Source organism: Aegilops tauschii, chromosome 3 (genome assembly GCF_002575655.3).
Source record: "Aegilops tauschii subsp. strangulata cultivar AL8/78 chromosome 3, Aet v6.0, whole genome shotgun sequence".
In the NCBI taxonomy this organism is placed as follows: Eukaryota; Viridiplantae; Streptophyta; class Magnoliopsida; order Poales; family Poaceae; genus Aegilops; species Aegilops tauschii.
This window is the reverse complement of record NC_053037.3, coordinates 149,754,432-149,826,520: the sequence shown is the minus strand read 5'-3', so window position 1 is coordinate 149,826,520 and position 72,089 is coordinate 149,754,432.

Genomic DNA, 72,089 nt, shown 5'->3' with positions numbered 1-72,089 from the left:
CGAGCCTGTTTTTATGCGTTGATGCTATGCACGAGTAGAACACAAATGAGTTGTGGGCGATATAAGTCATACTGCTTACCAGCATGTCATACTTTGGTTCAGCGGTATTGTGAGATGAAGCGGCCCGGACCGACATTACGCGTACGCTTATGCGAGACTGGTTTCACCGTTTGGAGCACTCGTTGCTTAAAGGTGACTGGCGGGTGTCTGTCTCTCTCACTTTAGTTGAACCGAGTGTGGCTACGCCCGGTCCTTGCGAAGGTTAAAATAGCACCAACTTGACAAACTATCGTTGTGGTTTTGATGCATAGGTAAGAACGGTTCTTGCTAAGCCCGTAGCAGCCACGTAAAACTTGCAACAACAAAGTAGAGGACGTCTAACTTGTTTTTGCAGGGCATGTTGTGATGTGATATGGTCAAGACATGATGTGATATAATGTGTTGTATGAGATGATCATGTTTTGTAATCAAGTTATCGGCAACTGGCAGGAGCCATATGGTTGTCGCTTTATTGTATGAGATGCAATCGCCATGTAATAGTTTTACTTTATCACTAAGCGGTAGCAATAGTCGTAAAATCAATAAGTAGGCGAGACGACAACGATACTACGATGGAGATCAAGGTGTCGAGCCGGTGACGATGGTGATCATGACGGTGCTTCGGAGATGGAGATCACAAGCACGGTGCTTCGGAGATGGAGATCACAAGCACAAGATGATGATGGCCATATCATATCACTTATATTGATTGCATGTGATGTTAATCCTTTATGCATCTTATCTTGCTTTGTTTGACGGTAGCATTATAAGATGATCTCTCACTAAAATTTCAAGACAAAAGTGTTCTCCCTAAGTATGCACCGTTGCGAAAGTTCTTCGTGCTGAGACACCACGTGTTAATCGGGTGTGATAGGCTCTACGTTCAAATACAACGGGTGCAAAACAGTTGCACACGCGGAATACTCAGGTTAAACTTGATGAGCCTAGCATATGTACAGATATGGCCTCGGAACACAGAGACCGAAAGGTCGAGCGTGAATCATATAGAAGATATGATCAACATAGTGATGTTCACCATTGAAACTATTCCATCTCACGTGTTAATCGGACATGGTTTAGTTGCTTTGGATCACGTAATCACTTAGATGATTAGAGGGATGTCTATCTACGTGGGAGTTCTTAAGTAATATGATTAATTGAACTTAAATTTATCATAAACTTAGTCCTGATAGTATTTTGCAAATTATGTTGTAGATCAATAGCTCGCGTTGTTGCTTCCCTGTTTATTTTTGATATGTTCCTAGAGAAAAATTATGTTGAAAGATGTTAGTAGCAATGATGCGGATTGGATCCGTGATCTGAGGATTATCCTCATTGCTGCACAGAAAAATTATGTCCTTGATGCACCGCTAGGTGACAGACCTATTGCAGGAGCAGATGCAGACGTTATGAACGTTTGGCTAGCTCAATATGATGACTACTTGATAGTTTAGTGCACCATGCTTAACAGCTTAGAATCGGGACTTCAAAGATGTTTTGAACGTCATGGAACATATAAGATGTTCCAGGAGTTGAAGTTAATATTTCAAGCAAATACCCGAGTTGAGAGATATGAAATCTCCAACAAGTTCTATAGCAAAAGATGGAGGAGAATCGCTCAACTAGTGAGCATGTACTCAGATTGTCTGGGTACTACAATCGCTTGAATCAAGTGGGAGTTTATCTTCCAGATAAAATAGTGATTGACAGAATTCTCTAGTCACCATCACCAAGTTAGTAGAACTTCGTGATGAACTATAGTATGCAAGGGATGACGAAAGTAATTCCCGAGCTCTTCGTGATGCTGAAATCGACGAAGGTAGAAATCATGAAAAACATCAAGTGTTGATGGTTGACGAGACCACTAGTTTCAAGAAAAGGGCAAAGGGAAGAAGGGGAACTTCAAAAAGAATGGCAAGCAAGTTGCTACTCAAGTGAAGAAGCCCAAGTCTGTACCTAAGCCTGAGACTAAGTGCTTCTACTGCAAAGGGACTGGTCACTGGAGGCGGAACTGCCCCAAGTATTTGGTGGATAAGAAGGATGGCAAAGTGAACAAAGGTATATTGGATATACATGTTATTGATGTGTACTTACTAATGTTTATAGCAACCCCTCAGTATTTGATACTAGTTCAGTTGCTAAAGAGTAGTAACTCGAAAACGGGAGTTGCAGAATAAACAGAGACTAGTAAAAGGCGAGGTGACGATGTGTGTTGGAAGTAGTTCCAAGATTGATATGAACATCATCGCACACTCCCTATACTTTCGGGATTAGTGTTGAAACTAAATAAGTGTTATTTGGTGTTTGCGTTGAGCATGAATATGATTTGATCATGTTTATTGCAATACGGTTATTCATTTAAGTTAGAGGACAATTGTTGTTCTGTTTACATGAATAAAAACCTTCTATGGTCATACACACCAACGAAAATGGTTTGTTGGATCTCGATCGTAGTGATACATATAATCATAATATTGAAGCCAAAAGAAGCAAAGTTAATAATGATAGTGCAAACTATTTGTGGCACTGCCGTTTAGGTCATATTGGTGTAAAGCGCATGAAGAAACTCCATACTGATGGGGTTTTGGAATCACTTGATTATGAATCACTTGATGCTTGCGAACCGTGCCTCATGGGCAAGATGACTAAAACGTCGTTCTCAGGAACTATGGAGAGAGCAACAGATTTGTTGGAAATCATACATACGGATGTATGTGGTCCAATGAATATTGAGGCTCGTAGCAGGTATCATTATTTTCTGACCTTCATAGATGATTTGAGCAGATATGGGTATATCTACTTAATGAAACAGAAGTCTGAAACATTTGAAAAGTTCATATAATTTCAGAGTGAAGCGAAAATCATCGTAACAAGAAAATAAAGTTTCTACGATTTGATCGTGGAGAAGAGTATTTTAGTTACGAGTTTGGCCTTCAGTTAAAACAATGTGAAATAGTTTCACTACTCACGCCACCTTGAACACCACAGCATAATGGTGTGTCCGAACGTCATAACCGTACTTTATTGGATATAGTGCAATCTATGATGTCTCTTACCAATTTACCACTATCGTTTTGGGGTTATGCATTAGAGACAGCGACATTCACGTTAAATAGGGCACCATCAAAATCCGTTGAGACGACGCCTTATGAACTGTGGTTTGGCAAGAAACCAAAGTTGTCGTTTCTTAAAGTTTGGGGTTGCGATGCTTATGTGAAAAAGTTTCATCCTGATAAGCTCAAACCTAAATCGGAGAAATGTGTCTTCATAGGATACCCAAAGGAGACAGTTGGGTACACCTTCTATCACAGATCCGAAGGCAAGACATTCGTTGCTTAGTATGGATCCTTTCTAGAGAAGGAGTTTCTCTCGAAAGATGTGAGTGGGAGGAAAGTAGAACTTGATGAGGTAACTGTACCTGCTCCCTTATTGGAAAGTAGTTCATCACAGAAATCTGTTCCCGTGACTCCTACACCAATTAGTGAGGAAGTTAATGATGATGATCATGTAACTTCAGATCAAGTTACTACCAAACCTCGTAGGTAAAGCAGAGTAAGATCCGCACCAGAGTGGTATGGTAATCCTCTTCTGGAGGTTATGTTACTAGACCATGTCGAACCTACGAACTATGAGGAAGCGATGATGAGCCCAGATTCCGCAAAATGGCTTGAGGCCATGAAATCTGAGATGAGATCCATGTATAAGAACAAAGTATGGACTTTGATTGACTTGCCCAATGATCGGCGAATCATTGAGAATAAATGGATCTTTAAGAGGAAGACGGATGTTGATAGTAGTGTCACTATCTACAAAGCTAGAATTGTCGCAAAAAGGTTTTCGACAAGTTCAAGATGTTGACTACGATGAGAGTTTCTCACTCGTATCTATGCTTAAGTCTGTCTGAATCATGTTAGCAATTGCCGCATTTTATGAAATATGGCAAATGGATAAACAAAACTACATTCCTTAATGGATTTATTAAAGAAGAGTTGTATATGATGCAACCAGAAGGTTTTGTCAGTCCTAAAGGTGCTAACAAAATATGCAAGCTCCACCGATCCATCTATGGACTGGTGCAAGCATCTCGGAGTTGGAATATACACTTTGATAAGTTTATCAAAGAATATAGTGTTATACAGACTTGCGGTGAAGCCTGTATTTACAAGAAAGTGAGTGGGAGCACTACAGCATTTCTGATAAGTATATGTGAATGACATATTGTTGATCGGAAATAATGTAGAATTATTCTGCAAAGCATAAAGGAGTGTTTGAAAGAAGTTTTTCAAAGATAGACCTCGGTGAAGCTGCTTACATATTGAGCATCAAGATCTATAGAGATAGATCAAAACGCTTGATAAGTTTTTTCAATGAGTACATACCTTAACAAGATTTTGTAGTTCAAAATAGAACAGTCAAAAGAAAGAGTTCTTGCCTGTGTTACAAGGTGTGAAATTGAGTAAGACTCAAAGCCCGACCACGGCAGAAGATAGAAAGAGAATGAAAGTCATTCCCTATGCCTTGGCCATAGGTTCTATAAAGTATGCCATGCTGTGTACCAGATATATTGTATACCCTACACTGATTTTGGCAAAGGAGTACAATAGTGATCTAGGAGTAGATCACTGGACAGCGGTCAAAATTATCCTTAGTGGAATAAGGATATGTTTCTCGATTATGGAAGTGACAAAAGGTTCGTCGTAAAGTGTTACGTCGATGCAAGTTTTGACACTAAATCTAGATGACTCTAAGTCTCGGTCTAGATACATATTGAAAGTGGGAGCAATTAGCTAGAGTAGCTCCGTGCAGAGCATTGTAGACATAGAAATTTGCAAAATACTTACGGATCTGAATATGACAGACCCGTTGACTAAAATTATCTCACAATCAAAACATGATCACACCTTAGTACTCTTTGGGTGTTAATCACATAGCGATGTGAACTAGATTATTGACTCTAGTAAACCCTTTGAGTGTTGGTCACATAGAGATGTGAACTATGGGTGTTAATCACATGGTGATGTGAATTATTGATGTTAAATCACATAGCGATGTGAACTAGATTATTGACTCTAGTGCAAGTGGGAGACTGAAGGAAATATGCCCTAGAGGCAATAAATAAAGTATTATATATATTTCCTTATATCATGATAAATGTTTATTATTCATGCTAGAATTGTATTAACCGGAAACATAATACATGTGTGAATACATAGACAAACAGAGTGTCACTAGTATGCCTCTGCTTAACTAGCTCGTTAATCAAAGATGGTTATGTTTCCTAGCCATAGACATGAGTTGTCATTTGATTAACGGGATCACCTCATTAGGAGAATGACGTGATTGACATGACCCATTACGTTAGCTTAGCACCCGATCGTTTAGTATGTTGCTATTGCTTTCTTCATGACTTATACATGTTCCTATGACTATGAGATTATGCAACTCCCGTTTACCGGAGGAACACTTTGTGTGCTACCAAACGTCACAACGTAACTGGGTGATTATAAAGGTGCTCTACAGGTGTCTCCAAAGGTACTTGTTGGGTTGGCGTATTTCGAGATTAGGATTTGTCACTCCGATTATCGGAGAGGTATCTCTGGGCCCACTCGGTAATGCACATCACTATAAGCCTTGCAAGCATTGTGACTAATGAGTTAGTTACGGGATGATGTATTATGGAACGAGTAAAGATACTTGCCGGTAACGAGATTGAACTAGGTATCGAGATACCGACGATCGAATCTCGGGCAAGTAACATACCGATGACAAAGGGAACAACGTATGTGGTTATGCGGTCTGACCGATAAAGATCTTCGTAGAATATGTGGGAGCCAATATGGGCATCCCGCTATTGGTTATTGACCGGAGAGGTGTCTCGGTCATGTCTACGTAGTTCTCGAACCCGAAGGGTCCGCACGCTTAAAGTTACGATGACAGTTTTATTATGAGTTTATGTATGTTGATGTACCGAAGGAGTTCGGAGTCCCGGATGAGATCGGGGACATGACGAGGAGTCTCGAAATGGTCGAGACGTAAAGATCGATATATTGGACGACTATATTCGGACTTCGAAAAGGTTCCGAGTGATTCGGGTATTTTTCGGAGTACCGGAGAGTTACGGGAATTCGTATTGGGCCTTAATGGGCCATACGGGAAAGGAGAGAAAGACCCCAAAGGGTGGCCGCACCCCTCCCCATGGGCTAGTCCGAATTGGACTAGGGAGGGGGGTGCCCCTTCCTTCTTTCTCCTTCCCCCTTCCCTTCTCCTACTCCCACAAGGAAAGGAGGAGTCCTACTCCCGGTGGGAGTAGGACTCCCCCCTTTGGCGCGCCTCTCCCTTGGCCGGCTGCCTCCTCCTTGCTCCTTTATATACGGGGGCAGGGGAGCACCCCATAGACACAACAATTGATCCTTGAGATCTCTTAGCCGTGTGCGGTGCCCCCCTCCACCAAATTACACCTTGATAATACCGTTGCGGAGCTTAGGCGAAGCCCTGCGTCGGTGGAACATCATCATCGTCACCACGCCGTCGTGCTGACGAAACTCTCCCTCAGCACTCGGCTGGATCGGAGTTCGAGGGACGTCATCGAGCTGAACGTGTGTAGAACTCGGAGGTGCCGTACGTTCGGTACTTGATCGGTCGGATCGTGAAGACGTACGACTACATCAACCGCGTTGTGATAACGCTTCCGCTGTCGGTCTACGAGGGTACGTGGACAACACTCTCCCCTCCCGTTGCTATGCATCACCATGATCTTGCGTGTGCGTAGGAAATTTTTTTGAAATTACTACGTTCCGCAACAGATAGATAGTGGGGTCACGGATGTGACGGACTCGCCTCCACATGCGACGACACGGCACGCCGCGTCGTCGCCTGCTCCGCCTCGTTCCTGTCTCGGCCTCGCAGGGGAGGGGAGGGGGGTCCCCCCTGCTCGGCCTCGCGCTACCGCATTGCTGCGCGCTAGGATTTGACAGGACGCAATGCGGTTATTCTGTTTCCACCCCCACCGCACGCACCCTAAACCCTAAAAACCCTAAGATAGATAGTGGGGTCACGGATGTGACGGACTCGCTTCCGCATGCGACGACGCGGAACGCCGCGTCGTCGCCTGCTCCGACTTGTTCCTGTCTCGGCCTCACAGGGGAGGGAGGGGGTCCTGACCCCCCCTCCCCCCTGCTCGGCCTCGCGCTACCGCATTGCTGCGCGCTAGGATTTGACAGGACGCAATGCGGTTATTCTATTTCCACCCCCACCGCACGCACCCAAAACCCTAAAAACCCTAAGATAGATAGTGGGGTCACGGAAGTGACGGACTCGCCTCCGCATGCGATGACGCGGCACGCCGTGTTGTCGCCTACTCCGGCTCGTTCCTGTCTCGGCCTCCCAGTGTAACACCCCGCATGTAACTTGCCATATTTGTAACTCCGACTCTTGCCATTTCCGGCTATGTGATATGTTTTTCCCTCCGTTGTTGGGTTTTGTCTTTCGTTTTGTATTTTGTCATATCATGCATTTTCATATCATATCATCATGTGCATTGCATTCGCATACGTGTTCGTCTCATGCATCCGAGCATTTTCCCCGTTGTCCGTTTTCCAATCCGGCGCTCCTATCTCCTCCGGTGCACCCCTCTAGTTTTCTTTCGTGTGCGTGTGTCAAACTTTCTCGGAGTGGACCGAGGCTTGACAAGTGGCTTTAATATACCACCCGGAATCTACCGGTCAAGTTTCGTTCCATTCGGAGGTCGTTTGGTACTCCAACGGTTAACCGGGCCTCCGCAATGTCCATTTGATTGTCCAGCAAAAACCCCCTCCAAAACCCGCCCAAAACCCACCAAACTCTCTTCCATGCTCTAGGTCGTTCGATCACGATCGTGTGGGCGAAAACCGCACCTCATTTGGAGTCTCCTAGCTCCCTCTACCTATTTATAGGTGGACATCCCGATATACATTTGCAGACCAAGCCCTAACCCTCTTCCTCCGCGCCGCGCCGGACGCGTCCGCCCGCGCCGGACACGTCCGCCGCGCCGCCCGGCCAACCCGCGAGCGCCACGTGGCCCGCCTCCGTCTCGCCCCGCCGCCGGCCCGCAGGCCCGTCGCCGGCCCTCCAGGCCCGCGCCGTCCGCCGCCCGCACGCCCGCCGCCGCTCCGCCTCCCCGACGCCCGTCGCCGGCGCCCCGCCGCCGCGCGCCCCGGCCCCCGCCGCCCGCCGCCGGCGCCCGTGCCCCGCCGCCGGCGCCCGTGCCCCGCCGCCCGGAGCCCGCCGACCCCGCCGTCCTCTCCTCCTCCGGCGACCGGCGCCGCCGCCCCGCTCCTCCTCCCTCCGGCCCTACCTCGCCATCGCCCTCCGGCGCCTCTTCCTCCCACCGGCGGCCCAGCCCCGATCGAGATCTGGATCGATCTCTCTGTGGTGAGGCGTTGACTTTTTCCCCCGAGATCCCGTTATTTTTTTCCAAGTCCCAGAAACTTTTCAGTATATGCTCCTGTTCCCGATGCGATAACTTTGTGCATTAGCTCCCATTCGTGCGTATAATATGCCAAATTGTTCGTCTCGTGATGCTCTTCATTTTGTTCAATTGCATCATTTTCATGAGAGGTCATCTTGATGCCCAAATCTTCGTTGGAAGAGGGCTAGTTGTTGTTATTCTCTGGTTCTTATCAGAACTTGGAGATTTGTCATTTTCGTATCATTTATTCTGTGCATCTTTTGAGCATGAGCTCAACATGTGTTTTGAAGTATGCCATGCCATATTTCCAGTGGTATAGTCCATGTATTTTTGTGATCTATGTGGTGACTAGCACAAGCATGCAAAGTAGGCCCCGTAATATTTCTGATTTCAGGGACTTAGTGATTTCTCTAAGTCCTCGTGTGCTGTAATTTTATTGACATGAAAACTTGATGCTACAGAGAGATCCATACATATTTTGGAGATGTTCAGTAAGGATGTTTTGTATCTATAGTTGTAATTGATCCATTCCTGCAATGTTTTGCAATTTTAGAGTACTATAGCATGACTCAATCTTGCTCTACTTTTGCTATAAAATATTTCTGGCAGATTCTTAACATGACATGCATTTTTGCCAAGCTTATTGTAGTTGATCCATACATGGTATGCAATTGTTCTTGCCATGGATAGCTTCATAAACATGCCATATTGTTGTAGGTATGCTTGGTTTGTCATGCATTGCTCTGTAGTGAGTGCTTCAAGCTCACAAAGAGGCCTACATATTAATATTTCTGCCATGCTCTGTTTTCTGCTAAGTCTGAAACCTGATAACGAAACTTGCTATGTTTACATGCTTGCCATCAGATCTTCTGGTCCTTCTTGGCTTATGGTCAGTAAGGGACTTTTGTCATGTGCATTTAGTAGAACACTACTATGCCTTGTTTTGCAATGTTAAGTTGCTGTAGCATGTTGATTTCGTGCTCTCAACATTGCTACCTGATGCTGATTTCTGCCATGTCCAGTTTTTCACCAAGTCTGTGAACCTATAATCTTTTGCACTTTTGCCATGCTTGTTTGAGCTTGTTATGTTGTGAACTAGCCGTAGCTCAGTGTTCATCTTTTGTCAAGCATCTCCTGTAGATTACTGCCATGTGCTTTGTTGCTATGTTGGGGTGCTGTAGCATTGTTACTTGTTGCATTTGAAGTGCTATCTTGCTGTTTATCGCAGATTAGTGTCATTCTTGTTTTGCTTGCCATTTGCAAACCGTGCATCCGATTCCGGTGATCTTTATATCGATTTCGACCGAAATCATCTCATCTTTCCAGTGGCATGCTTGGTTTGCCAAGTTACTGCCATGTTCATCATTTTCCTTCCGGAGCACGCATATGCATCGCATATCATATCTTGCATATCATACATGTTTTGCATCATGTTGCTTGCGCATTTCTCGTGTTGATTGTGGTACCGTTTGCTTGTGTTCTTGTCTTGGGTAGAGCCGGGAGACGAGTTCGTGAACGAGGAACCTGTCGAGTACGCTTACGAGGATCAAGCTTTCGACAACTCTGAGAACCTTGCAGGCAAGATGACCACCCCTCGAAATCACTTCTATCTTTGCTATACTAGTTGTTCGCTCTATTGCCATGCTCGCTACCTATCACTTGCTATATCATGTCTCCTATTTCAGCCTTGTCAGCCCCTATCCATCTTTTCCTAGCAAACCGTTGTTTGGCTATGTACCGCTTTTGCTCAGCCCCTCTTATAGCGTTGCTAGCTGCAGGTGAAGTTGAAGTTGTTCCATATCGGAACATGGACATGTTGGGATATCACAATATCTCTTATTTAATTAATGCATCTATATATTTTGGTTAAGGGTGGAAGGCTCGGCCTTATGCCTGGTGTTTTGTTCCACTCTTGCCGCCCTAGTTACTGTTATACCGGGATGATGTTCCTTGAGTTTGCGTTCCTTACGCGGTCGGGTGATTTATGGGACCCCCTTGACAGTTCGCCTTGAATAAAACTCCTCCAGCAAGGCCCAACCTTGGTTTTACCATTTGCGACCTATACCTTTTTCCCCGGGTTTTCTAGAGCCCGAGGGTCATCTTTATTTTAAACCCCCGGGCCAGTGCTCCTCTGAGTATTGGTCCAAACTGTCAGTCGCCGGTGGCCACCAGGGGCAACTTTGGTCTGGCCTATCGGAAGCTTGGACAATCCGGTGTGCCCTGAGAACGAGATATGTGCAGCTCCTATCGGGATTTGTCGGCACATTCGGGAGGCTTTGCTGGTCTTGTTTTACCATTGTCGAGATGTCTTGTAAACCGGGATTCCGAGACTGATCGGGTCTTTCCGGAAGAAGGTATATCCTTCGTTGACCGTGAGAGCTTATGATGGGCTAAGTTGGGACACCCCTGCAGGGTATTATCTTTCGAAAGCCGTGCCCGCGGTTATGAGGCAGATGGGAATTTGTTAATGTCCGGTTGTAGATAACTTGTCACTTGACCCAATTAAAATACACCAAGTGCGTGTGTAGCCGTGATGGTCTCTTCTCGGCGGAGTCCGGGAAGTGAACACGGTCTGTGTTATGTATGACGTAAGTAGGTGTTCAGGACCTCTTCTGGGTCATTGTTAGATGACGCCCGTCCCATTGCTTCTCTTCTCGCTCTCATTTGCGCAAGTTAGCCACCATATATGCTTTTGCCGCTGCAGCTCCACCTCTTTACATCTCCTTGTCCTATAAGCTTAAATAGTCTTGATCTCGCGGGTGTGAGATTGCTGAGACCCCGTGACTCACAGATACTTCCAACACCAGTTGCAGGTGCCGACGCTGCCAGTGCAGACGATGGCGTCGATCTCAAGTGGGAGTTCGACGAGGAACGTGGTCGTTACTATGTGTCTTTTCCTGATGATCAGTAGTGGAGCCCTGTTGGGACGATCGGGGATCTAGCACTTGGGGTTGTCTTATTTTCATCTGGATTTTGGCCGTAGTCGGTCTATATGATTGTATTTTGGATGATGTATGAATGATAATTATGTATTGTGTGAAGTGGCGATTGTAAGCCAACTCTTTATCCCATTCTTGTTCATTACATGGGATTTTGCGAAGATGACCCTTCTTGCGACAAAACCACTATGCGGTTATGCCTCTAAGTCGTGCCTCGACACGTGGGAGATATAGCCGCATCGTGGGCGTTACACCCAGGGGGTAGGGGGTCCCCCCTGCTCGGCCTCGCGCTACCGCATTGCTGCGCGCTAGGATTTGTCAGGACGCAATGCGGTTATTCTGTTTCCACCCCCACCGCACGCACCCTAAACCCTTAAAACCCTAAGATAGATAGTGCGGTCACGGATGTGACGGACTCGCCTCCACATGCGACGAAGTGGCACGCTGCATCGTCGCCTGCTCCGGCTCGTTCCTGTCTCGGCCTCGCAAGGGGAGAGAGGGGGTCCCGAGCCCCCCTCCCCCCCTGCTCAGCCTGGCGCTACCGCATTGCTGCACGCTAGGATTTGACAGGATGCAATGCAGTTATTCTATTTCCACCCCCACCGCACGCACCCTAAACCCTAAAAACCCTAAGATAGATAGTGGGGTCACGGATGTGACGGACTCGCCTCCGCATGCGACGACACGGCACGCCGCGTCGTCGCCTGCTCCAGCTTGTTCCTATCTCGGCGTCGCAGGGGAGGGGAGGGGGTCCCGACCCCCCTCCCCCTGCTCGGCCTAGCGCTACCGCATTGCTGCGCGCTAGGATTTGACAGGACGCAAAGCAGTTATTCTATTTCCACCCCCACCGCACGCACCCAAAACCCTAAAAACCCTAAGATAGATAGTGGGGTCACGGAAGTGACGGACTCGCCTCCGCATGCGACGACGCGGCACGCCGTGTCGTCGCCTACTCCGGCTCGTTCCTCTCTCGGCCTCGCAGGGGGGAGGGGGTCCCCCCTGCTCGGTCTCGCGCTACCGCATTGCTGCGCGCTAGGATTTGACAGGACGCAATGCGGTTATTCTGTTTCCACCCCCACCGCACGCACCCTAAACCCTAAAAACCCTAAGATAGATAGTGGGGTCACGGATGTGACGGACTCGCCTCCGCATGCGACGACGCGGCACGCCGCGTCGTCGCCTGCTCCGGCTTGTTCCTGTCTCGGCCTCACAGGGGAGGGGAGGGGGTCCTGACCCCCCTCCCCCCTGCTCGGCCTCGCGCTACCGCATTGCTGCGCGCTAGGATTTGACAGGACGCAATGCGGTTATTCTATTTCCACCCCCACCGCACGCACCCAAAACCCTAAAAACCCTAAGATAGATAGTGGGGTCACGGAAGTGACGGACTCGCCTCCGCATGCGATGACGCGGCACGCCGTGTTGTCGCCTACTCCGGCTCGTTCCTGTCTCGGCCTCCCAGGGGGTAGGGGGTCCCCCCTGCTCGGCCTCGCGCTACCGCATTGCTGCGCGCTAGGATTTGTCAGGACGCAATGCGGTTATTCTGTTTCCACCCCCACCGCACGCACCCTAATCCCTTAAAACCCTAAGATAGATAGTGCGGTCACGGATGTGACGGACTCGCCTCCACATGCGACGAAGTGGCACGCTGCATCGTCGCCTGCTCCGGCTCGTTCCTGTCTTGGCCTCGCAAGGGGAGAGAGGGGGTCCCGACCCCCCCCCTCCCCCCTGCTCGGCCTGGCGCTACCGCATTGCTGCACGCTAGGATTTGACAGGACGCAATGCAGTTATTCTATTTCCACCCCCACCGCACGCACCCTAAACCCTAAAAACCCTAAGATAGATACTGGGGTCACGGATGTGACGGACTCGCCTCCGCATGCGACGACACGGCACGCCGCGTCGTCGCCTGCTCCGGCTTGTTCCTGTCTCGGCGTCGCAGGGGAGGTGAGGGGGTCCCGACCCCCCTCCCCCCTGCTCGGCCTCGTGCTACCGCATTGCTGCGCGCTAGGATTTGACAGGACGCAAAGCAGTTATTCTATTTCCACCCCCACCGCACGCACCCAAAACCCTAAAAACCCTAAGATAGATAGTGGGGTCACGGATGTGACGGACTCGCCTCCGCATGCGACGACGCGGCACGCCGCGTCGTCGCCTACTCCGGCTCGTTCTTGTATCGGCCTCCCAGGGGGGAGGGGGTCCCCCCCTGCTCGGCCTCGTGCTACCGAATTGCTGCGCGCTAGGATTTGACAGGACACAATGCGGTTATTCTATTTCCACCCCCACCGCACGCACCCAAAACCCTAAAAATCCTAAGATAGATAGTGGGGTCACGGAAATGACGGACTCGCCTCCGCATGCGACGACGCGGCACGCCGTGTCGCCGCCTACTCCGGCTCGTTCCTGTCTCGGCCTCGCAGGGGGGAGGGGGTCCCCCCCTGCTCGGCCTCGCGCTACCGCATTGCTGCGCGCTAGGATTTATCAGGACGCAATGCGATTATTGTGTTTCCACCCCCACCGCACGCACCCTAAACCCTTAAAACCCTAAGATAGATAGTGCGGTCACGGATGTGACGGACTCGCCTCCACATGCGACGACGTGGCACGCTGCGTCGTCGCCTGCTCCGGCTCGTTCCTGTCTCGGCCTCGCAAGAGGAGAGGGGGGTCCCGACCCCCCCTCCCCCCATGCTCGGCCTCGTGCTACCGCATTGCTGCGCGCTAGGATTTGACAGGACGCAATGCAGTTATTCTGTTTCCACCCCCACCGCACGCACCCTAAACCATAAAAACCCTAAGATAGATAGTGGGGTCACGGAGGTGACAGACTCGCCTCCGCATGCGACGACGCGACACGCCGCGTCGTCGCATGCTCCGGCTTGTTCCTGTCTCGGCCTCGCAGGGGAGGGGAGGGGGTCCCGACCCCCCCTCCCCCCTGCTCGGCCTAGCGCTACCGCATTGCTGCGCGCTAGGATTTGACAGGACGCAAAGCAGTTATTCTATTTCCACCCCCACCGCACGCACCCAAAACCCTAAAAACCCTAAGATAGATAGTGGGGTCACAGAAGTGACGGACTCGCCTCCGCATGCGACGACGCGGCACGCCGTGTCGTCGCCTACTCCGGCTCGTTCCTGTCTCGGCCTCGCAGGGGGGAGGGGGGTCCCCCTGCTCGGCCTCGCGCTACCGCATTGCTGCGCGCTAGGATTTGACAGGACGCAATGCGGTTATTCTTTTTCCACCCCCGCCGCACGCACCCTAAACCCTAAAAACCCTAAGATAGATAGTGCGGTCACGGATGTGACGGACTCGCCTCCACATGCGACGACGTGGCACGCTGCATCGTCGCCTGCTCCGGCTCTTTCCTATCTCGGCCTCGCAAGGGTGGGGAGGGGGTCCCGACCCCCCTCCCCCCTGCTCGGCCTCGCGCTACCGCATTGTTGCGCGCTAGGATTTGACAGGACGCAATGCGGTTATTCTGTTTCCACCCCCACCGCACGCACCCAAAACCCTAAAAACCCTAAGATAGATAGTGGGGTCACGAAAGTGACGGACTCGCCTCCGGATGCGACAACGTGGCACGCCGTGTCGTCGCTTCCTCCGGCTCGTTCCTGTCTCGGCCTCGCAGGGGCGAGGGGGTCCCCCCTGCTCGGCCTCGTGCTACCGCATTGCTGCGCGCTAGGATTTGACAGGACGCAATGCGGTTATTCTGTTTCCACCCCCACCGCACGCACCCTAGACCCTAAAAACCCTAAGATAGATAGTGGGGTCACGGATGTGACGGACTCGCCTCCGCATGCGACGACGCGGCACGCCGCGTCGTCGCCTACTCCGGCTCGTTCTTGTATCGGCCTCCCAGGGGGGAGGGGGTCCCCCCTGCTCGGCCTCGTGCTACCGAATTGCTGCGCGCTAGGATTTGACAGGACACAATGCGGTTATTCTATTTCCACCCCCACCGCACGCACCCAAAACCCTAAAAACCCTAAGATAGATAGTGGGGTCACGGAAGTGACGGACTCGCCTCCGCATGCGACGACGCGGCACGCCGTGTCGCCGCCTACTCCGGCTCGTTCCTCTCTCGGCCTCGCAGGGGGGGAGGGGGTCCCCCCCGGCTCGGCCTCGCGCTACCGCATTGCTGCGCGCTAGGATTTATCAGGACGCAATGCGATTATTGTGTTTCCACCCCCACCGCACCCACCCTAAACCCTTAAAACCCTAAGATAGATAGTGCGGTCACGGATGTGACGGACTCGCCTCCACATGCGACGACGTGGCACGCTGCATCGTTGCCTGCTCCGGCTCGTTCCTGTCTCGGCCTCGCAAGAGGAGAGGGGGGTCCCGACCCGCCCTCCCCCCATGCTCGGCCTCGCGCTACCGCATTGCTGCGCGCTAGGATTTGATAGGACGCAATGCAGTTATTCTGTTTCCACCCCCACCGCACGCACCCTAAACCCTAAAAACCCTAAGATAGATAGTGGGGTCACGGAGGTGACAGACTCGCCTCCGCATGCGACGACGCGGCACGCCGCGTCGTCGCATGCTCCGGCTTGTTCCTGTCTCGGCCTCGCAGGGGAGGGGAGGGGGTCCCGACCCCCCTCCCCCCTGCTCGGCCTAGCTCTACCGCATTGCTGCGCGCTAGGATTTGACAGGACGCAAAGCAGTTATTCTATTTCCACCCCCACCGCACGCACCCAAAACCCTAAAAACCCTAAGATAGATAGTGGGGTCACAGAAGTGACGGACTCGCCTCCGCATGCGACGACGCGGCACGCCGTGTCGTCGCCTGCTCCGGCTCGTTCCTGTCTCGGCCTCGCAGGGGGGAGGGGGGTCCCCCCTGCTCGGCCTCGCGCTACCGCATTGCTGCGCGCTAGGATTTGACAGGACGCAATGCGGTTATTCTGTTTCCACCCCCACCGCACGCACCCTAAACCCTAAAAACCCTAAGATAGATAGTGGGGTCACGGATGTGACGGACTCGCCTCCGCATGCGACGACGCGGCACGCCGCGTCGTCGCCTGCTCCGGCTTGTTCCTGTCTCGGCCTCGCAGGGGAGGGCAGGGGGTCCTGACCCCCCCTCCCCCCTGCTCGGCCTCGCGCTACCGCATTGCTGCGCGCTAGGATTTGACAGGACGAAATGCGGTTATTCTATTTCCACCCCCACCGCACGCACCCAAAACCCTAAAAACCCTAAGATAGATAGTGGGGTCACGGAAGTGACGGACTCGCCTCCGCATGCGACGACGCGGCACGCCGTGTCGTCGCCTACTCCGGCTCGTTCCTGTCTCGGCCGAGCAGGGGGGAGGGGGTCCCCCCTGCTCGGCCTCGCGCTACCGCATTGCTGCGCGCTAGGATTTGTCAGGACGCAATGCGGTTATTCTGTTTCCACCCCCACCGCACGCACCCTAAACCCTTAAAACCCTAAGATAGATAGTGCGGTCACGGATGTGACGGACTCGCCTCCACATGCGACGACGTGGCACGCTGCATCGTTGCCTGCTCCGGCTCGTTCCTGTCTCGGCCTCGCAAGAGGAGAGGGGGGTCCCGACCCGCCCTCCCCCCATGCTCGGCCTCGCGCTACCGCATTGCTGCGCGCTAGGATTTGATAGGACGCAATGCAGTTATTCTGTTTCCACCCCCACCGCACGCACCCTAAACCCTAAAAACCCTAAGATAGATAGTGGGGTCACGGAGGTGACAGACTCGCCTCCGCATGCGACGACGCGGCACGCCGTGTCGTCGCCTCCTCCGGCTCGTTCTTGTCTCGGCCTCGCAGGGGGGAGGGGAGGTCCCCCCTGCTCGACCTCGCGCTACCGCATTGCTACGCGCTAGGATTTGACAGGACGGAATGTCGTCGCCTGCTCCGGCTTGTTCCTGTCTCGGCCTCGCAGGGAAGGGGAGGGGGTCCCGACCCCCCCCCCCCCTGCTCGGCCTAGCGCTACCGCATTGCTGCGCGCTAGGATTTGACGGGACGCAAAGCAGTTATTCTATTTCCACCCCCACCGCACGCACCCAAAACTCTAAAAACCCTAAGATAGATAGTGGGGTCACGGAAGTGACGGACTCGCCTCCGCATGCAACGACGCGGCACGCCGTGTCGTCGCCTACTCCGGCTCGTTCCTGTCTCGGCCTCGCAGGGGGGAGGGGGGTCCCCCCTGCTCGGCCTCGCGCTACCGCATTGCTGCGCGCTAGGATTTGACAGGTCACAATGCGGTTATTCTGTTTCCACCCCCACCGCATGCACCCTAAACCCTTAAAACCCTAAGATAGATAGTGCGGTCACGGATGTGACGGACTCGCCTCCACATGCGACGACGTGGCACGCTGCATCGTCGCTTGCTCCGGCTCTTTCCTATCTCGGCCTCGCAAGGGTGGGGAGGGGGTCCCGACCCCCCTCCCCCTTCTCGGCCTCGCGCTACCGCATTGTTGCGCGCTAGGATTTGACAGGACGCAATGCGGTTATTCTGTTTCCACCCCCACCGCACGCACCCAAAACCCTAAAAACCCTAAGATAGATAGTGGGGTCACGAAAGTGACGGACTCGCCTCCGGATGCGACAACGTGGCACGCCGTGTCGTCGCTTCCTCCGGCTCGTTCCTGTCTCGGCCTCGCAGGGGGGAGGGGGTCCCCCCCTGCTCGGCCTCGTGCTACCGCATTGCTGCGCGCTAGGATTTGACAGGACGCAATGCGGTTATTCTGTTTCCACCCCCACCGCACGCACCCTAGACCCTAAAAACCCTAAGATAGATAGTGGGGTCACGGATGTGTCGGACTCGCCTCCGCATGCGACGACGCGGCACGCCGCGTCGTCGCCTACTCCGGCTCGTTCTTGTATCGGCCTCCCAGGGGGGAGGGGGTCCCCCCCTGCTCGGCCTCGTGCTACCGAATTGCTGCGCGCTAGGATTTGACAGGACACAATGCGGTTATTCTATTTCCACCCCCACCGCACGCACCCAAAACCCTAAAAACCCTAAGATAGATAGTGGGGTCACGGAAGTGACGGACTCGCCTCCGCATGTGACGACGCGGCACGCCGTGTCGCCGCCTACTCCGGCTCGTTCCTGTCTCGGCCTCGCAGGGGGGAGGGGGTCCCCCCCTGCTCGGCCTCGCGCTACCGCATTGCTGCGCGCTAGGATTTATCAGGACGCAATGGGATTATTGTGTTTCCACCCCCACCGCACGCACCCTAAACCCTTAAAACCCTAAGATAGATAGTGCGGTCACGGATGTGACGGACTCGCCTCCACATGCGACGACGTGGCACGCTGCATCGTCGCCTGCTCCGGCTCGTTCCTGTCTCGGCCTCGCAAGAGGAGAGGGGGGTCCCGACCCCCCCTCCCCCCATGCTCGGCCTCGCGCTACCGCATTGCTGCTCGCTAGGATTTGACAGGACGCAATGCAGTTATTCTGTTTCCACCCCCACCGCACGCACCCTAAACCCTAAAAACCCTAAGATAGATAGTGGGGTCACGGAGGTGACAGACTCGCCTCCGCATGCGACGACGCGGCACGCCGCGTCGTCGCATGCTCCGGCTTGTTCCTGTCTCGGCCTCGCAGGGGAGGGGAGGGGGTCCCGACCCCCCCTCCCCCCTGCTCGGCCTAGCGCTACCGCATTGCTGCGCGCTAGGATTTGACAGGACGCAAAGCAGTTATTCTATTTCCACCCCCACCGCACGCACCCAAAACCCTAAAAACCCTAAGATAGATAGTGGGGTCACAGAAGTGACGGACTCGCCTCCGCATGCGACGACGCGGCACGCCGTGTCGTCGCCTACTCCGGCTCGTTCCTGTCTCGGCCTCGCAGGGGGGAGGGGGGTCCCCCCTGCTCGGCCTCGCGCTACCGCATTGCTGCGCGCTAGGATTTGACAGGTCGCAATGCGGTTATTCTGTTTCCACCCCCACCGCATGCACCCAAAACCCTAAAAACCCTAAGATAGATAGTGGGGTCACGAAAGTGACGGACTCGCCTCTAGATGCGACAACGTGGCACGCCGTGTCTTCGCTTCCTCCGGCTCGTTCCTGTCTCGGCCTCGCAGGGGGGAGGGGGTCCTGTTGAGGATATAGACCTGGGGGTCACCCACCAGGAGGGCCAGGTTACTCCAAGGATCATTACCAGAAGCCCGGAGCTAAGTTTCAGGATAATGGGCTAGAGATGGGCTGAGACCCGGATATGGCTTAAAGCCCGTAGTTACAATCATTGTTATAGTAGACTTGTAGTGTAAGGCAAGTATTGTTTTAGAGCCCGAGCCGGACACTCTTATGAGCCGGCCGGGACTCTAAGGGCTGCTGGGCGTCAGCCTCCCTATATAAAGGGACGACCCGGCAGCGGTTTGCCGACGACGACAATCTCTCCGAGAGCCGGGCATAGCTGTTTAGCTCCCTGGAGATTGTAACCCTAATCAATAACACCTCGAACTGGACGTAGGCTTTACCTTCACCGTAAGGGGCCGAACCAGTATAAACCCTTGTGTTCCTTGTCCCGCATAACCCCTTCAAGTTTCCTAGCTGCGATGGCTCCACGACTAAGTCCTAGCTCGAGGACATCTGCCGTGACAATTCCACGACAGTTGGCGCCCACCGTGGGGCCAGCGCACGGCGGATTTGAGTTCTTGAAGGGCAGCTTCGAAGGGCTCAAGGTATACGCTGTGGGCCGGATGACCAAGAGTCGTCGCGGCAAGCTCTACGTCGACAATGCGGACTGGGGCCCCGACGCCGGCTCAGCGGAGTACGGGTACCGGGTCCCCTTCGGTGGAATTCATGTCTTCATCGGCAAGATTGGAGAACCGGGCCCCGAGCCGGACCTCCGCGCCGACCTCATCGAAACGGCTCAGGGCGCGCGACCCGCCCGGGCCCGGCCTGCCTTAAAACGCGCTTTTGTAGGATGCATCCACGGAGGGCCCACGGATCCATCTGGGACTGGGGATGAGGCGGCCGCCGGCTCTGACGGCGAGTCGGCCACGGATGAGTCAAACTCGTTGTACCAACTTCAAGATGGCAGGCTCATGAGTTATTCCGATGGCAACAGTATTCCGGACCTCTTTGAGCCGCCGAGTCAGGTTGGAGTTTTTATGGCTGGTGCACAGCCCGTTCAGAACCCCGCTGCTGGATTGGGAAACCCGGTGCCTTCTCCGGCCCAGGTGCTGATGGATCTCACGGACAAGATGACGGCCCTGTTAACCGCCACGGTTGACCCGGCGGATCAAGCCCAGCATGATGCGGAGGTGGCACAGTTGAAACTAGATTTGATAAGAGCCAAAGAGGATCTTGCAGCAGAAGGAATCAGGCTGGCTGCGGAACGGGCGGCTCTCGATGCCCAGACTCAACTGATTCAGGCGCAGTCCTTCCAACTCACAATGGATCAGAACGCGGCCAATGAGGTCATGAGAAGGAGGCATCAAAAGGCTCAATCTCGACTCCCGCCGGTCTACGATCCGCGCAACCTCTTCAACACGCCAGGTGCAGGGTCCTGTCACCCGCCAGGGGTCGTAACACCCGGGTCTGGACCCCTTGTTAAACCACGAGTGATGGGACCTCCCCAGGGGCCCCCCGCCCCACCTCAGTATGTACCAATACCCCGGGGCCATTATAATAACCCGCTGGAGAACATGATCGCCGCAGCGGCACGGCTGGCGGCTCTGCCCGTCGATGGCGACTCTCCGACGGCTATTGAGACCCGCCGGGTCAGAGAACTCCTGCAGACGGCTCTAGCACAGCAAGAGGCATACTCCTACAGCCGGGACCGGATCCACTCAACTCCTCGCCCAGGCCAGAGCCCGAGTTACAGCCGGCACATGGTCTCGGCGACCGGCTCAAGTAATGTCCGACGCCATGACCCGCCCCCTGGCCATGGCCCGGCTCATGTTGGAACCTTCTACGCCGCAGACCAAGCACGGCAAGAGGAGGAGTAGGTGCCGCAATTGGCGGCTTATCAGACCCCCCCGGCTTATCCAACGGCGTCCATTGATGTGGGTATTTCTACCAGGACCGGGGGTGTCCCTTGTTTGGTGCCGGCCATCCGTAATGAACGTCTACCTAAGGATTTCAAGGGCCCTAGGAAGGTGCCTAATTATACAGCTGACTTACAGCCTGCGGCCTGGATTGAAAGTTATGAGATGGCTATGGAACTGCTAGAGGTCAGCGAGGCGGCCATGGCCAAGTATTTCACCATGATGTTAGATGGAACTGCCCGCACGTGGTTAAAAGGGCTGCCACCGAACTCCATTGGGTCTTGGACTGAGCTGAAGGCCCGGTTCATTCAAAACTTCAAGGATACCTGTAGGCAGTCTATGTCGATTGTGGATTTGACTAACTGTAAGCAGCAGGAGGGTGAGTCCACGACCCATTGGGTTCGCCGGGTCAAGGAGATCATACATTCATCAGATAAGATGGACGCCGGCTCTGCAGTCTTGATGTTAGAGCAGAACTGTCGTTTTGTGCCCCTAAAGATGAAGCTTGGGCGGCTTAAACGTGACTGCACGGATATGGGTACGCTAATGGCGGCTCTTGTCAAATACGCGGATTCCGATGGTACCAAGGATCCCCCTTCAGATGATGAAAGGACAGGGAAGGGAAAGAAGAACGGCAATGGCAAGGGCCCTCAGTTTAACCCGGGGAATCAAGGAGGAGGCAAGCGCAAGGCCGATGGCAGCCTGGAGTTCGTAGCCAACACCCAAGGCAACAACCAGCGACGCAAGGGGAGGCCCCCTCCCCGAGGCGGCGGGTCAGGACCTTCTCTGGAGCAGCTGTTGAATGAACCTTGTCCGAGACATGGCTCGAGAGAAGCCAGCGACTCATCTGTGGAAGGATTGTGCTATCATGAAGGCCTTTAAAAACTACAACGGCCTAGGCGCAGGCGGCCCAGGCGCAGGCGGCTCCGGCGCTGGCGGCTTTCATGGCCCGGGCGGCGGGTCAAATTCCGGTCCCCAGAACGATCAAGGGGGCTTCAATCAACAGTCTGGTCAGGGTCATCAACAGCAACAGGGGGCTATCAGACCAACCCGAAGCAACTTAGCGGTGGACAGTATCACGTGTTCACCACTAGTTTGTGCAAACGAGACGAGAAGCTTCACAAGAGGGCTGTCAATGCTGTTGAGCCGGCGGTTCCACGCTACTTGCGGTGGTCGGAGCAGCCCATAGTGTGGAGTAGGGAGGATCACCCTCCCCGGGTGGATAACCCGGGCCACCTGGCCTTAGTAGTGGCTCCTCAAGTGGGAGGCTATAAGTTCACAAAGGTACTCATGGATGGAGGCAGCAGCATCAACATCCTATATTATGAGACTTTCCGTCGTATGGGGCTAGTTGATAAGAACCTCAGACAGTCAAATACTATCTTCCATGGTGTAGTACCTGGTAAATCGGCTTATCCAGTCGGCAAGATCGAACTGGAAGTGGCCTTCGGTGATGAGAACAACTACAGGGTGGAAAAGTTGACCTTTGAGGTGGTCAAGATAAGAAGTCCATACCATGCTATATTCGGGCGGCCAGCTTACGCCAAGTTCATGGCACGGCCGTGTTATGTGTACTTACAACTCAAGATGCCGGGTCACAACGGGACCATTACGGTTCACGGCAGCCGGAAAGTGGCTCTGGAGTGTGAGGAAGGTGACGCGGCTTATGCAGAGTCTGTTTGTGCCACAGAAGAGTTGAAATTTTATAAAGACAATGTTGACCCAACAGATATGACCTCTCTGAAAAAGCCAACCACGGAGAATGAACCAGCAATGAAGTTTAAATCAGCTGATGAGACTAAACTTGTTGATTTTGTTCCAGGTGACTCGTCTCAGCAGTTCAGCATCAGTGCAAATCTGGACCCGAAATAGGAAGGCGCGCTCATCGAGTTCATCCGTGAGAATAGGGACATCTTTGCATGGAAACCTTCTGACATGCCAGGTGTACCTAGAGAACTCGCTGAGCACACTCTCAATGTTGATCCAAAATTTAAGCCGGTCAGACAGTTCCTTCGACGGTTCAATGAAGAGAGGCGGAAGGCTATTGGTGAAGAAGTGGCCCGGCTTGTGGCGGCCGGGTTCATTGTTGAGGTTTTTCACCCATAGTGGTTGGCTAACCCGGTGCTTGTACTTAAAAAGAATGGCACCTGGCGGATGTGTCTGGACTACACGGACTTGAACAAGGCGTGCCCGGCTGATCCTTTTGCTCTCCCCCGTATCGATCAAATCATTGATGCTACGGCAGGTTGTGCACGCTTAAGTTTCTTGGATGCTTATTCCGGGTATCATCAGATTAAGATGGCAGTTAAGGACCAGGAAAAGACGGCGTTCATCACTCCCTTTGGAGCCTTCTGCTATGTCTCTATGCCCTTTGGGCTCAAGTGTGCGCAGGCGACTTACCAGCGTTGTGTACAGAATTTTCTCCATAAACAGATCGGGCGCAATGTTCACGCGTACGTGGACGATATTGTGGTTAAGTCCATCAAGGAGGAAACCCTGATAGATGACTTAAGGGAAACCTTCGATAATCTCCGGGTCTACAAGATGATGCTTAACCCGGCCAAATGTGTTTTTGGTGTTCCTGCGGGCAAGCTATTGGGTTTCTTGGTTTCTGACAGAGGCATTGAGGCTAACCCGGAGAAGATCAAGGCCGTCACTTCCTTGGTTAAGCCGGCGTGCATAAATGACGTTCAGCGTTTGGCGGGTCGCATCGCTGCTTTAAGCCGGTTTATAAGTCGGTTGGGTGAGAAGGCTATGCCCTTATATCAGTTGATGAAGAAAACTGACAACTTCATCTGGAATGATGCAGCTAATACCGCTTTTGAGGATTTGAAAAAGCAACTGGCAGAGCCCCCTGTCCTTGCTGCTCCGGTTGATAAGGAGCCCTTGCTGCTGTACGTGGCGGCAAACGCACGAGCCGTCAGCGTGGCTATTGTGGTGGAGCGCAAGGAGGCGGGAAAGGAGCATCCGGTTCAGCGGCCGGTTTATTATATCAGTGAGGTGCTCATTGAGTCCAAGCAGAGGTATCCACATTGGCAGAAGCTCGTGTATGGGGTGTTTATGGCGAGCCGGAAGCTTAAGCATTATTTTCAGGGTCATCCCATTACTGTGGTCAGTTCCGCCCCTCTTGGTGATATTATCCAAAACAGAGAGGCTACAGGGAGAATTGCTAAGTGGGCTATAGAGCTTGGACCACATGACCTTAAATATGTGCCACGCACTGCTGTCAAGTCTCAGGCCTGGGTGGATTTCATCAATGATTGGACAGAGTCACAAGTACCCGAGCAAAAGCCGGATAACACTTATTGGACTATTCACTTTGATGGGTCCAGGCAGCTGGAGGGCTCGGGGGCTGGTGTTGTCTTGGCTTCCCCTAAAGGTGACAAGTTCCATTATGTGCTACGGTTGATGTTTCCTTGCACTAATAATGCGGCGGAATACGAGGCTTTGCTCCACGGTCTTCGGGTGGCTAAGGAAATGAGCTTAAGCCGGGTGAGGTGTTTTGGTGACTCGGACTTGGTGGCTCAACAAGTATCTGGCACCTGGGATTCTAAGGATCCTCTAAATGGCGGCTTATCGCCGCGAGGTTGATGCCATTGCCGGGCACTTCCAGGGATACCAAGTGGAGCATATCGATCGCAGGCGGAACGAGGCGGCTGACGCGTTAAGCCGGCTAGGCTCTCAGCGAAAGCCGGTGCCGCCTAACACTTTCCTGGATGTCCTATATAACCCTTCGGTTAAGTTGCCTACAGAGGAGGACTTGGCTATCCCTGACCCGGAGGCACGACTGGTGGCGGCTCTGCATATCATACCAGACTGGACAATACCATACCTGGCTTATATAACCCGGGGAGAGTTGCCTGAGGATGAAATTCTGGCCAGGCAAATAACCCGGCGGGCTAAGTCAATGATTGTTATCGATGGCGAGTTGCATCATCGCAGTATTTCAGGGGCATTCCAGCGTTGTATCTCCCCTGAGGAAGGTCAAGAGATCTTGCGCGAAATCCATGAAGGGGATTGTGGCCATCATGCCGGTTCGAAATCTCTTGTGGCCAAGGCTTTCCGTCATGGTTTTTATTGGCTGACGGCTCACGCTGATGCAGAGGACTTGGTCAGTAAATGCGATGGCTGCCAAAGGTTCTCACGACGGGCTCATGTGCCGGCTCAGGAATTGATTATGATCCCGATCACTTGGCCCTTTGCGGTCTGGGGGCTTGATATGGTCGGGCCTTTTAAACGGTCCAAGGATAAGAAGACCCACCTCTTGGTGGCAGTGGACAAATTCACGAAGTGGGTGGAAGCTGAGCCGGTTAGCAAGTGTGATGCAGCCACGGCGGTTCAGTTTATGAAAAAGGTGATCTTCCGCTTCGGCTTTCCACACAGCATCATAACAGACAATGGCGCGAATCTGTCCAAAGGCGCTATGGAGGAGTTTTGTCACAGAGAGCATATCCGGCTTGATGTTTCTTCAGTGGCACACCCCCAATCCAATGGTCAAGCTGAGAGAGCTAACCAGGAGATTCTGAAGGGCATCAAACCCCGGCTCTCGGTCCCTTTGCAACGGACGCCGGGTTGTTGGGTGGAGGAGTTGCCCTCCGTCTTGTGGAGAATCAACACTACTCCTAACAGGTCTACAGGTTTCACGCCTTTCTTCATGGTTTATGGAGCAGAAGCAGTTCTCCCCAGCGACATCCGTCATGATTCACCTCGTGTGGCGGCTTATGTTGAGACGGATAATGAACAGGCGCGCCAAGATGCTCTGGACTTGTTGGACGAACAGCGTGATGTGGCAGCCGCCCGTTCAGCGATTTACCAACAGGACCTGCGCCGTTATCATAGCCGCCGGGTCAAATCCCGAGTCTTCCAAGAAGGCGACCTTGTGCTCCGACTCATCCAGGATCAAACAGATGCACACAAGTTATCCCCGCCTTGGGAAGGGCCTTTTGTGGTCAGAAAGAACTTGCACAACGGGTCATATTACCTCATTGATATCCGGGAGCATAAGGACTCGCGTAAATCTAAGGAGGAGACCCGTCGGCCGTGGAACATAGCTCAGCTTCGGCCTTACTACACTTGAGCTACCGGCTCTTGTGATGTACATATTTATCTCAGCCATGTATATATTATGATAAAGTAATAAAGCAGGACCTCTGTCCTTTGCTCTCTCCCAAATATGGGTGTGGTTTTTTACATGCTGACTTACAGAAGATCCGGATTATGATCGTCTTCGAATCTAGCTGTAAGCAATAGAGTCACTTGGGGGCTTCCTGTTCACACATGGGTCGTATTCGAACCAAAGAGAACATAGCTGTCGATACCCATTTGATCGGCAAAGTGCCGAGCTCATTGGGAGGTTGCCTTTGGTCATATTTGAATAATGGTGTAACCCCTCTGAGAACCGACGCGGATCGTATTCGAATCAGCGTCGTTAAACAATTTTCAGAATCACTTGGGGGCTTCCTGTTCAAACATGGGTCGTATTCGAACCCAAGAGAACATAGCTGTCGATACCCTCTTGATTGGCATCGCCGAACCCACTAGGGGCTATATGATCGTATCCGAATCTTAGCTTAACCCCTTTGGACCGAGGTTCTGGTCGTATTCGAACCGGAAGTCCTTAAATTTTTACATTTTACCACAAGTTTACTCTAATCATGTCAAAGTATGTACTGCCGGGCTTCACTTGCCGGCTTAATTTTGGTTTATCTTGTTAGTTGAGCATCATGGATGTCATCAAGACAAGTAAATTCGAGTTCAAATATTAACCGTGCTACCCAGGTTATTTAACCCAGAAGTATGCTTACAAGCTGTTGAGTGTGTTATCACGGCTGTGTTCAGAATATAGTTAAAGACCAGTCTTTTTGGTTTGAATTTCCGGGTTACCCATCTCAGACACCTGATTCTCAGGGCGGTAAGCCGCCTTGTGACGTGTGATTGGCCTTCTTATGCAGATACTTAAAGGTACTTTTTTAAGAAAGGTTGAGAAGTACGAAGGATAATTATAACCCGGAGGAGCATCAAAAAGAATGACTTCAAAGGATTTCAGCATTCATTACGTGCACGAGGGCACGGCAGAGATAAATTGTTGCACCTATTCTATTACAAAAATCTTTCAAAGTTTCAAGGTTGGAGCGTTGTTTGGTGAGCTGCTAGCCGGTTTATGACGCCTGCTGAGTCGAAGTCCCCGGTTCATCTTCTGCTCCGGCTGATCCCAAGGCTTCGAAGGTCGACGACTTCCAGTTGATGCCACTGAGAGCTTCGAACTGAGCTTCTTCGTCAATTAACCCGTCCGGGTTAATCTCCGGGGCGAAGGTGTGCTGGCGAGCCGGAGGAATCAGATTGATGGCTTCATAGCGAGGGGTTGGAATCCTCTGATTCTCCGCGTTGTATCCCGGCTGATACTTGGTTAAATCGGTGTCGTTCCCGATGATGGTGGCCACCGGGCGCACAGCCTTCACACAAGCCGCGAAGTCCTTCTGGTCGAACGCTGAGCCGTCTTCTTTCAGGCTGGGATAACCCAGGGTGATGTCTGCCGGGTCTAGCTCCGGCAAGAAGGCTTTGGCCCGGGTCAGTGCGGCGATTGCTCCGGATCTCGCGGATGCTCATCGTAGCTCCTGGATCCGCTGCGGCAGAACTGCGAGCCGGCGCAGGACTTCGGCCAGATGAGTCGGCACTTCATTCGACAGGGCCACCACAGCTAAAGCCCGCTGTGACCCGGTGTAGAGCTGTTCCACCAGGGTGTACACGGCCTTTAACTTGGTGACCACGCTCTGGTTCAAGTTGGCGCTTCTGGAACCTGTTTAACAACATCAGATGACCCGGTGGTAAGGATGAGTTAAGAGATGTAAACATTCCAACGTGAATGAAAGCCGGTGAGGCGACTTACCGAAGATGGCAGCTACCATTTGGGACACTTGGCGCTTTAGACCGGAGAGCTCAGCGGTCTTCTCAGTAAGGGCCTTCTCCGCCTGTTCTGCCCGGGTCACCAGTGCAGGTTTCTCCTCAGCCCAGGCCTTCCGCTCAGCGTCGAATTCAGTCTTCAACTTCTCCTGAGCGGCGATGCTGGAGACAAACTTGGCATTTGCCTTCCGGGTCTCCATCTCTTGTGCCTTCAGCCGGCTCTTGAGATCCGCCAGGTCTGACTCTAATTTCTTGCCAACAGCCTGCATATATTTCCGGGTTATCAACAGTCATCCTATAAAGTCCCAAGTGCTTTCCAAGCAAAGACACTTGGCACTTGGGGGCTAATGCATATTGAACGTATCTATCTATGTACGGCCGGCTCAGTTCAGTAAGCCGGAATCTAAAGTCTACAACATATTCAAGTATAAGTCCTAGACTTGGGGGCTAGAATGGCAAGGATCACTATGCGGAAAGTAAGAGAACAGCAGAAGGTTACCTCAGATTTGTGTTGGATCTGGTTGACCATGGCGATCTCGGCGTCCCGGCTCTTGTGAACCTGGCTGATATAGCCTGAGACGAGTTCTCCAATACTTAAGTCGGTGTAGCTGGAGAGATCCAGATTCACCCGGTGGGGTTGTAGCAACTCCCCCCTCGCGGAGCATTTGGCCAGCGCGGTCGGCCTCCCCGGCTCAACAAACTCCGTCCGGGTAATTACCACGTCCGGGTCGTTAGCTGGTGGGGCTGAGCCGGAGGCCTCCGGGTTAGCTAATGTTTCGGTCATTGTCTTGGTGGTCGGGGCAGGGGCTTCAGGCGCCGTATCCATGGGAATGGTGGCTTCAGGGGCGGAGGCGACTGGCGGCTCTTGAGCCGTCGTCTCCGGCTCAGGCAAGTCGGGCACTCCGGCTGACCTGGTCTTCTTTACTCTTTTGGTGAGCTTTGCCTGGGCACTGAAAAGGCAGAAGTGTTAGGCATACAAAGGGTAAGTACAGACAGATAATGTAAGGAGATTGTTGTTACCCGGGGGCGGTCTTGAAGGCCGGCAGACTTGACTGCATGGAGTCACCCGAGGAGGGGGAGGTCTCCTGGTAATTGGAGTCAGAAGAGTTGAGTGGCTGAGGATGACACACGCCAACGGATGAAAAGGGTACAGGTGAGAAAAAACCTCAGTGCGGCGTTTTCTCGTTGCGTCGGGTAACCCAGTGGAGAGGTCGGTGTCCTTGCGGGCCCGGGTGTGACGCCGGCTCTCGTGAACCTGCTGCTTCAAAAGAAATTGAGGGTCTCGGTGAGCTAATGGATGGGAAAAGCTTACTTTCCGGGTTACCCTTCGGACATTCAGCTGTGGTAAAGGCTCCGAGCCGGAGGAAAGTGATGTTACCTCTTCGACCGCCGGGTTACTGGCGCCGGTGTCATCCTGTCAATAAGCAAGTGTTGATAAGGCGGACAGCATCAGACAACATATACTGCAAGAATTTAAAAGATTTAAGGGTTACCTCTGACTCGGAGCTATCGCTTAATTGCAGCAGCTCCGAAGCAGTGGGTCTGTTTCCCTTTTTGCGAGGGGCGGCTCTCTTGGCGGCTTTCTTCGCCTTCCTGGCCTTCTTGGCCGCCTCGTGGTCATACTTGACCCGCCAGAATTTATCATCAGCCTGAGAAATACAGTAATGAGTTCTTAGTAAGATGACAGGTAAAACAAAATGGAAAGGTTAAAGTCAGCGGCTTACCACTGGGGCTGGATTGGTCTTGCAGAACGGGGCTAGCCCGGTTCTTCCACAGTCTGCCAAGCTCTCGTTTAAAAGAGCCTTGGTCTCTTCTTCAGCAACGTCTTCTGGAAGATCATTGCGACTGTGCCTCTGCGGGTCATCCTTTCGCCCGGTGTACTCACACATTAAGCCGGGGCGGCGGCTCAATGGGATCACCCGCCATGAGATCCAGACCCGGACCAGGTCAATTCCGTTCAGACCATTGCCTAGCAGGGCTTTGATCTTGTTGATCGTTGGAAGCAGAGTCTGGCGTTCTGCGGCAGTCAGTTTGTCGGATAATGGATGAGTTGGCTCCAGGCGCGTTGGGCGAAAGCCGGGCAGCGGGCTCTCATCAGCCGGGGACGTGTCTTGGCAGTAGAACCAAGTCATGTTCCAGTCCTTGGGGTGACTTGGCGGTTCTGCGTAAGGGAACAGACAATCCCTGCGCCGTTGGATGGAGATGCCGCCTAACTCTAGACTTGGACCGTTTGCGCACTCGGTTTGGCGGTCCAAATAGAACAGCTCTCTGAAGAGCAGCAGACTCGGCTCTTCTCCAAGATATACTTCACAAAAAACTTGGAAGTTGCAGATGTTGGATATGGAATTGGGTCCTATATCCTGAGGCCGAAGATCAAAGAAGTTGAGCACGTCCCGGAAGAATTTTGAGCCGGGCGGTGCGAAGCCCCGGCTCATATGGTCGGCAAAGATCACTACCTCCCCGTCTCTCGGCTGTGGCCTTTCTTCGGACGGGTCAGGGGCACGGTAGGACATCACTTCCTTCTTAGGCAGATATCCGGACTTAACGAAGTTGGCCAGGGTCTCTTCGGTGACGCTGGATTTCATCCAGTTGCAAGTGATGGGAGCCTTGGGAGGCATGGTGACGGTTGGTGGTCTACGAGGAAGAGAAAAGTGTCCGGGTTAATTATAAGCCGGAGTATATCATTCAAGTTACAATGACGGCTTATGAAGGGGACTAATGGTATGTATTGATACGGTGGGTTATCTAAGCCGTCGGGGCTTTTAGGATAAGTTGGTCGTCTACGGCTTACTGCGGTTAAGTCGGAAGATACTACAGAGCATGATTCTCTTTAAACCAGAAAGTTCTACGGTGCGTGTTTTCTCTAAGTCGGAAATATAAGCTGCTAAGATTCAAGGACTGCAGTTTTTACTAAGTGTGGTAAACAGATTTCACATATTACAGTAACTTTTTTGGATCAAAGTAGTCGGAGCGGAGAAAGTTTTCTAGACCTAAAAAACAGAAGCAGGGGAGGTTCTTGAGATGGAACCCAGTCCTTATGCAGTAACAAGAGGTGTTCTTGCAGAAGAAATGAACCTCAGATATCTACCGCGGTGGTTCTACACAAGCCTAAGGATCAACGGGGGCAGTGGCTACAGGGGTTACCGAAACTTGCGGTAACAGTGATGAACATGAAGAACACAGATGAACTCTGTCCTAGATCTATGCTAGTAAGGCAGAGGGGACTCACCGGAGCTGGAGAAGAGCGGAGGTCGCCGACGTTATCTGGTCCGAGTCAGGTTGATGCAGCGGCCGGGTTGAGGAAGACCAGGGGTGCGACGGCGGCGGCGGCAGAAGCTCGGGCAGAGGAATGGCAGTGCGAGGAAGAAGGAGAATTTGAAGAAGAGAGTGACGGGCCGGCCTATTTATAAGGCCGAGTCATAAGCGGGCGCGGGATTTGAAGAGGCCACGGCGTGGTTATCTCCCCCCTCACGGCGCCTCGATTCTCGGAAGGTCAGTAAAAGCAAAGATCCGTTGCGGATCTAGCGGAGTGACAAACGGACTTAGTGGAGGATGACGTCACGGCGGATTACCCGGAGTCCGAAGGATGACGTCACTCCGGGTTATGACCTTCACATGAATGATAAGCCGGAGATTTTTTTCTGACTGCGGAGCTGAAGATTGACACGAGCCGGCTCAAGTCAATCTGGGGCCTAATGTTGAGGATATAGACCTGGGGGTCACCCGCCAGGAGGGCCGGGTTACTCCAAGGATCATTACCAGAAGCCCGGAGCTAAGTTTCAGGATAATGGGCTAGAGATGGGCTGAGACCCGGATATGGCTTAAAGCCCGTAGTTACAATCATTGTTATAGTAGACTTGTAGTGTAAGGCAAGTATTGTTTTAGAGCCCGAGCCGGACACTCTTATGAGCCGGCCGGGACTCTAAGGGCTGCTGGGCGTCAGCCTCCCTATATAAAGGGACGACCCGGCAGCGGTTTGCCGACGACGACAATCTCTCCGAGAGCCGGGCATAGCTGTTTAGCTCCCTAGAGATTGTAACCCAAATCAACAACACCTCGAACTGGACGTAGGCTTTACCTTCACCGTAAGGGGCCGAACCAGTATAAACCCTCGTGTTCCTTGTCCCGCATAACCCCTTCAAGTTTCCTAGCTGCGATGGCTCCACGACTAAGTCCTAGCTCGAGGACATCTGCCGTGACAATTCCACGACAGGTCCCCCCCTGCTCGGCCTCGTGCTACCGCATTGCTGCGCGCTAGGATTTGACAGGACGCAATGCGGTTATTCTGTTTCCACCCCCACCGCACGCACCCTAGACCCTAAAAACCCTAAGATAGATAGTGGGGTCACGGATGTGACGGACTCGCCTCCGCATGCGACGACGCGGCACGCCGCGTCGTCGCCTACTCCGGCTCGTTCGTGTATCGGCCTCGCAGGGGGGAGGGGGTCCCCCCTGCTCGGCCTCGTGCTACCGAATTGCTGCGCGCTAGGATTTGACAGGACACAATGCGGTTATTCTATTTCCACCCCCACCGCACGCACCCAAAACCCTAAAAACCCTAAGATAGATAGTGGGGTCACGGAAGTGACGGACTCGCCTCCGCATGCGACGACGCGGCACGCCGTGTCGCCGCCTACTCCGGCTCGTTCCTGTCTCGGCCTCGCAGGGGGGAGGGGGTCCCCCCCTGCTCGGCCTCGCGCTACCGTATTGCTGCGCGCTAGGATTTATCAGGACGCAATGCGGTTATTGTGTTTCCACCCCCACCGCACGCACCCTAAACCCTTAAAACCCTAAGATAGATAGTGCGGTCACGGATGTGACGGACTCGCCTCCACATGCGACGACGTGGCACGCTGCATCGTCGCCTACTCCGGCTCGTTCCTGTCTCGGCCTCGCAAGGGGAGAGGGGGGTCCCGACCCCCCCTCCCCCCCCCGCTCGGCCTCGCGCTACCGCATTGCTGCGCGCTAGGATTTGACAGGACGCAAAGCAGTTATTCTGTTTCCACCCCCACCGCACGCACCCTAAACCCTAAAAACCCTAGGATAGATAGTGGGGTCACGGAGGTGACGGACTCGCCTCCGCATGCGACGACGCGGCACGCCGCGTCGTCGCATGCTCCGGCTTGTTCCTGTCTCGGCCTCGCAGGGGAGGGGAGGGGGTCCCGACCCCCCTCCCCCCTGCTCAGCCTAGCGCTACCGCATTGCTGCGCGCTTGGATTTGACAGGACGCAAAGTAGTTATTCTATTTCCACCCCCACCGCATGCACCCAAAACCCTAAAAACCCTAAGATAGATAGTGGGGTCACGGAAGTGACGGACTCGCCTCCGCATGCGACGACGCGGCACGCGATGTCGTCGCCTACTCCGGCTCGTTCCTGTCTCGGCCTCGCAGGGGGGAGGGGGTCCCCCCTGCTCGGCCTCGCGCTACCGCATTGCTGCGCGCTAGGATTTGACAGGTCGTAATGCGGTTATTCTGTTTCCACCCCCACCGCTTGCACCCTAAACCCTTAAAACCCTAAGATAGATAGTGCGGTCACGGATGTGACGGACTCGCCTCCACATGCGACGACGTGGCACGCTGCATCGTCGCCTGCTCCGGCTCTTTCCTATCTCGGCCTCGCAGGGGGAGAGGGGGGGGTCCCGACCCCCCTCCCCCTCTGCTCGGCCTCGCGCTACCGCATTGCTGCGCGCTAGGATTTGACAGGACGCAATGCAGTTATTCTATTTCCACCCCCACCGCACGCACCCAAAACCCTAAAAACCCTAAGATAGATAGTGGGGTCACGGATGTGACGTACTCGCCTCCGCATGCGACGACGCGGCACGCCGCGTCGTCGCCTGCTCCGGCTCATTCTTGTCTCGGCCTCGCAGGGGGAGGGGAGGGCGGGTCCTGACCCCCCTTCCCCTGCTTGGCCTCGCGCTACCGCATTGCTGCGTGCTAGGATTTGACAGGACACAATGCGGTTATTCTGTTTCCACCCAATGCACGCACCCTAAACCCTAACAACCCTAAGATAGATAGTGGGGTCACGGATGTGACGGACTCGCCTCCGCATGCGACGACGCAGCACGCCGCGTCGTCGCCTGCTCCGGCTCATTCCTGTCTCGGCCTCGCAGGGGGAGGGGAGGGGTCCCGACCCCCTCCCCCCTGCTCGGCCTCGCGCTACGGCATTGCTGCGCGCTATGATTTGACAGGACGCAATACGGTTATTCTATTTCCACCCCCACCGCACGCACCCTAAACCCTAAAAACCCTAAGATAGATAGTGGGGTCATGGATGTGACGGACTCGCCTCCACATTCGACGACGCAGCACGCCATGTCGTCGCCTGCTCCGGCTCGTTCCTGTCTCGGCCTCGCAGGGGGGAGGGGGGTCCCTGCTCAGCCTCGCGCTACCGAATTGCTGCGCGCTAGGATTTGACAGGACGCAATGCGGTTATTCTGTTTCCACCCCCACCGCACGCACCCTAAACCCTAAAAACCCTAAGATAGATAATGGGGTCACGGACGTGACGGACTCGCCTTCGCATGCGACGACGCGGCACAACGGGTCGTCGCCTGCTCCGGCTCGTTCCTGTCTCGGCCACGCAGGGGGGAGGGGGTCCCCCTGCTCGGCCTCCCGCTACCGCATTGCTGCGCGCTAGGATTTGCCAGGACGCAATGCGGTTATTCTGTTTCCACCCCCCACCGCACGCAACCTAAACCCTAAAAACCCTAAGATAGATAGTGGGGTCACGGATGTGATGGACTCGCCTCCGCATGCGACGACGCGGCACGCCGCCTCGTCGCCTGCTCCGACTCGTTCCTGTCTCGGCCTCGCAGGGGAGGGGAGGGGGTCCCGACCCCCCTCCCCCCTGCTCGGCCTCGCAAGGGTGGGGAGGGGGTCCCGACCCCCCTCCCCCCTGCTCGGCCTCGCGCTACCGCATTGTTGTGCGCTGGGATTTGACAGGACGCAATGCGGTTATTCTGTTTCCACCCCCACCGCACGCACCCAAAACCCTAAAAACCCACAGATAGATAGTGGGGTCACGAAAGTGACGGACTCGCCTCCGGATGCGACAACGTGGCACGCCGTGTCGTCGCTTCCTCCGGCTCGTTCCTGTCTCGGCCTCGCAGGGGGGAGGGGGTCCCCCCCTGCTCGGCCTCGTGCTACCGCATTGCTGCGCGCTAGGATTTGACAGGACGCAATGCGGTTATTCTGTTTCCACCCCCACCGCACGCACCCTAGACCCTAAAAACCCTAAGATAGATAGTGGGGTCACGGATGTGACGGACTCGCCTCCTCATGCGACGACGCGGCACGCCGCGTCGTCGCCTACTCCGGCTCGTTCTTGTATCGGCCTCGCAGGGGGGAGGGGGTCCCCCCTGCTCGGCCTCGTGCTACCGAATTGCTGCGCGCTAGGATTTGACAGGACACAATGCGGTTATTCTATTTCCACCCCCACCGCACGCACCCAAAACCCTAAAAACCCTAAGATAGATAGTGGGGTCACGGAAGTGACGGACTCGCCTCTGCATGCGACGACGCGGCACGCCGTGTCGCCGCCTACTCCGGCTCGTTCCTGTTTCGGCCTCGCAGGGGGGAGGGGGTCCCCCCTGCTCGGCCTCGCGCTACCGCATTGCTGCGCGCTAGGATTTGTCAGGACGCAATGCGGTTATTGTGTTTCCACCCCCACCGCACGCACCCTAAACCCATAAAACCCTAAGATAGATAGTGCGGTCACGGATGTGACGGACTCGCCTCCACATGCGACGACGTGGCACGCTGCATCGTCGCCTGCTCCGGCTCGTTCCTGTCTCGGCCTCGCAAGGGGAGAGGGGGGGTCCCGACCCCCCCTCCCCCTGCTCGGCCTCGCGCTACCGCATTGTTGCGCGCTAGGATTTGACAGGACGCAATGCAGTTATTCTGTTTCCACCCCCACCGCACGCACCCTAAACCCTAAAAACCCTAAGATGGATAGTGGGGTCACGGATGTGACGGACTCGCCTCCGCATGCGACGACGCGGCACGCCGCGTCGTCGCCTGCTCCGGCTTGTTCCTGTCTCGGCCTCGCAGGGGAGGGGAGGGGGTCCCGACCCCCCCTCCCCCTGCTCGGCCTAGCGCTACCGCATTGCTGCGCGGTAGGATTTGACAGGACGCAAAGCAGTTATTCTATTTCCACCCCCACCGCACGCACCCAAAACCCTAAAAACCCTAAGATAGATAGTGGGGTCACGGAAGTGACGGACTAGCCTCGGCATGCGACGACGCGGCACGCCGTGTCGTCGCCTACTCCGGCTTGTTCCTGTCTCGGCCTCGCAGGGGGGAAGGGGGTCCCCCTGCTCGGCCTCGCGCTACCGCATTGCTGCGCGCTAGGATTTGACAGGTCGCAATGCGGTTATTCTGTTTCCACCCCCACCGCATGCACCCTAAACCCTTAAAACCCTAAGATAGATAGTGCGGTCACAGATGTGACGGACTCGCCTCCACATGCGACGACGTGGCACGCTGCATCGTCGCCTGCTCGGGCTCTTTCCTATCTCGGCCTCGTAGGGGGAGAGGGGGGGTCCCGACCCCCCTCCCCCTCTTCTCGGCCTCGCACTACCGCATTGCTGCGCGCTAGGATTTGACAGGACGCAATGCGGTTATTCTGTTTCCACCCCCACCGCACGCACCCTAAACCCTAAAAACCCTAAGATAGATAGTGGGGTCACGGATGTGACGTACTCGCCTCCGCATGCGACGACGCGGCACGCCGCGTCGTCGCCTGCTCCGGCTCGTTCCTGTCTCGGCCTTACAGGGGGAGGGGAGGGCGGGTCCTGACCCCCCTCCCCCCTGCTTGGCCTTGCGCTACCGCATTGCTGCGTGCTAGGATTTGACAGGACGCAATGCTGTTATTCTGTTTCCACCCAACGCACGCACCCTAAACCCTAACAACCCTAAGATAGATAGTGGGGTCACGGATGTGACGGACTCGCCTCCGCCTGCGACGACGCAGCACGCCGCGTCGTCGCCTCCTCCGGCTCGTTCCTGTCTCGGCCTCGCAGGGGGGGAGGGGGTCCCGACCCCCCTCCCCCTTGCTCGTCCTCGTGCTACGGCATTGCTGTGCGCTATGATTTGACAGGACGCAATGCGGTTATTCTATTTCCACCGCCACCGCACGCACCCTAAACCCTAAAAACCCTAAGATAGATAGTGGGGTCATGGATGTGACGGACTCGCCTCCACATTCGACGACGCGGCACGCCACGTCGTCGCCTGCTCCGGCTCGTTCCTGTCTCGGCCTCGCAGGGGGGAGGGGGTCCCTGCTCGGCCTCGCGCTACCGAATTGCTGCGCGCTAGGATTTGACAGGACGCAATGCGGTTATTCTGTTTCCACCCCCACCGCACGCACCATAAACCCTAAAAACCCTAAGATAGATAGTGGGGTCACGGACGTGACGGACTCGCCTCCGCATGCGACGACGCGGCACGACGTGTCGTCGCCTGCTCCGGCTCGTTCCTGTCTCGGCCTCGCAGGGGGAGGGGGGTCCCCCTGCTCGGCCTCGCGCTACCGCATTGCTGCGCTCTAGGATTTGACAGGACGCAATGCGGTTATTCTGTTTCCACCCCCCACCGCACGCAACCTAAACCCTAAAAACCCTAAGATAGATAGTGGGGTCACTGATGTGATGGACTCGCCTCCGCATGCGACGACGCGGCACGCCGCCTCGTTGCCTGCTCCGGCTCGTTCCTGTCTCGGCCTCGCAGGGGAGGGGGTCCCGACCCCCCTCCCCCCTGCTCGGCCTCGCAAGGGTGGGGAGGGGGTCCCGACCCCCCTCCCCCCTGCTCGGCCTCGCGCTACCGCATTGTTACGCGCTAGGATTTGACAGGACGCAATGCGGTTATTCTGTTTCCACCCCCACCGCACGCACCCAAAACCCTAAAAACCCACAGATAGATAGTGGGGTCACGAAAGTGACGGACTCGCCTCCGGATGCGACAACGTGGCACGCCGTGTCGTCGCTTCCTCCGGCTCGTTCCTGTCTCGGCCTCGCAGGGGGGAGGGGGTCCCCCCCTGCTCGGCCTCGTGCTACCGCATTGCTGCGCGCTAGGATTTGACAGACGCAATGTGGTTATTCTGTTTCCACCCCCACCGCACGCAGCCTAGACCCTAAAAACCCTAAGATAGATAGTGGGGTCACGGATGTGATGGACTCGCCTCCGCATGCGACGACGCGGCACGCCGCGTCGTCGCCTACTCCGGCTCGTTCTTGTATCGGCCTCGCAGGGGGGAGGGGGTCCCCCCTGCTCGGCCTCGTGCTACCAAATTGCTGCGCGCTAGGATTTGACAGGACACAATGCGGTTATTCTATTTCCACCCCCACCGCACGCACCCAAAACCCTAAAAACCCTAAGATAGATAGTGGGGTCACGGAAGTGACGGACTCGCCTCCGCATGCGACGACGCGGCACGCCGTGTCGCCGCCTACTCCGGCTCGTTCCTGTTTCGGCCTCGCAGGGGGGAGGGGGTCCCCCCCTGCTCGGCCTCGCGCTACCGCATTGCTGCGCGCTAGGATTTGTCAGGACGCAATGCGGTTATTGTGTTTCCACCCCCACCGCACGCACCCTAAACCCTTAAAACCCTAAGATAGATAGTGTGGTCACGGATGTGACGGACTCGCCTCCACATGCGACGACGTGGCACGCTGCATCGTCGCCTGCTCCGGCTCGTTCCTGTCTCGGCCTCGCAAGGGGAGAGGGGGGGGTCCCAACCCCCCTCCCCCCTTCTCGGCCTCGCGCTACCGCATTGTTGCGCGCTAGGATTTGACAGGACGCAATGCAGTTATTCTGTTTCCACCCCCACCGCACGCACCCTAAACCCTAAAAACCCTAAGATGGATAGTGGGGTCACGGATGTGACGGACTCGCCTCCGCATGCGACGACGCGGCACGCCGCGTCGTCGCCTGCTCCGGCTTGTTCCTGTCTCGACCTCGCAGGGGAGGGGAGGGGGTCCCGACCCCCCCTCCCCCTGCTCGGCCTAGCGCTACCGCATTGCTGCGCGGTAGGACTTGACAGGACGCAAAGCAGTTATTCTATTTCCACCCCCACCGCACGCACCCAAAACCCTAAAAACCCTAAGATAGATAGTGGGGTCACGGAAGTGACGGACTCGCCTCCGCATGCGACGACGCGGCACGCCGTGTCGTCGCCTACTCCGGCTTGTTCCAGTCTCGGCCTCACAGGGGGGAAGGGGGTCCCCCTGCTCGGCCTCGCGCTACCGCATTGCTGCGCGCTAGGATTTGACAGGTCGCAATGCGGTTATTCTGTTTCCACCCCCACCGCACGCACCCTAAACCCTTAAAACCCTAAGATAGATAGTGGGGTCACGGATGTGACGGACTCGCCTCCGGATGCGACGACGCGGCACGCCGCGTCGTCGCCTGCTCCGGCTTGTTCCTGTCTCGGCCTCGCATGGGAGGGGAGGGGGTCCCGACCCCCCTCCCCCCTGCTCGGCCTCGCGCTACCGCATTGCTGCGCGCTAGGATTTGACAGGACGCAATGCCATTATTCTATTTCCACCCCCACCGCACGCACCCAAAACCCTAAAAACCCTAAGATAGATAGTGGGGTCACAGAAGTGACGGACTCGCCTCCGCATGCGACGACGCGGCACGACGTGTCGTCGCCTGCTCCGGCTCCTTCCTGTCTCGGCCTCGCAGGGGGAGGGGGGTCCCCCTGCTCGGCCTCGCGCTACCGCATTGCTGCGCTCTAGGATTTGACAGGACGCAATGCGGTTATTCTGTTTCCACCCCCCACCGCACGCAACCTAAACCCTAAAAACCCTAAGATAGATAGTGGGGTCACTGATGTGATGGACTCGCCTCCGCATGCGACGACGCGGCACGCCGCCTCGTTGCCTGCTCCGGCTCGTTCCTGTCTCGGCCTCGCAGGGGAGGGGGTCCCGACCCCCCTCCCCCCTGCTCGGCCTCGCAAGGGTGGGGAGGGGGTCCCGACCCCCCTCCCCCCTGCTCGGCCTCGCGCTACCGCATTGTTACGCGCTAGGATTTGACAGGACGCAATGCGGTTATTCTGTTTCCACCCCCACCGCACGCACCCAAAACCCTAAAAACCCACAGATAGATAGTGGGGTCACGAAAGTGACGGACTCGCCTCCGGATGCGACAACGTGGCACGCCGTGTCGTCGCTTCCTCCGGCTCGTTCCTGTCTCGGCCTCGCAGGGGGGAGGGGGTCCCCCCCTGCTCGGCCTCGTGCTACCGCATTGCTGCGCGCTAGGATTTGACAGACGCAATGCGGTTATTCTGTTTCCACCCCCACCGCACGCAGCCTAGACCCTAAAAACCCTAAGATAGATAGTGGGGTCACGGATGTGACGGACTCGCCTCCGCATGCGACGACGCGGCACGCCGTGTCGTCGCCTACTCCGGCTCGTTCTTGTATCGGCCTCGCAGGGGGGAGGGGGTCCCCCCTGCTCGGCCTCGTGCTACCAAATTGCTGCGCGCTAGGATTTGACAGGACACAATGCGGTTATTCTATTTCCACCCCCACCGCACGCACCCAAAACCCTAAAAACCCTAAGATAGATAGTGGGGTCACGGAAGTGACGGACTCGCCTCCGCATGCGACGACGCGGCACGCCGTGTCGCCGCCTACTCCGGCTCGTTCCTGTTTCGGCCTCGCAGGGGGGAGGGGGTCCCCCCCTGCTCGGCCTCGCGCTACCGCATTGCTGCGCGCTAGGATTTGTCAGGACGCAATGCGGTTATTGTGTTTCCACCCCCACCGCACGCACCCTAAACCCTTAAAACCCTAAGATAGATAGTGCGGTCACGGATGTGACGGACTCGCCTCCACATGCGACGACGTGGCACGCTGCATCGTCGCCTGCTCCGGCTCGTTCCTGTCTCGGCCTCGCAAGGGGAGAGGGGGGGGTCCCAACCCCCCTCCCCCCTTCTCGGCCTCGCGCTACCGCATTGTTGCGCGCTAGGATTTGACAGGACGCAATGCAGTTATTCTGTTTCCACCCCCACCGCACGCACCCTAAACCCTAAAAACCCTAAGATGGATAGTGGGGTCACGGATGTGACGGACTCGCCTCCGCATGCGACGACGCGGCACGCCGCGTCGTCGCCTGCTCCGGCTTGTTCCTGTCTCGACCTCGCAGGGGAGGGGAGGGGGTCCCGACCCCCCCTCCCCCTGCTCGGCCTAGCGCTACCGCATTGCTGCGCGGTAGGACTTGACAGGACGCAAAGCAGTTATTCTATTTCCACCCCCACCGCACGCACCCAAAACCCTAAAAACCCTAAGATAGATAGTGGGGTCACGGAAGTGACGGACTCGCCTCCGCATGCGACGACGCGGCACGCCGTGTCGTCGCCTACTCCGGCTTGTTCCAGTCTCGGCCTCACAGGGGGGAAGGGGGTCCCCCTGCTCGGCCTCGCGCTACCGCATTGCTGCGCGCTAGGATTTGACAGGTCGCAGTGCGGTTATTCTGTTTCCACCCCCACCGCACGCACCCTAAACCCTTAAAACCCTAAGATAGATAGTGGGGTCACAGATGTGACGGACTCGCCTCCGCATGCGACGACGCGGCACGCCGCGTCGTCGCCTGCTCCGGCTTGTTCCTGTCTCGGCCTCGCATGGGAGGGGAGGCGGTCCCGACCCCCCTCCCCCCTGCTCGGCCTCGCGCTACCGCATTGCTGCGCGCTAGGATTTGACAGGACGCAATGCCATTATTCTATTTCCACCCCCACCGCACGCACCCAAAACCCTAAAAACCCTAAGATAGATAGTGGGGTCACAGAAGTGACGGACTCGCCTCCGCATGCGACGACGCGGCACGACGTGTCGTCGCCTGCTCCGGCTCCTTCCTGTCTCGGCCTCGCAGGGGGAGGGGGGTCCCCCTGCTCGGCCTCGCGCTACCGCATTGCTGCGCTCTAGGATTTGACAGGACGCAATGCGGTTATTCTGTTTCCACCCCCCACCGCACGCAACCTAAACCCTAAAAACCCTAAGATAGATAGTGGGGTCACTGATGTGATGGACTCGCCTCCGCATGCGACGACGCGGCACGCCGCCTCGTTGCCTGCTCCGGCTCGTTCCTGTCTCGGCCTCGCAGGGGAGGGGGTCCCGACCCCCCTCCCCTCTGCTCGGCCTCGCAAGGGTGGGGAGGGGGTCCCGACCCCCCTCCCCCCTGCTCGGCCTCGCGCTACCGCATTGTTACGCGCTAGGATTTGACAGGACGCAATGCGGTTATTCTGTTTCCACCCCCACCGCACGCACCCAAAACCCTAAAAACCCACAGATAGATAGTGGGGTCACGAAAGTGACGGACTCGCCTCCGGATGCGACAACGTGGCACGCCGTGTCGTCGCTTCCTCCGGCTCGTGCCTGTCTCGGCCTCGCAGGGGGGAGGGGGTCCCCCCCTGCTCGGCCTCGTGCTACCGCATTGCTGCGCGCTAGGATTTGACAGACGCAATGCGGTTATTCTGTTTCCACCCCCACCGCACGCAGCCTAGACCCTAAAAACCCTAAGATAGATAGTGGGGTCACGGATGTGACGGACTCGCCTCCGCATGCGACGACGCGGCACGCCGCGTCGTCGCCTACTCCGGCTCGTTCTTGTATCGGCCTCGCAGGGGGGAGGGGGTCCCCCCTGCTCGGCCTCGTGCTACCAAATTGCTGCGCGCTAGGATTTGACAGGACACAATGCGGTTATTCTATTTCCACCCCCACCGCACGCACCCAAAACCCTAAAAACCCTAAGATAGATAGTGGGGTCACGGAAGTGACGGACTCGCCTACGCATGCGACGACGCGGCACGCCGTGTCGCCGCCTACTCCGGCTCGTTCCTGTTTCGGCCTCGCAGGGGGGAGGGGGTCCCCCCCTGCTCGGCCTCGCGCTACCGCATTGCTGCGCGCTAGGATTTGTCAGGACGCAATGCGGTTATTGTGTTTCCACCCCCACCGCACGCACCCTAAACCCTTAAAACCCTAAGATAGATAGTGCGGTCACGGATGTGACGGACTCGCCTCCACATGCGACGACGTGGCACGCTGCATCGTCGCCTGCTCCGGCTCGTTCCTGTCTCGGCCTCGCAAGGGGAGAGGGGGGGGTCCCAACCTCCCTCCCCCCTTCTCGGCCTCGCGCTACCGCATTGTTGCGCGCTAGGATTTGACAGGACGCAATGCAGTTATTCTGTTTCCACCCCCACCGCACGCACCCTAAACCCTAAAAACCCTAAGATGGATAGTGGGGTCACGGATGTGACGGACTCGCCTCCGCATGCGACGACGCGGCACGCCGCGTCGTCGCCTGCTCCGGCTTGTTCCTGTCTCGACCTCGCAGGGGAGGGGAGGGGGTCCCGACCCCCCCTCCCCCTGCTCGGCCTAGCGCTACCGCATTGCTGCGCGGTAGGACTTGACAGGACGCAAAGCAGTTATTCTATTTCCACCCCCACCGCACGCACCCAAAACCCTAAAAACCCTAAGATAGATAGTGGGGTCACGGAAGTGACGGACTCGCCTCCGCATGCGACGACGCGGCACGCCGTGTCGTCGCCTACTCCGGCTTGTTCCAGTCTCGGCCTCACAGGGGGGAAGGGGGTCCCCCTGCTCGGCCTCGCGCTACCGCATTGCTGCGCGCTAGGATTTGACAGGTCGCAATGCGGTTATTCTGTTTCCACCCCCACCGCACGCACCCTAAACCCTTAAAACCCTAAGATAGATAGTGGGGTCACGGATGTGACGGACTCGCCTCCGCATGCGACGACGCGGCACGCCGCGTCGTCGCCTGCTCCGGCTTGTTCCTGTCTCGGCCTCGCATGGGAGGGGAGGGGGTCCCGACCCCCCTCCCCCCTGCTCGGCCTCGCGCTACCGCATTGCTGCGCGCTAGGATTTGACAGGACGCAATGCCGTTATTCTATTTCCACCCCCACCGCACGCACCCAAAACCCTAAAAACCCTAAGATAGATAGTGGGGTCACAGAAGTGACGGACTCGCCTCCGCATGCGACGACGCGGCACGCCGTGTCGTCGCCTACTCCGGCTCATTCCTGTCTCGGCCTCGCAGGGGGAGGGGGTCCCCCTGCTCAGCCTCGCGCTACCGCATTGCTGCGCGCTAGGATTTGATAGGTCGCAATGCGGTTATTCTGTTTCCACCCCCACCGCATGCACCCTAAACCCTTAAAACCCTAAGATAGATAGTGCGGTCACGGATGTGACGGACTCGCCTCCACATGCGACGACGTGGCACGCTGCATCGTCGCCTACTCCGGCTCGTTCCTATCTCGGCCTCGCAGGGGGAGAGGGGGCTCCCGACCCCCCTCCCCCCTGCTCGGCCTCGCGCTACGGCATTGCTGCGCGCTATGTTTGACAGGACGCAATGTAGTTATTCTATTTCCACCCCCACCGCACGCACCCTAAACCCTAAAAACCCTAAGATAGATAGTGGGGTCATGGATGTGACGGACTCGCCTACACATTCGACGACGCGGCACGCCATGTCGTCGCCTGCTCCGGCTCATTCCTGTCTCGGCCTCGCAGGGGGGGGTCCCCCCTGCTCGGCCTCGCGCTACCGAATTGCTGCGCGCTAGGATTTGACAGGACGCAATGCGGTTATTCTGTTTCCACCCCCACCGCACGCACCCTAAACCCTAAAAACCCTAAGATAGATAGTGGGGTCACGGACGTGACGGACTCGCCTCCGCATGCGACGACGCGGCACGACGTGTCGTCGCCTGCTCCGGCTCGTTCCTGTCTCGGCCTCGCAGGGGGGAGGGGGGTCCCCCTGCTCGGCCTCGCGCTACCGCATTGCTGCGTGCTAGGATTTTACAGGACGCAGTGCGGTTATTCTGTTTCCACCCCCACCACACGCACCCTAAACCCTAAAAACCCTAAGATAGATAGTGGGGTCACGGATGTGATGGACTCGCCTCCGCATGCGACGACGCGGCGTGCCGCGTCGTCACCTGCTCCGGCTTGTTCCTGTCTCGGCCTCGCAAGGGAGGGGAGGGGGTCCCGACCCCTCCTCCCCCCTGCTCGGCCTCGCAGGGGAGGGGACGGTGTCACGACCGGTTTTTCAATAAAATAATTATTGAGAAACCAATCCCTGTTACGGACCAGCGAGGAAGAATTCCTTCTCACTGATAGACAATACATTGGTCACAGAAAAAAATACCGGGAGTACTAAATATAATACAAAGTTGAGCAGAGACTGCCCAACAATTTATTACATGCACGCCGATAAAACAATACGGTGGATAGGGTGGCAGACTACTAACTCACGATAATGACGAAGGTGGAGATATCACCGCGAGGCGAGTGATATGTCTCCAGAAGACTACAGCTCTTCGAGCGTCGGAGTGAGACTTGAGAAGACTTATTGCGGGTGGCGGAAGCGAATACAATACAAGTGACCAAAATCCGGGATCGCGCAGGACTGACTGGGACTCCTCTAGGCATCGGACGCGCTATCAAACTCTTCATCCAAGAGATCGCCTTCGTCAACATCTGGCCAAATCAACAAGCCAGGTGAGTACTATGAAAGTACTCGCAAGACAGTTCGGACATAAGGTATAACAAATGCAAACATGAAACACATGAATAAGTTAACCAGTGCGATCAGACATAGAGATAATAAATACTGGGTGCCAAGCGAGGGTCTGAATGACGCCTCGAGCGGAAACTGCCGAATAGTAATACGGGTGCCAAACGAGTGTCTAAAAGACTCCTCGAGAGGAAAATGCGGAATAATAATACAGGTGCCAAACGAGTGTCTGAAAGACTCCTCGAGCGGAAAATGCGGAATAATAATGCAGGTGCCAAACAAGTGTCTGAAAGACTCCTCGAGCGGAAAATGCGGAATAATAATACAGGTGCCAAACGAGTGTCTGAAAGACTCCTCGAGCGGAAAATGCGGAATGATAATGCCACAGTCGGGCGTCGGGGCGACACCACATAAAGGGCTTATAACAGAAAGTAAAGGCAGTGCATGCCGCAGTCGGACGTCTGAGTGACATCACATAAAGGGCTTATATCGAAAGTGAGAAACGAGTACACGCCACAGTCGGACGTCTGCGCAACGTCACCTAAAGGGCTTATATCACATTTCATTATTACAACAGCTCGGAGACATAAATTATCACAAGCATGAGACACAAAATAAAGCTTGTCCATCCACTGGAATAACAATAAAACCTGAGATTTTACCACTTGAGCTTGTTCACCGGGGACAAGTTTTTCACATGGATAGATATGGATATAATGTATACACTACTGATCATGGATACGATGATTTGGAAAGAATTGACTCTGCAGAGTTTGTACTTAACCACAGCCAACGGATTTCAGTAGTCACGGGGACTAGTTCCGTCTACGGTGTTCTGGAAGGAACACGTCTAACCAGTACACACCCAATTCAACCATCCGAAGCCAGGGATCACCCTCGGCAACATTCAAGAAAAACCTTGAGTCGGGGAGGCTACAACCTCGCGTAGCATGGGATCAAATTTCTATACGCGCGCTATAAGGGGGTGCCCCCCCTCTCGGTCCCAACCGGAAACACCCATGCCCCCTGACCGAATGACTGGCTTTAATCCTGGGCCAAGGTACCATCATCCCGGCCTCTCTGTTTGGTGTGTACACGGAAAGAGGTTACCAACTTACTAAACCGTATCCTGGCAATGAGACATGTGGTAGCACGGAAAGGGGAAGGGACGATAACACGGCTCCAACCATGTTAACGTCAAAAAAGTCGGATGACACAAGGCTGGCATGCTACAACAGTACCACCTTGCTGCCCTTCATGTCACCACATGATTAGGCCACCTCTCATCAGAGGTCATCGCAACTTTGGAACATGCGGGAAAAGATCGATAACGTGGCTCCAACCATGTTAACGTCAAAGAAAGTCGGATGACGCAAGGCTGGCATGCTACAACAGTACCACCTTGCTGCCCTTCATGTCACTACATGATTAGGCCACCTCTCATCAGAGGTCATCGCAACTTCGGAACAACCGGGTCGTTGCCTTACGAGCAACGAGATATTTACCGACACTCATATGCCACACACAAACTTTCACATGAACATGCAAAACTTCTGCCATATCAAATGTCCAAACATGCTTGCCTGGTTCGGAGAAGTCGGAATCTAGCTCGGCGAAGTTCGCGGCTCCGTCACCTCTCCCGGAACCTACGGCAATCACGAAACGGGTACTAACGTGAAAACCAACACATGCACAGAAACTTTGCCAAATATTTCCCAAATAAATCCCATAAAAAACTAGACAAAATTTTAAGAATGTCACAAAAAGAATCACTCAAAAATACCTTTTCATTAAAAAGTTATAAAGGTTTCTGTCCAGGGACCTTTCTGTAATGAAACAGAAAAGTTCCAGGGTTTTAACTGAGAAAACAGAAAACGGTTCGTTTGGAAATGCGCAAGCGCAAGAGAGAAGACGTATTTTGCCCGAAGGCGTCAACAGAAAACGGTTCGGGGAAATAGAACATAGGCTGACACGCGGGGCCCGCATGTCAGGTTTGAAAAGGCTCGCCGGCGCCCGAAGACGGCGGTGAACGCCGGCGTCGAACCACGGCGAGTTAGGAGAAACGGAGGGTACCAAGAGCTTCGGTGTCTTCTTCCGCGTCGGTGGGTGGTGGACTCGTCCAACGGGGAGCACCACGTCGACGGCGACACTATCTCCGGCGGACGGCGGCTCGGGTGAGGATGGGGAACTCCGGTGGAGGGCTGCAAGCTTCAAATTGAAGTGCGGGTCAGAACGAGAGATGCATGGTGAAGTTACTGGCAAGAGAATGGAGGCTGCGGAGCACACACGGGGGCGAATCGGGCTGGATCCCGTGGCGGGTCGCGGCGGCCGGAGTCGAGGAAGGAGACCTCCTCGGGGCTCTTCCAGTGGCTAGGCGTGCTCTAGAGGAAGTGCAGGGCTGGTGGGTGCTCGAGTTGAAGCTCGGGACCTCTATTTATAGGCAGATCGACGGGGTGGCCGTGAACGGAGAATCTCCGGCGAGCGATTACGGCGGAGCAGTGGGTTGGCAGAGGGTTTGAGCGGTCGGGCAGCATCGGTGGATGTTACGGGACTCATTTTGCAGCTAAACGGAGCTGGCCCTGGCGTAATGGCATCTGCCCCACGGTGAGGTGACCGCACGGGCTCAACGGCGGCAGAGAGCGCGCTCCGCGCCCTGCGGTTCACGACGAGAGCAGCAGCGCATTCGGGGGAGTGGACGGCCACGCGGCGGGCTCCAGTGGTTTGGGCGGCGCTGGGTGGAGTCGTCGGCGCCGTGTCTCCCGCTGGCGTCCGCAAAGCCGCCGCCGGCGTCGGTCACGGGGCGGCGCACCTCCTGCTGCCCGTCGCCGACGCCCGCAAGGTGCCAGGCGCTCGTGCGGTGCAGGAACAAGTGGGCGAGGACGAGGAGCAAGGCGACGCGGCGGTACTGGCGAGATCGATGCCCGTTTCTGAAGAAAACGACAGCAAGCACTGAACTGAAACTCTGAAGTTACTGAAACTTGACAGTGACCATGCATTGCAGGTGTTCGATAGTAGGTTTTGGTAAAGAGGTAAATTTTGCTGGAGCTGTAACTTGGTGAGATGACCACTCAAAGCACCCAGGCGCTGCATAAATCTATTTGGAATTTTTGGAGAAGGTTTTGAATGAATTTCACCAAATTTGCCAAATCTGGTCCAAACTTGCAGCTGATGTAGTTTGACAATTTTGAACTGGAGACCAGTGGATCTTCATGGTTCTAGGTTGAGGGTTCAAAGGACTAGGAGGGGAAAGAAGTTTGGTGGTAAAAGTCCAAACAGAAAATGGAGTTCCTTTGTAAATCTCCAAGAGGTAGAATAGAAGGCAGAAAATATTTGAATAGAATTTGAATGGAAAATAAATACATGGGGAGGTTCAACTTGCTGGATTTGATGTAAATCATGATCCAGAGGTGAGGGGGTGTTTAGGAGAAAGGATTTGCACTTATGCCATGGCAAGAAGGAATAGTTGAAAGTGGCAAAGTACCTTCCAAAAGCCATAGTGCAAATTCAGAAAAAGGTTTTCAAAAGTTCTTTTCCCAAATGAAAAAAAAACATTTTTGTCTTGAGTCCAAATGAAGAGCAAGAACTCCCAAGGTCAAAGGCAGATCTTGGGTGAATCCAAATAAAATTTTTGCCATAAAGAAAATATATGAGAGGGAGAATTCTCTTGAAGAAAAAATTTTAAATCACTCCCCTCAAGTCAAATAAAATCTTTTCAAAAAAAATCCAAATAAAAACTTGGGTGCCACAGAGGGGGTCCCGACCCCCCTCCCCCCTACTCGGCCTCGCGCTACCGCATTGTTGCGCGCTAGGATTTGACAGGACGCAATGCGGTTATTCTGTTTCCACCCCCACCGCACGCACCCAAAACCCTCAAAACCCTAAGATAGATAGTGGGGTCACGAAAGTGACGGACTCGCCTCCGGATGCGACAACGCGGCACGCCGTGTCGTTGCTTCCTCCGGCTCGTTCCTATCTCGGCCTCGCAGGGGGGAGGGGGTCCCCCCCCTGCTCGGCCTCGTGCTACCGCATTGCTGCGCGCTAGGATTTGACAGGACGCAATGTGGTTATTCTGTTTCCACCCCCACCGCAAGCACCCTATACCCTAAAAACCCTAAGATAGATAGTGCGGTCACGGATGTGACGGACTCGCCTCCACATGCGACGACCTGGCACGCTGCATCGTCGCTTGCTCCGGCTCGTTCCTGTCTCGGCCTCGCAGGGGGAAGGGGGTCCCGACCCCCCCTCCCCCCTGCTCGGCCTCGCGCTACCGCATTACTGCGCGCTAGGATTTGACAGGACGCAATGCGGTTATTCTGTTTCCACCACCACCGCACGCACTCTAAACCCTAAAAACCCTAAGATAGATAGTGGGGTCACGGATCTGACGTACTCAGCTCCGCACGCGAAGACGCGGCACGCCACGTCATCGCCTGCTCCGGCTCGTTCCTGTCTCGGCCTCGCAGGGGGAGGGCAGGGCGGGTCCTGACCCCCCTCCCCCCTGCTTGGCCTCGCGCTACCGCATTGCTGCGTGCTAGGATTTGACAGGACGCAATGCGGTTATTCTGTTTCCACCCCCACCGCACGCACCCTAAACCCTAACAACCCTAAGATAGATAGTGGGGTCACGGATGTGACGGACTCGCCTCCGCATGCGACGACGCGGCACGCCGCGTCGTCGCCTGCTCCGGCTCGTTCCTGGCTCGGCCTCGCAGGGGGAGGGGAGGGGGTCCCGACCCCCCTCTCCCCCTGCTCGGCCTCGCGCTACGGCATTGCTGCGCGCTAGGATTTGACAGGACGCAATGCGGTTATTCTATTTCCACCCCCACCGCACGCACCCTAAACCCTAAAAACCCTAAGATAGATAGTGGGGTCACGGATGTGACGGACTCGCCTCCGCACGCGACGATGCGGCACGCCATGTCGTCGCCTGCTCCGGCTCGTTCCTGTCTCGGCCTCGCAGGGGGGAGGGTGTCCCCCTTGCTCGGCCTCGCGCTACCGCATTGCTGCGCGCTAGGATTTGACAGGACGCAATGCGGTTATTCTGTTTCCACCCCCACCGCACGCACCCTAAACCCTAAAAACCCTAAGATAGATAGTGGGGTCACGGATGTGACGGACTCGCCTCCGCATGCAATGACGCGGCACGCCACGTCGTCGCCTGCTCCGGCTTGTTCCTGTCTCGGCCTCGCAGGGGAGGGAGGGGGGTCCCGACCCCCCTCCCCACCTTCTCGGCCTCGGGCTACCGCATTGCTGCGCGCTATGATTTGACAGGACGCAATGCGGTTATTCTATTTCCACCCCCACCGCACGCACCCAAAACCCGAAAAACCATAAGATAGATAGTGGGGTCACGGAAGTGACGGACTCGCCTCCGCATGCGACGACGCGGCACGCCGTGTCGTCGCCTCCTCCGGCTCGTTCCTGTCTCGGCCTCGCAGGGGGGAGGGGGTCCCCCCTGCTCGGCCTTGCGCTACCGCATATCTCCGCGCAAGGATTTGTCAGGATGCAATGCGGTTATTCTGTTTCCACCCCCACCGCACGCACCCTAAACCCTAGAAACCCTTACATAGATAGTGGGGTCACGGATGTGACGGACTCGCCTCCGCATGCGACGACGCGGCACGCGGCGTCGTCGCCTGCTCCTGCTTGTTCCTGTCTCGGCCTCGCAGGGGAGGGGATGGGGGTCCCGACCCCCCCTCCCCACTGCTCGGCCTCGCGCTACCGCATTGCTGCGCGCTAGGATTTGACAGGACGCAATGCGGTTATTCTATTTCCACCCCCACCGCACGCACCCAAAACCCTAAAAACCCTAAGATAGATAGTGGGGTCACGGAAGTGACGGACTCGCCTCCGCATGCGACGACGCGGCACGCCGTGTCGTCGCCTACTCTGGCTCGTTCCTGTCTCGGCCTCGCAGGCGGAAGGGGGTCCCCCCTGCTCGGCCTCGCGCTACGGCATTGCTGCGCGCTAGGATTTGACAGGACGCAATGCGGTTATTCTGTTTCCACCACCACCGCACGCACTCTAAACCCTAAAAACCCTAAGATAGATAGTGGGGTCACGGATCTGACGTACTCAGCTCCGCACGCGAAGACGCGGCACGCCACGTCATCGCCTGCTCCGGCTCGTTCCTGTCTCGGCCTCGCAGGGGGAGGGCAGGGCGGGTCCTGACCCCCCTCCCCCCTGCTTGGCCTCGCGCTACCGCATTGCTGCGTGCTAGGATTTGACAGGACGCAATGCGGTTATTCTGTTTCCACCCCCACCGCACGCACCCTAAACCCTAACAACCCTAAGATAGATAGTGGGGTCACGGATGTGACGGACTCGCCTCCGCATGCGACGACGCGGCACGCCGCGTCGTCGTTTGCTCCGGCTCGTTCCTGTCTCGGCCTCGCAGGGGGAGGGGAGGGGGTCCCGACCCCCCTCCCCCCCTGCTCGGCCTCGCGCTACGGCATTGCTGCGCGCTAGGATTTGACAGGACGCAATGCGGTTATTCTATTTCCACCCCCACCGCACGCACCCTAAATCCTAAAAACCCTAAGATAGATAGTGGGGTCACGGATGTGACGGACTCGCCTCCGCACACGACGATGCGGCACGCCATGTCGTCGCCTGCTCCGGCTCGTTCCTGTCTCGGCCTCGCAGGGGGGAGGGTGTCCCCCTTGCTCGGCCTCGCGCTACCGCATTGCTGCGCGCTAGGATTTGACAGGACGCAATGCGGTTATTCTGTTTCCACCCCCACCGCACGCACCCTAAACCCTAAAAACCCTAAGATAGATAGTGGGGTCACGGATGTGACGGACTCGCCTCCGCATGCAATGACGCGGCACGCCACGTCGTCGCCTGCTCCGGCTTGTTCCTGTCTCGGCCTCGCAGGGGAGGGAGGGGGGTCCCGACCCCCCTCCCCACCTGCTCGGCCTCGGGCTACCGCATTGCTGCGCGCTATGATTTGACAGGACGCAATGCGGTTATTCTATTTCCACCCCCACCGCACGCACCCAAAACCCGAAAAACCATAAGATAGATAGTGGGGTCACGGAAGTGACGGACTCGCCTCCGCATGCGACGATGCGGCATGCCGTGTCGTCGCCTCCTCCGGCTCGTTCCTGTCTCGGCCTCGCAGGGGGGAGGGGGTCCCCCCTGCTCGGCCTTGCGCTACCGCATATCTCCGCGCAAGGATTTGTCAGGATGCAATGCGGTTATTCTGTTTCCACCCCCACCGCACGCACCCTAAACCCTAGAAACCCTTACATAGATAGTGGGGTCACGGATGTGACGGACTCGCCTCCGCATGCGACGACGCGGCACGCGGCGTCGTCGCCTGCTCCTGCTTGTTCCTGTCTCGGCCTCGCAGGGGAGGGGATGGGGGTCCCGACCCCCCCTCCCCACTGCTCGGCCTCGCGCTACAGCATTGCTGCGCGCTAGGATTTGACAGGACGCAATGCGGTTATTCTATTTCCACCCCCACCGCACGCACCCAAAACCCTAAAAACCCTAAGATAGATAGTGGGGTCACGGAAGTGACGGACTCGCCTCCGCATGCGACGACGCGGCACGCCGTGTCGTCGCCTACTCTGGCTCGTTCCTGTCTCGGCCTCGCAGGCGGAAGGGGGTCCCCCCTGCTCGGCCTCGCGCTACGGCATTGCTGCGCGCTAGGATTTGACAGGACGCAATGCGGTTATTCTATTTCCACCCCCACCGCACGCACCCTAAACCCTAAAAACCCTAAGATAGATAGTGGGGACACGGATGTGACGGACTCGCCTCCGCATGCGACGACGCGGCACGCCATGTCGTCGCCTGCTCCGGCTCGTTCCTGTCTCGGCCTCGCAGGGGGGAGGGTGTCCCCCCCTGCTCGGCCTCACGCTACCGCATTGCTACGCGCTAGGATTTGACAGGACGGAATGCGGTTATTCTGTTTCCACCCCCACCGCACGCACCCTAAACCCTAAAAACCCTAAGATAGATAATGGGGTCACGGATGTGACGGACTCGCCTCCGCAAGCGACGACGCGGCACGCCGCGTCGTCGCCTGCTCCGGCTCGTTCCTCTCTCGGCCTCGCAGGGGAGGGGAGGGGTCCCCCCTGCTCGGCGTCGCGCTACCGCATTGCTGCGCGCTAGGATTTGACAGGACGCAATGAGGTTATTCTGTTTCCACCCCCACCGCACGCACCCTAAACCCTAAAAACCCTAAGATAGATAGTGGGGTCACGGATGTGACGGACTCGCCTCCGCATGCGACGACGCGGCACGCCACGTCGTCGCCTGCTCCGGCTTGTTCCTGTCTCGGCCTCGCAGGGGAGGGAGGGGGGTCCCGACCCCCCTCCCCACCTGCTCGGCCTCGGGCTACCGCATTGTTGCGCGCTAGGATTTGACAGGACGCAATGCGGTTATTCTATTTCCACCCCCACCGCACGCACCCAAAACCCTAAAAACCCTAAGATAGATAGTGGGGTCACGGAAGTGACGGACTCGCCTCCGCATGCGACGACGCGGCACGCCGTGTCGTCGCCTACTCCGGCTCGTTCCTGTCTCGGCCTCGCAGGGGGGAGGGGGTCCCCCCCTGCTCGGCCTCGCGCTACCGCATTGCTGCGCGCTAGGATTTGTCAGGAGGCAATGCGGTTATTCTGTTTCCACCCCCACCGCACGCACCCTAAACCCTAAAAACCCTTACATAGATAGTGGGGTCACGGATGTGACGGACTCGCCTCCGCATGCGACGACGCGGCACGCGGCGTCGTCGCCTGCTCCTGCTTGTTCCTGTCTCGGCCTCACAGGGGAGGGGATGGGGGTCCCGACCCCCCCTCCCCACTTCTCGGCCTCGCGCTACCGCATTGCTGCGCGCTAGGATTTGACAGGACGCAATGCGGTTATTCTATTTCCACCCCCACCGCACGCACCCAAAACCCTAAAAACCCTAAGATAGATAGTGGGGTCACGGAAGTTACGGACTCGCCTCCGCATGCGACGACGCGGCACCCCGTGCCGTCGCGTACTCCGGCTCGTTCCAGTCTCGGCCTCGCGGCGGAAGGGGGTCCCCCCTGCTCGGCCTCGCGCTACCGCATTACTGCGCGCTAGGATTTGACAGGACGCAATGCGGTTATTCTGTTTCCACCCACACCGCACGCACCCTAAACCCTTAAAACCCTAAGATAGATAGTGCGGTCACGGATGTAACGGACTCGCCTCCACATGCGACGACGTGGCACGCTGCATTGTCGCCTGCTCGGCCTCGTTCCTGTCTCGGCCTCGCGGCCTGCCGCGTCTTCGCGTGCGGAGGTGAGTACGTCAGATCCGTGACACCACTATCTATCTTAGGGTTTTTAGGGTTTAGAGTGCGTGCGGTGGTGGTGGAAACAGAATAACCGCATTGCGTCCTGTCAAATCCTAGCGCACAGCCATGCGATAGCGCGAGGCCGAGCAGGGGGGAGGGGGGTCGGGACCCCCTTCCCCCTGCGAGGCCGAGACAGGAACGAGCTGGAGCAAGCGACGATGCAGCGTGCCAGGTCATCGCATGTGGAGGCGAGTCCGTCTCATCCGTGACCGCACTATCTATCTTAGGGCTTTTAGGGTTTAGGGTGCATCCGGTGGGGGTGGAAACAGAATAACCACATTGCGTCCTGTCAAATCCTAGGGCGCAGCAATGCGGTAGCACGAGGCCGAGCAGGGGGGACCCCCTCCCCCCTGCGAGGCCGAGACAGGAACGAGCCGGAGGAAGTAACGACACGGCGTGCCGCGTTGTCGCATCCGGAGGCGAGTCCGTCACTTTCGTGACCCCACTATCTATCTTAGGGTTTTTAGGGTTTTGGGTGCGTGCGGTGGGGGTGGAAACAGAATAACCGCATTGCGTCCTGTCAAATCCTAGCGCGCAACAATGCGGTAGCGCGAGGCCGAGTAGGGGGGAGGGGGGGTTATTCTGTTTCCACCCCCACCGCACGCACCCTAAACCCTAAAAACCCTAAGATAGATAGTGGGGTCACGGATCTGACGTACTCGCCTCCGCACGCGACGACGCGGCACGCCGCGTCGTCGCCTGCTCCGGCTCGTTCCTGTCTCGGCCTCGCAGGGGGAGGGGAGGATGGGTCCTGACCCCCCTCCCCCCCTGCTTGGCCTCGCGCTACGGCATTGCTGCGTGCTAGGATTTGACAGGATGCAATGCGGTTATTCTGTTTACACCCAACGCACGCACCCTAAACGCTAACAGCCCTAAGATAGATAGTGGGGTCACGGATGTGACGGACTCGCCTCCGCATGCGACGACGCAGCACGCCGCGTCGTCGCCTGCTCCGGCTCGTTCCTGTCTCGGCCTCGCAGGGGCAGGCGAGGGGGTCCCGACCCCCCTCCCCCTGCTCGGCCTCGCGCTACGGCATTGCTGCGCGCTAGGATTTGACAGGACGCAATGCGGTTATTCTATTTCCACCCCCACCGCACGCACCCTAAACCCTAAAAACCCTAAGATAGATAGTGGGGTCATGGATGTGACGGACTCGCCTCCACATGCGACGACGCGGCACACCATGTCGTCGCCTGCTCCGGCTCGTTCCTGTCTCGGCCTCGCAGGGGCGAGGGGGGTCCCCCCTGCTCGGCCTCGCGCTACCGAATTGCTGCGCGCTAGGATTTGATAGGACGCAATGCGGTTATTCAGTTTCCACCCCCACCGCACGCACCCTAAACCCTAAAAACCCTAAGATAGATAGTGCGGTCACGGATGTGACGGACTCGCCTCCGCATGGGACGACGCGGCACGACGTGTCGTCGCCTGCTCCGGCTCGTTCCTGTCTCGGCCTCGCATGGGGGAGGGGGGTCCCCCCTGCTCGGCCTCGCGCTACCGCATTGCTGCGCGCTAGGATTTGACAAGACGCAATGCGGTTATTCTGTTTCCACCCCCACCGCACGAACCCTAAAGCCTAAAAACCCTAAGATAGATAGTGGGGTCACGAAAGTGACGGACTCGCCTCCGGATGCGACAACGCGGCACGCCGTGTCGTCACTTCCTCCGGCTCGTTCCTGTCTCGGCCTCGCAGGGGGGAGGGGGTCCCCCCTGCTCGGCCTCGTGCTACCGCATTGCTGCGCGCTAGGATTTGACAGGACGCAATGCGGTTATTCTGTTTCCACCACCACGGCATGCACCCTAAACCCTAAAAACCCTAAGATAGATAGTGGGGCCATGGATGTGACGGACTCGACTCCGCATGCGACGATGCGGCACGCCGCGTCGTCGCCTGCTCCGACTCGTTCCTGTCTCGGCCTCGCAGAGGCAGTGGAGGGGGTCTCGACCCCCTACCCCTGCTCGGCCTCGCGCTAGCGCATTGCTGCGTGCTAGCATTTGACAGGACGTAATGCGGTTATTCTGTTTCCACCCCCACCGCACGCACCCTAAACCCTAAAAACCCTAAGATAGATAGTGGGGTCATGGTTGTGACGGACTCGCCTCCGCATGGGACGACGCGGCACGCCGTGTCGTCGCCTGCTCCGGCTCGTTCCTGTCTCGGCCTCGCATGGGGGAGGGGGGTCCCCCCTGCTCGGCCTCGCGCTACCGCATTGCTGCGCGCTAGGATTTGACAAGACGCAATGCGGTTATTCTGTTTCCACCCCCACCGCACGCACCCTAAATCCTAAAAACCCTAAGATAGATAGTGGGGTCACGGATGTGATGGACTCGCCTCAGCATGCGACGACGCGGCGTGCCTGCTCCGGCTTGTTCTTGTCTCGGCCTCGCAGGGGAGGGGAGGGGGGTCCCGACCCCCCTCCCCCCTGCTCGGCCTCGCGCTACCGCATTGTTGCGCGCTAGGATTTGACAGGACACAATGCGGTTAATCTGTTTCCACCCCCACCGCACGCACCCAAAACCCTAAAAACCCTAAGATAGATAGTGGGGTCACGAAAGTGACGGACTCGCCTCCGGATGCGACAACGCGGCACGCCGTGTCGTCACTTCCTCCGGCTCGTTCCTGTCTCGGCCTCGCAGGGGGGAGGGGGTCCCCCCTGCTCGGCCTCGTGCTACCGCATTGCTGCGCGCTAGGATTTGACAGGGCGCAATGCGGTTATTCTGTTTCCACCCCCACCGCATGTTCCCTAAACCCTAAAAACCCTAAGATAGATAGTGCGGTCACGGATGTGACGGACTCGCCTCCACATGCGACGACGTGGCACGCTGCATCTTCGCTTGCTCCGGCTCATTCCTGTCTCGGCCTCGCAGGTGGGGAGGGGGGTCCCGATCCCCCCCTCCTCCCTTGTTCGGCCTCGCGCTACCGCATTGCTGCGCGCTAGGATTTGACAGGACGCAATGCGGTTATTCTGTTTCCACTACCACGGCATGCACCCTAAACCCTAAAAACCCTAAGATAGATAGTGGGGTCACGGATCTGACGTACTCGCCTCCGCACGCGACGACGCGGCACGCCGCGTCGTCGCCTGCTCCGGCTCATTCCTGTCTCGGCCTCGCAGGGGGAGGGGAGGGCGGGTCCTGAACCCCCCTCCCCCCTGCTTAGCCTCGCGCTACCGCATTGCTGCGTGCTAGGATTTGACAGGACGCAATGCGGTTATTCTGTTTCCACCCCCACCGCACGCACCCTAAACCCTAACAACCCTAAGATAGATAGTGGGGTCACGGATGTGACGGACTCGCCTCCGCATGCGACGACGCGGCACGCCGCGTCGTCGCCTGCTCCAGCTCGTTCCTGTCTCGGCCTCGCAGGGGGAGGGGAGGGGGTCCCGACCCCCCTCCCCCCTGCTCGGCCTCGCGCTACGGCATTGCTGCGCGCTAGGATTTGACAGGACGCTATGCGGTTATTTTATTTCCACCCCCACCGCACGCACACTAAACCCTAAAAACCCTAAGATAGATAGTGGGCTCACGGATGTGACGGACTCGCCTCCGCATGCGACGACGCGGCACGCCATGTCGTCGCCTGCTCCGGCTCGTTCCTGTCTCGGCCTCGCAGGGGGGAGGCGGTCCCCCCTGCTCGGCCTCGCGCTACCGCATTGCTGCGCGCTTGGATTTTACAGCACGCAATGCGGTTATTCCGTTTCCACCCCCACCGAACGCACCCTAAACCCTAAAAACCCTAAGATAGATAGTGGGGTCATGGATGTGACGGACTCGCCTCCGCATGCGACGATGCGGCACGCCGCGTCGTCGCCTGCTCCGACTCGTTCCTGTCTCGGCCTCGCAGAGGCAGGGGAGGGGGTCTCGACCCCCCTCACCCCTGCTCGGCCTCGCGCTAGCGCATTGCTGCGTGCTAGCATTTGACAGGACGTAATGCGGTTATTCTGTTTCCACCCCCACCGCACGCACCCTAAACCCTATAAACCCTAAGATAGATAGGGGGTCACGGATATGACGGACTCCCCTCCGGATGCGACGACGCGGCACGCCGTGTCGTCGCCTGCTCCGGCTCGTTCCTGTCTCGGCCTCGCATGGGGGAGGGGGGTCCCCCCTGCTCGGCCTCGCGCTACCGCATTGCTGCGCGCTAGGATTTGACAAGACGCAATGCGGTTATTCTGTTTCCACCCCCACCGCACGCACCCTAAATCCTAAAAACCCTAAGATAGATAGTGGGGTCACGGATGTAATGGACCCGCCTCCGCATGCGACGACGCGGCGTGCCTGCTCCGGCTTGTTCTTGTCTCGGCCTCGCAGGGGAGGGGAGGGGGGTCCCGACCCCCCTCCCCCCTGCTCGGCCTCGCGCTACCGCATTGTTGCGCGCTAGGATTTGACAGGACACAATGCGGTTAATCTGTTTCCACCCCCACCGCACGCACCCAAAACCCTAAAAACCCTAAGATAGATAGTGGGGTCACGAAAGTGACGGACTCGCCTCCGGATGCGACAACGCGGCACGCCGTGTCGTCACTTCCTCCGGCTCGTTCCTGTCTCGGCCTCGCAGGGGGGAGGGGGTCCCCCCTGCTCGGCCTCGTGCTACCGCATTGCTGCGCGCTAGGATTTGACAGGACGCAATGCGGTTATTCTGTTTCCACCCCCACCGCATGTTCCCTAAACCCTAAAAACCCTAAGATAGATAGTGCGGTCACGGATGTGACGGACTCGCCTCCACATGCGACGACGTGGCACGCTGCATCTTCGCTTGCTCCGGCTCATTCCTGTCTCGGCCTCGCAGGTGGGGAGGGGGTCCCGATCCCCCCTCCTCCCTTGTTCGGCCTCGCGCTACCGCATTGCTGCGCGCTAGGATTTGACAGGACGCAATGCGGTTATTCTGTTTCCACTACCACGGCATGCAACCTAAACCCTAAAAACCCTAGGATAGATAGTGGGGTCACGGATCTGACGTACTCGCCTCCGCACGCGACGACGCGGCACGCCGCGTCGTCGCCTGCTCCGGCTCATTCCTGTCTCGGCCTCGCAGGGGGAGGGGAGGGCGGGTCCTGAACCCCCCTCCCCCCTGCTTGGCCTCGCGCTACCGCATTGCTGCGTGCTAGGATTTGACAGGACGCAATGCGGTTATTCTGTTTCCACCCCCACCGCACGCACCCTAAACCCTAACAACCCTAAGATAGATAGTGGGGTCACGGATGTGACGGACTCGCCTCCGCATGCGACGACGCGGCACGCCGCGTCGTCGCCTGCTCCAGCTCGTTCCTGTCTCGGCCTCGCAGGGGGAGGGGAGGGGGTCCCGACCCCCCTCCCCCCTGCTCGGCCTCGCGCTACGGCATTGCTGCGCGCTAGGATTTGACAGGACGCAATGCGGTTATTTTATTTCAACCCCCACCGCACGCACCCTAAACCCTAAAAACCCTAAGATAGATAGTGGGCTCACGGATGTGACGGACTCGCCTCCGCATGCGACGACGCGGCACGCCATGTCGTCGCCTGCTCCGGCTCGTTCCTGTCTCGGCCTCGCAGGGGGAGGCGGTCCCCCCTGCTCGGCCTCGCGCTACCGCATTGCTGCGCGCTTGGATTTTACAGCACGCAATGCGGTTATTCCGTTTCCACCCCCACCGAACTCACCCTAAACCCTAAAAACCCTAAGATAGATAGTGGGGTCATGGATGTGACGGACTCGCCTCCGCATGCGACGATGCGGCACGCCGCGTCGTCGCCTGCTCCGACTCGTTCCTGTCTCGGCCTCGCAGAGGCAGGGGAGGGGGTCTCGACCCCCCTCACCCCTGCTCGGCCTCGCGCTAGCGCATTGCTGCGTGCTAGCATTTGACAGGACGTAATGCGGTTATTCTGTTTCCACCCCCACCGCACGCACCCTAAACCCTATAAACCCTAAGATAGATAGGGGGGTCACGGATATGACGGACTCCCCTCCGGATGCGACGACGCGGCACGCCGTGTCGTCGCCTGCTCCGACTCGTTCCTGTCTCGGCCTCGCAGGGGGGAGGGGGTCCCCCCTGCTCGGCCTCGCGCTACCGCATTGCTGCGCGCTAGGATTTGACAGGACGCAATGCGGTTATTCTGTTTCCACCCCCACCGCACGCACCCTAAACCCTAAAAACCCTAACATAGATAGTGCGGTCACGGATGTAACGGACTCGCCTCCACATGCGACGACGTGGCACGCTGCATTGTGGCCTGCTCCGGCTCGTTCCTGTCTCGGCCTCGCAGGGGGAGAGGGGGGGTCCCGACCCCCCCCTGCTCGGCCTCGCGCTACCGCATTGCTGCGCGCTAGAATTTGACAGGACGCAAAGCGGTTATTCTGTTTCCACCCCCACCGCACGCACTCTAAACCCTTAAAACCCTAAGATAGATAGTGCGGTCACGGATGTAACGGACTCGCCTCCACATGCGACGACGTGGCACGCTGCATCGTGGCCTGCTCCGGCTCGTTCCTGTCTCGGCCTCGCAGGGGGAGGGGAGGGCGGGTCCTGACCCCCCTCCCCCCTGCTTGGCCTCGCGCTACCGCATTGCTGCGTGCTAGGATTTGACAGGAGGCAATGCGGTTATTCTGTTTCCACCCAACGCACGCACACTAAACCCTAACAACCCTAAGATAGATAGTGGGGTCACGGATGTGACGGACTCGCCTCCGCATGCGACGACGCAGCACGCCGCGTCGTCGCCTGCTCCGGCTCGTTCCTGTCTCGGCCTCGCAGGGGCAGGGGAGGGGGTCCCGACCCCCCTCCCCCTACTCGGCCTCGCGCTACGGCATTGCTGCGCTAGGGTTTGATCGGACGCAATGCGGTTATTCTATTTCCACCCCCACCGCACGCACCCTAAACCCTAAAAAGCCTAAGATATATAGTGGGGTCATGGATGTGACGGACTCGCCTCCACATGCGACGACGCGGCACGCCATGTCGTCGCCTGCTCCGGCTCATTCCTGTCTCGGCCTCGCAGGGGCGAGGGGGGTCCCCCCTGCTCGGCCTCGCGCTACCGCATTGTTGCGCGCTATGATTTGACAGGACGCAATGCGGTTATTCTGTTTCCACCCCCACCGCACGCACCCTAAATCCTAAAAACCCTAAGATAGATAGGGGGTCACGGATATGACGGACTCCCCTCCGGATGCGACGACGCGGCACGCCGTGTCGTCGCCTGCTCCGGCTCGTTCCTGTCTCGGCCTCGCATGGGGGAGGGGGGTCCCCCCTGCTCGGCCTCGCGCTACCGCATTGCTGCGCGCTAGGATTTGACAAGACGCAATGCGGTTATTCTGTTTCCACCCCCACCGCACGCACCCTAAATCCTAAAAACCCTAAGATAGATAGTGGGGTCACGGATGTAATGGACTCGCCTCCGCATGCGACGACGCGGCGTGCCTGCTCCGGCTTGTTCTTGTCTCGGCCTCGCAGGGGAGGGGAGGGGGGTCCCGACCCCCCTCCCCCCTGCTCGGCCTCGCGCTACCGCATTGTTGCGCGCTAGGATTTGACAGGACACAATGCGGTTAATCTGTTTCCACCCCCACCGCACGCACCCAAAACCCTAAAAACCCTAAGATAGATAGTGCGGTCACGAAAGTGACGGACTCGCCTCCGGATGCGACAACGCGGCTCGCCGTGTCGTCACTTCCTCCGGCTCGTTCCTGTCTCGGCCTCGCAGGGGGGAGGGGGTCCCCCCTGCTCGGCCTCGTGCTACCGCATTGCTGCGCGCTAGGATTTGACAGGACGCAATGCGGTTATTCTGTTTCCACCCCCACCGCATGTTCCCTAAACCCTAAAAACCCTAAGATAGATAGTGCGGTCACGGATGTGACGGACTCGCCTCCACATGCGACGACGTGGCACGCTGCATCTTCGCTTGCTCCGGCTCATTCCTGTCTCGGCCCCGCAGGTGGGGAGGGGGTCCCGATCCCCCCCTCCTCCCTTGTTCGGCCTCGCGCTACCGCATTGTTGCGCGCTAGGATTTGACAGGACGCAATGCGGTTATTCTGTTTCCACTACCACGGCATGCACCCTAAACCCTAAAAACCCTAAGATAGATAGTGGGGTCACGGATCTGACGTACTCGCCTCCGCACGCGACGACGCGGCACGCCGCGTCGTCGCCTGCTCCGGCTCATTCCTGTCTCGGCCTCGCAGGGGGAGGGGAGGGCGGGTCCTGAACCCCCCTCCCCCCTGCTTGGCCTCGCGCTACCGCATTGCTGCGTGCTAGGATTTGACAGGACGCAATGCGGTTATTCTGTTTCCACCCCCACCGCACGCACCCTAAACCCTAACAACCCTAAGATAGATAGTGGGGTCACGGATGTGACGGACTCGCCTCCGCATGCGATGACGCGGCACGCCGCGTCGTCGCCTGCTCCAGCTCGTTCCTGTCTCGGCCTCGCGGGGGGAGGGGAGGGGGTCCCGACCCCCCTCCCCCCTGCTCGGCCTCGCGCTATGGCATTGCTGCGCGCTAGGATTTGACAGGACGCAATGCGGTTATTTTATTTCCACCCCCACCGCACGCACCCTAAACCCTAAAAACCCTAAGATAGATAGTGGGCTCACGGATGTGACGGACTCGCCTCCGCATGCGACGACGCGGCACGCCATGTCATCGCCTGCTCCGGCTCGTTCCTGTCTCGGCCTCGCAGGGGGGAGGCGGTCCCCCCTGCTCGGCCTCGCGCTACCGCATTGCTGCGCGCTTGGATTTTACAGCACGCAATGCGGTTATTCCGTTTCCACCCCCACCGAACTCACCCTAAACCCTAAAAACCCTAAGATAGATAGTGGGGTCATGGATGTGACGGACTCGCCTCCGCATGCGACGATGCGGCACGCCGCGTCGTCGCCTGCTCCGACTCGTTCCTGTCTCGGCCTCGCAGAGGCAGGGGAGGGGGTCTCGACCCCCTCACCCCTGCTCGGCCTCGCGCTAGCGCATTGCTGCGTGCTAGCATTTGACAGGACGTAATGCGGTTATTCTGTTTCCACCCCCACCGAACGCACCCTAAACCCTATAAACCCTAAGATAGATAGGGGGGTCACGGATATGACGGACTCCCCTCCGGATGCGACGACGCGGCACGCCGTGTCGTCGCCTGCTCCGACTCGTTCCTGTCTCGGCCTCGCAGGGGGGAGGGGGTCCCCCCTGCTCGGCCTCGCGCTACCGCATTGCTGCGCGCTAGGATTTGACAGGACGCAATGCGGTTATTCTGTTTCCACCCCCACCGCACGCACCCTAAACCCTAAAAACCCTAACATAGATAGTGCGGTCACGGATGTAACGGACTCGCCTCCACATGCGACGACGTGGCACGCTGCATCGTGGCCTGCTCCGGCTCGTTCCTGTCTCGGCCTCGCAGGGGGAGGGGAGGGCGGGTCCTGACCCTCCTCCCCCCTGCTTGGCCTCGCGCTACCGCATTGCTGCGTGCTAGGATTTGACAGGAGGCAATGCGGTTATTCTGTTTCCACCCAACGCACGCACCCTAAACCCTAACAACCCTAAGATAGATAGTGGGGTCACGGATGTGACGGACTCGCCTCCGCATGCGACGACGCAGCACGCCGCGTCGTCGCCTGCTCCGGCTCGTTCCTGTCTCGGCCTCGCAGGGGCAGGGGAGGGGGTCCCGACCCCCCTCCCCCCTACTCGGCCTCGCGCTACGGCATTGCTGCGCTAGGGTTTGATCGGACGCAATGCGGTTATTCTATTTCCACCCCCACCGCACGCACCCTAAACCCTAAAAAGCCTAAGATATATAGTGGGGTCATGGATGTGACGGACTCGCCTCCACATGCGACGACGCGGCACGCCATGTCGTCGCCTGCTCCGGCTCATTCCTGTCTCGGCCTCGCAGGGGCGAGGGGGGTCCCCCCTGCTCGGCCTCGCGCTACCGCATTGTTGCGCGCTATGATTTGACAGGACGCAATGCGGTTATTCTGTTTCCACCCCCACCGCACGCACCCTAAATCCTAAAAACCCTAAGATAGATAGTGGGGTCACGGATGTGATGGACTCGCCTCCGCATGCGACGACGTGGCACGCCGCGTCGTCGCCTGCTCCGGCTTGTTCCTGTCTCGGCCTCGCAGGGGAGGGGAGGGGGGTCCCCCTGCTCGGCCTCGCGCTACCGCATTGTTGCGCGCTAGGATTTGACAGGACGCAAAGCGGTTATTCTGTTTCCACCCCCACCGCACGCACCCAAAACCCTAAAAACCCTAAGATAGATAGTGGGGTCACGAAAGTGACGGACTCGCCTTCGGATGCGACAACGCGGCACGCCGTGTCGTCGCTACCTCTGACTCGTTCCTGTCTCGGCCTCGCAGGGGGAGGGGGTACCCCCTGCTCGGCCTCGTGCTACCGCATTGCTGCGCGCTAGGATTTGACAGGACGCAATGCGGTTATTCTGTTTCCACCCCCATCGCATGCACCCTAAACCCTAAAAACCCTAAGATAGATAGTGCGGTCACGGATGTGACGGACTCGCCTCCACATGCGACGACGTGGCACGCTGCATCGTTGCTTGCTCCGGCTCGTTCCTGTCTCGGCCTCGCAGGGGGGAGGGGGGTCCCGACCCCCCCCCTCCCTCCCCTGCTCGGCCTCGCTCTACCGCATTGCTGCGCGCTAGGATTTGAGAGGACGCAATGCGGTTATTCTGTTTCCACCACCACCGCACGCACCCTAAACCCTAAAAACCCTAAGATAGATAGTGCGGTCACGGATGTGACGGACTCGCCTCCACATGCGACGACGTGGCACGCTGCATCTTCGCTTGCTCCGGCTCGTTCCTGTCTCGGCCTCGCAGGGGGGAGGGGGGTCCTGATCCCCCCCTCCTCCCTTGTTCGGCCTCGCGCTACCGCATTGCTGCGCGCTAGGATTTGACAGGACGCAATGCGGTTATTCTGTTTCCACTACCACGGCATGCACCCTAAACCCTAAAAACCCTAAGATAGATAGTGGGGTCACGGATCTGACGTACTCGCCTCCGCACGCGACGACGCGGCACGCCGCGTCGTCGCCTGCTCCGGCTCATTCCTGTCTCGGCCTCGCAGGGGGAGGGGAGGGCGGGTCCTGAACCCCCCTCCCCCCTGCTTGGCCTCGCGCTACCGCATTGCTGCGTGCTAGGATTTGACAGGACGCAATGCGGTTATTCTGTTTCCACCCCCACCGCACGCACCCTAAACCCTAACAACCCTAAGATAGATAGTGGGGTCACGGATGTGACGGACTCGCCTCCGCATGCGATGACGCGGCACGCCGCGTCGTCGCCTGCTCCAGCTCGTTCCTGTCTCGGCCTCGCGGGGGGAGGGGAGGGGGTCCCGACCCCCCTCCCCCCTGCTCGGCCTCGCGCTATGGCATTGCTGCGCGCTAGGATTTGACAGGACGCAATGCGGTTATTTTATTTCCACCCCCACCGCACGCACCCTAAACCCTAAAAACCCTAAGATAGATAGTGGGCTCACGGATGTGACGGACTCGCCTCCGCATGCGACGACGCGGCACGCCATGTCATCGCCTGCTCCGGCTCGTTCCTGTCTCGGCCTCGCAGGGGGGAGGCGGTCCCCCCTGCTCGGCCTCGCGCTACCGCATTGCTGCGCGCTTGGATTTTACAGCACGCAATGCGGTTATTCCGTTTCCACCCCCACCGAACTCACCCTAAACCCTAAAAACCCTAAGATAGATAGTGGGGTCATGGATGTGACGGACTCGCCTCCGCATGCGACGATGCGGCACGCCGCGTCGTCGCCTGCTCCGACTCGTTCCTGTCTCGGCCTCGCAGAGGCAGGGGAGGGGGTCTCGACCCCCTCACCCCTGCTCGGCCTCGCGCTAGCGCATTGCTGCGTGCTAGCATTTGACAGGACGTAATGCGGTTATTCTGTTTCCACCCCCACCGAACGCACCCTAAACCCTATAAACCCTAAGATAGATAGGGGGGTCACGGATATGACGGACTCCCCTCCGGATGCGACGACGCGGCACGCCGTGTCGTCGCCTGCTCCGACTCGTTCCTGTCTCGGCCTCGCAGGGGGGAGGGGGTCCCCCCTGCTCGGCCTCGCGCTACCGCATTGCTGCGCGCTAGGATTTGACAGGACGCAATGCGGTTATTCTGTTTCCACCCCCACCGCACGCACCCTAAACCCTAAAAACCCTAACATAGATAGTGCGGTCACGGATGTAACGGACTCGCCTCCACATGCGACGACGTGGCACGCTGCATCGTGGCCTGCTCCGGCTCGTTCCTGTCTCGGCCTCGCAGGGGGAGGGGAGGGCGGGTCCTGACCCTCCTCCCCCCTGCTTGGCCTCGCGCTACCGCATTGCTGCGTGCTAGGATTTGACAGGAGGCAATGCGGTTATTCTGTTTCCACCCAACGCACGCACCCTAAACCCTAACAACCCTAAGATAGATAGTGGGGTCACGGATGTGACGGACTCGCCTCCGCATGCGACGACGCAGCACGCCGCGTCGTCGCCTGCTCCGGCTCGTTCCTGTCTCGGCCTCGCAGGGGCAGGGGAGGGGGTCCCGACCCCCCTCCCCCCTACTCGGCCTCGCGCTACGGCATTGCTGCGCTAGGGTTTGATCGGACGCAATGCGGTTATTCTATTTCCACCCCCACCGCACGCACCCTAAACCCTAAAAAGCCTAAGATATATAGTGGGGTCATGGATGTGACGGACTCGCCTCCACATGCGACGACGCGGCACGCCATGTCGTCGCCTGCTCCGGCTCATTCCTGTCTCGGCCTCGCAGGGGCGAGGGGGGTCCCCCCTGCTCGGCCTCGCGCTACCGCATTGTTGCGCGCTATGATTTGACAGGACGCAATGCGGTTATTCTGTTTCCACCCCCACCGCACGCACCCTAAATCCTAAAAACCCTAAGATAGATAGTGGGGTCACGGATGTGATGGACTCGCCTCCGCATGCGACGACGTGGCACGCCGCGTCGTCGCCTGCTCCGGCTTGTTCCTGTCTCGGCCTCGCAGGGGAGGGGAGGGGGGTCCCCCTGCTCGGCCTCGCGCTACCGCATTGTTGCGCGCTAGGATTTGACAGGACGCAAAGCGGTTATTCTGTTTCCACCCCCACCGCACGCACCCAAAACCCTAAAAACCCTAAGATAGATAGTGGGGTCACGAAAGTGACGGACTCGCCTTCGGATGCGACAACGCGGCACGCCGTGTCGTCGCTACCTCTGACTCGTTCCTGTCTCGGCCTCGCAGGGGGAGGGGGTACCCCCTGCTCGGCCTCGTGCTACCGCATTGCTGCGCGCTAGGATTTGACAGGACGCAATGCGGTTATTCTGTTTCCACCCCCATCGCATGCACCCTAAACCCTAAAAACCCTAAGATAGATAGTGCGGTCACGGATGTGACGGACTCGCCTCCACATGCGACGACGTGGCACGCTGCATCGTTGCTTGCTCCGGCTCGTTCCTGTCTCGGCCTCGCAGGGGGGAGGGGGGTCCCGACCCCCCCCTCCCTCCCCTGCTCGGCCTCGCTCTACCGCATTGCTGCGCGCTAGGATTTGAGAGGACGCAATGCGGTTATTCTGTTTCCACCACCACCGCACGCACCCTAAACCCTAAAAACCCTAAGATAGATAGTGCGGTCACGGATGTGACGGACTCGCCTCCACATGCGACGACGTGGCACGCTGCATCTTCGCTTGCTCCGGCTCGTTCCTGTCTCGGCCTCGCAGGGGGGAGGGGGGTCCTGATCCCCCCCTCCTCCCTTGTTCGGCCTCGCGCTACCGCATTGCTGCGCGCTAGGATTTGACAGGACGCAATGCGGTTATTCTGTTTCCACCACCACAGCATGCACCCTAAACCCTAAAAACCCTAAGATAGATAGTGGGGTCACGGATCTGACATACTCGCCTCCGCACGCGACGACGCGGCACGCCGCGTCGTCGCCTGCTCCGGCTCATTCCTGTCTCGGCCTCGCAGGGGGAGGGGAGGGCGGGTCCTGAACCCCCCTCCCCCCCTGCTTGGCCTCGCGCTACCGCATTGCTCCGTGCTAGGATTTGACAGGACGCAATGCGGTTATTCTGTTTCCACCCCCACCGCACGCACCCTAAACCCTAACAACCCTAAGATAGATAGTGGGGTCACGGATGTGACGGACTCGCCTCCGCATGCGACGACGCGGCACGCCGCGTCGTCGCCTGCTCCAGCTCGTTCCTGTCTCGGCCTCGCAGGGGGAGGGGAGGGGGTCCCGACCCCCCTCCCCCCTGCTCGGCCTCGCGCTACGGCATTGCTGCGCGCTAGGATTTGACAGGACGCAATGCGGTTATTTTATTTCAACCCCCACCGCACGCACCCTAAACCCTAAAAACCCTAAGATAGATAGTGGGCTCACGGATGTGACGGACTCGCCTCCGCATGCGACGACGCGGCACGCCATGTCGTCGCCTGCTCCGGCTCGTTCCTGTCTCGGCCTCGCAGGGGGAGGCGGTCCCCCCTGCTCGGCCTCGCGCTACCGCATTGCTGCGCGCTTGGATTTTACAGCACGCAATGCGGTTATTCCGTTTCCACCCCCACCGAACTCACCCTAAACCCTAAAAACCCTAAGATAGATAGTGGGGTCATGGATGTGACGGACTCGCCTCCGCATGCGACGATGCGGCACGCCGCGTCGTCGCCTGCTCCGACTCGTTCCTGTCTCGGCCTCGCAGAGGCAGGGGAGGGGGTCTCGACCCCCTCACCCCTGCTCGGCCTCGCGCTAGCGCATTGCTGCGTGCTAGCATTTGACAGGACGTAATGCGGTTATTCTGTTTCCACCCCCACCGAACGCACCCTAAACCCTATAAACCCTAAGATAGATAGGGGGGTCACGGATATGACGGACTCCCCTCCGGATGTGACGACGCGGCACGCCGTGTCGTCGCCTGCTCCGACTCGTTCCTGTCTCGGCCTCGCAGGGGGGAGGGGGTCCCCCCTGCTCGGCCTCGCGCTACCGCATTGCTGCGCGCTAGGATTTGACAGGACGCAATGCGGTTATTCTGTTTCCACCCCCACCGCACGCACCCTAAACCCTAAAAACCCTAACATAGATAGTGCGGTCACGGATGTAACGGACTCGCCTCCACATGCGACGACGTGGCACGCTGCATCGTGGCCTGCTCCGGCTCGTTCCTGTCTCGGCCTCGCAGGGGGAGGGGAGGGCGGGTCCTGACCCTCCTCCCCCCTGCTTGGCCTCGCGCTACCGCATTGCTGCGTGCTAGGATTTGACAGGAGGCAATGCGGTTATTCTGTTTCCACCCAACGCACGCACCCTAAACCCTAACAACCCTAAGATAGATAGTGGGGTCACGGATGTGACGGACTCGCCTCCGCATGCGACGACGCAGCACGCCGCGTCGTCGCCTGCTCCGGCTCGTTCCTGTCTCGGCCTCGCAGGGGCAGGGGAGGGGGTCCCGACCCCCCTCCCCCCTACTCGGCCTCGCGCTACGGCATTGCTGCGCTAGGGTTTGATCGGACGCAATGCGGTTATTCTATTTCCACCCCCACCGCACGCACCCTAAACCCTAAAAAGCCTAAGATATATAGTGGGGTCATGGATGTGACGGACTCGCCTCCACATGCGACGACGCGGCACGCCATGTCGTCGCCTGCTCCGGCTCATTCCTGTCTCGGCCTCGCAGGGGCGAGGGGGGTCCCCCCTGCTCGGCCTCGCGCTACCGCATTGTTGCGCGCTATGATTTGACAGGACGCAATGCGGTTATTCTGTTTCCACCCCCACCGCACGCACCCTAAATCCTAAAAACCCTAAGATAGATAGTGGGGTCACGGATGTGATGGACTCGCCTCCGCATGCGACGACGTGGCACGCCGCGTCGTCGCCTGCTCCGGCTTGTTCCTGTCTCGGCCTCGCAGGGGAGGGGAGGGGGGTCCCCCTGCTCGGCCTCGCGCTACCGCATTGTTGCGCGCTAGGATTTGACAGGACGCAAAGCGGTTATTCTGTTTCCACCCCCACCGCACGCACCCAAAACCCTAAAAACCCTAAGATAGATAGTGGGGTCACGAAAGTGACGGACTCGCCTTCGGATGCGACAACGCGGCACGCCGTGTCGTCGCTACCTCTGACTCGTTCCTGTCTCGGCCTCGCAGGGGGAGGGGGTACCCCCTGCTCGGCCTCGTGCTACCGCATTGCTGCGCGCTAGGATTTGACAGGACGCAATGCGGTTATTCTGTTTCCACCCCCATCGCATGCACCCTAAACCCTAAAAACCCTAAGATAGATAGTGCGGTCACGGATGTGACGGACTCGCCTCCACATGCGACGACGTGGCACGCTGCATCGTTGCTTGCTCCGGCTCGTTCCTGTCTCGGCCTCGCAGGGGGGAGGGGGGTCCCGACCCCCCCCCCTCCCTCCCCTGCTCGGCCTCGCTCTACCGCATTGCTGCGCGCTAGGATTTGAGAGGACGCAATGCGGTTATTCTGTTTCCACCACCACCGCACGCACCCTAAACCCTAAAAACCCTAAGATAGATAGTGCGGTCACGGATGTGACGGACTCGCCTCCACATGCGACGACGTGGCACGCTGCATCTTCGCTTGCTCCGGCTCGTTCCTGTCTCGGCCTCGCAGGGGGGGAGGGGGGTCCTGATCCCCCCCTCCTCCCTTGTTCGGCCTCGCGCTACCGCATTGCTGCGCGCTAGGATTTGACAGGACGCAATGCGGTTATTCTGTTTCCACCACCACAGCATGCACCCTAAACCCTAAAAACCCTAAGATAGATAGTGGGGTCACGGATCTGACATACTCGCCTCCGCACGCGACGACGCGGCACGCCGCGTCGTCGCCTGCTCCGGCTCATTCCTGTCTCGGCCTCGCAGGGGGAGGGGAGGGCGGGTCCTGAACCCCCCTCCCCCCCTGCTTGGCCTCGCGCTACCGCATTGCTCCGTGCTAGGATTTGACAGGACGCAATGCGGTTATTCTGTTTCCACCCCCACCGCACGCACCCTAAACCCTAACAACCCTAAGATAGAT